Raw genomic sequence first — 72,089 nt, 5'->3', positions numbered from 1 at the left:
GGTACTGACTTGCTTTAGGAGTCATTGATAGAGTTAGGGTGATTCAGGATCGGTTGAGGGTAGTTCAGAGTAGGCAGAAGGCTTATGAAGAATATAGACTTCATTCCTTGAGATTTGGTATTAGTTACTGGGTATTTCTCTATATATCACCCATGAAGGATGTGAACAGCTTCGGGAGGAAAGGCAAGCTCAGCCCTAGATATATTAGACCTTTCGAAATCTGTTGCACAGTTGGAGAGGTGGCATATAAGTTAACCTTACCCCTAGATTTTGCAATTATTCATTTGGTTTTCCATGTTTCTATGTTATGGTGGTACATTCTAGTACATCTTAGGTTCTCATATGGGACCCGATTATGTCGGATAAGCGATTGACCTTAGTCAAGGAGCTAGTGCTCATTTTAGCTAGTGATGCCAAGTGGTTGGCAGGAGATAGATTCAAGATAGATTCAAGTAGTTAAGGTTCAATAGTGGCACCTTCGAGTAGAGGAGGATACTTGGGAGATCGAGAGGGAAATGCAGACCCAGTATCCTCACCTATTCGATACTCTAAGTGCATCCGAACCCTTTACTTTTGCGGCAAAAGTTCTTTTTATAGTGGATATTATAATAACCCTACAAATCATTTTCTATATTTCCACTTATTTTCATTGTTCACATCTTTTCCTATAGCTGCCCCAAGTCATTTACAACTTGTTAGAGATAATAGTTTGGTTACCAGGAAGTTCATTTGGCTTTTAGAGCCAATTCTCTATTTTGAAGTCTTTGTTGATTAAAATTAGCAACCGAGCAAAACTTTAGTCAAACGACCTTGTATGTCAATTTGAATAGTTCCAACAGCACTATAACTTCAAATTTAGTCTATAAGTACCCTTGTATTGGGTCCCAAAGCCTCTAAACTCATTTTGAGCTATTGACCATAAATTAAGAAAAATAGCACTTAGGTGTGGGACCCACTTTTTTATCAAAATGGACTCAAATAGAAATTTTGATGGCGCCATTGTATTTGAAACATCAAATTTGATAGGATAGCATAATTCATTTGTGTATATGGTATTTCAGATGAATCCTGAGAGGTCAGCTAAGACTAAGAATAATTCCAAGTCTTCAGCTGGTTTTTAAGCGCCCTTTCGGTCTCTTAAGTACTGGCCTAGCTGAGGTCTGCTTAAGCATATCCCTTACCGCTTAAGTTATGGTTACTTAAGCGGAAAAGAGACCACTTAAATGGCAGGCATGCATATGGGAGATGTCGCTAAAGCAACACTGGGATGTAAAAATGGTGACCTCTTAAGTAGCCTAGTGTCCGCTTAAGCGGCACCAGGGCATCTTGGTACCTAGGAACCTTAAAAATACCCCCACTTGGACCGTTTTATCCCATTTTTCACCCATTTTCAAGATTCTGGAACACTATAAAGTATGAAAGCTTAGGAGAATCATTAGTGGGTGATTATGGGGTGTTTGTAAGCTTTGATAATTTATTTCTTCTCTGAATTATTGGTAGTTCTTATTAATTTCATGGATTATTTCTCTATAGATTTCCAAGATCCCTAAAATATGGGTGCATTGATTTTAGCATCTTTTGAGTTCAAAGATTACCCACTCTGGAGGGTAAATGTTCCTTAAGCATAGAGAAACATGTTGATAATTTGAAAGTGCAATTTCGTAAGTGGGTCGCATATGAGATTTTTACGTAATTTTGGACCCAAAGTATAAAATTCAATATGGGTACCTGTGTTCTCATATTGATGTGTAGATTGTGATATTGGTAGTGTGGCATCTTGCAGAAGCTCTTCAAAAGGGAAATTCAAGTACTTAGCGAATTTCACTAGGCATTTTTGATGTCGAGGTAGGCTAGGTTTACCCTTCTTATAGATTGGCTTAATCTTAGTATATTTATGATAATGTATTAGATATGGGTTGGGAATTAGGTCTTGAAGGTATAATTAGTATAATTTGGGACTTTTAGCCTGTTCAGTAACTATAACTTAGGCATAATTGGCTTAATAACTCATGTTAGGGTAGAATTTCTATCTTAAGGATTGATATGACTTATCTATTATCTAAAAGTGAATTTACATACCTCAACCTAGTTTGGGGTAGAATTTACCTTAGAATAAATTTTAGAGATTAAAAGTGGGACCCTCCGGCATACCTTAGATCAAGTTAGCTCCTTGAGACATTATAGGCAAATTATATCCTTTAAATCGCATATTTGGTATCTTGAAAAGTGGGGTTATAGGGTTATTATGCTAGTTTGGTACCTTAGAGATGATACTATTTCTGGTACAAGTTCGATGGTTTGTGATCTTGAGACCGGTTCAATTCCAACATTATTTATGATATGAGTTTTGGTTCAAGTTCGGCTTTAATTATATGATTTTCGATTTTAGTCCTGCATCGATGGAATGTTTATGTCAGTTATGAAATTGGTTCTAATATGAGGTTTATGTTATTGAAGAATTTATGGTTATGTCTTGAGATACGATTATTTGGTATAATTTTGGTTACTTATTACCTTTGATTGCACCCTCCAGGCTTATGAGGATCCACATTAGGTTATTTATCTTTCCATACATACTGGCTTATGGAGGCCAGTTTAGTAGTTATAATTTTGTGATATTTACATTATTATTTTGGATTTACTTATTTATTTATGTACAACATTTGGAGCATTATTTTAGGTTTTCCCTTTTACCCTAACTTAGCTTATTGATCTTGCATACTATAGTACTTATAATAAGATTTAGCTTAGTCGATCGATGATGCCTACTGAGTACTCGAGCTTTGGTACTCATACTACACTTATGTAGATTTTTAGTGCAGATCCGTATAACACCATGGGTTTTGACCTTTAGAAAATTTCTTAGAATTTTGGTCTCTGGACCCAATACGACTCATAGAAACGAGTCGTATGATGAGGTACGAATGGTATGGTCCTGTCATATGCTGACCAGTGTACATATGGATGGTTTTACTTGGCTTCATAAATGGCATTATTTTATACTTATCCTGAGATCATGCTAGCATTCACCTGCTAACCCATCAACTGGCGGTTGTATACCCACGCTATACAGGAACCGACCGTTCTACTCCTCCTACATAGTGATTGACTCAAGGATCATCATTTAGACTGAAGTGGTGAGCTTTCATCCTTTTGAAAGGCTTCATTTCATGATATTGATATTTCGAGACACTTTAATTTTATTTTGGATATTAGTTTTGGCCATGGTTAGGGCATATCCCAACCAGATTTTTACTTTTCTTTGGTTAGAGTCTTTTATAGTACTGCTATAGGTTGGAATGAGTGGGATCGGTAGTGGTTTCAACTTTAGTATTGGTATTAACATTGGGGCTGACACCAGTTGACGAAATTGTTGGTTGTTCCATCATATTTTATTTTGGGATTAATTATAGTATGTTTTAAAACTTATTTAGTTATATAAAGAACATTTTGTTTTGGGGATCATTACAGGTTATCATTATGTATATGATTTGACCTCTAAGAGGTACGATGATATTGGAAATACACATACTTTTTATTCATGGATTAATTAGCATGTGGGCATTTAAATACATTTTGTTAACATAGCCAGCCAGAGACAATTAGGTCTGTTTTTAAATTTATTCGAAGGAAGAGTTTGGAATAGTTTGGTATGGTTATGTGGTTCTTGTTGTAGGGTTGGACTCGGTTGGGCTGATCATGATTGTGATCCTATCCCAGAGTCTTCATGTGAGTTGTTACACTATCTTGTTATATGCTCAAAATTCAACCAACTCAGGACAGGCAAGTGGAGGTTGGGTTAGGTAACGGGGGTGTTCTTTGGTCCTGGTCAGACCTGGGATGCCCATTACGACAAGGCCTCCGGTTGGCTCATCTCAAGTTCGTGTCAGAGCCTAGGTTCATGGTCAATTAGAAGTCCACAAAGTTGTATCAAGTATAGTCTCTTTTAGGGGGGTGTAGTGCACCACGCTCATATGGGAGAGTCTATAAGGCATTTAGGAAATGTCTCACTTTCTTGGTATTCTATTTTCAAGCTTGAAGTCTCAGACCTAGAATCTTCTTTAATCCTTGTTTGTTCATCTTTCACATCATGCCTTATAGATCTGAAACATAAGAAAATTCTTTTATCCCATCTGGGGGTAATTAGTTTTGGAACATAAGAAAAAAATTTTATCTTATCTAGGGGTAATGCTGAAGGAGTGCATCCTACTTCTGGGGTTATCTTCGATCTCATGATCCTATCCCTGATAGTTCTGGAGTTCTACTTGTTGCTACTAGTCCTCTTTGGGTTGGAATGGTCGGGATCGATATTGGTGTCAAATTTAGTATTGGTATTGACATTGGGGATGACACCAGTCGACGAGATTATTGGTTGTTCCATCGTATTTTATTTTGGGATTAATTATATTATGTTTTGGAATTTATTTAGTTATGGCCTGGTTTATGGCCTTTAGAATGGTTTGGTACGATTGGGCAGTTGGTGTGGGATGGTTGGACTCGATTAGGCCAGCCACGGTTATGATCCTATCATAGAGTCTTCATATGAGCTGTTACACTATCTTGTTATATGCTTAAAATTCAGCCAACTTAGGGCAGGTGGCTGGAGGTTGGGTTGGGTAAATGGGATGGTCTCCAGTCCTAGTTGGACCTAGGATGCCCATTACGATAAGGCCCCCAGTCGGGTCATGTCAATCCGAGTACTAGTGGCCACCGTTGATGATGCAGTTGTGATAATTTGGAGACAAGGTGATCTCTTGGAGTCGGAGTTGCCATCTATCCTTCTATTATTTGTATCTAGTCTTTCATTCTTTGAGACTAAATTGTATATAACTATTATAGTACTTATGTTATTTTTTGTTAGAAACTCTTTAACCGACGCTACTAGGTCATGAGATGTTATTTTAACTTCTTTATCCTTTGTATTAGTACTTTTATTATTAGTATCTCTTGAATAATTATTGCAAGTGTTTACTTGCAAATTTCTAGCTTTTATGTCCTATTTTCACCAAGTTAGACCATTATTTCTATCTCTGAGCTATGATTCAGCTTAATTGATGGCGAGATAAAGTAAGTACCATCATGACACGTAAATCCGATCATAACATTAGTGATGTTAGGTCTATCGAGGTAAAGGGGTTAAGATCAGCATAGACACGAACGGTGATCATGTCAACACCTATGCTTGAGGATTATTTGGTTCGATTATTGGTTTTCTTGAGAGGGTGGATCCTAATTTGATTCGACATGCTACTTTAGGGCTTCAGACTCCAAATGCATATTTAACTATAGATTCTTTTAGGGCTAATAAGTTATTATCCCAAATCTCTGCACATCCAATGAACTTACCTCTTCTTATCCATTTAAGGACAGAGAAGGTTTATAGAGTTCATAAGGATAGATCCTCCTTATATGTTCTTGCCTTGTAGTTGTGAGAGATTGCATAGGTTAGGACTTGTAGACTCTAATTGAGTAGATTTCACTACCTTTCAATTATTTTGACCAGTTAGACACTAGTTGAGGAATATGGTAAAGAGTAGGCAACTGGGTCTCTTCCTCTTTCATGGGATCAGTCTGTTTGAGAGTTTCTAGAGAATTTTGAGTAGAGACATAAAAGGCTTGTAGGAAAAAGGCCCTATATACTTATTGATAGAAGTGAAATACATAGTAGAGTCCTGGAACTTTGTGTTTATTCTCAGAAAAAGGTTAGATCATGGTGGATTTTTAGGTTCATCAGGTTCAGTTTAGTGAGCTCCTACTTCTTTGGGTTTCTTCATATGTAGAGATATCAGGAACTATATGAGGGACAACATAGTATAGATAGAGAGACATTGTTTTCTTAGAAAGATGACAGGTCTCGGTATTATGTTCCATAAGATGGATTCAAGGCAGCAGTTTTAAGTACAGTAGTCACAGCTATGGTTTTAATACAAATTTGATTTGCCCTGGTAGTTTTTTATTGTGGTTAGTATAAGGAAAGATTTTCAAGCATTCATGTCTTACTATTTGTTACTTCTTTAATGATTCACTATGCTTCTATGGAAAGACTTATGTGTGTTGAAAAACTCCTCGGCTAGACTTGAAGGAACTCAACTTTTAAGGATTCTTGCTTTTGATTCTGAAGCTTTTTTTAATGGAAAGACGTATGGTTTGTAGCATTTACTACTTTAGTAGCTAAGTGGATTAAGGGAATATTTTTGCTTATAAGTTTTATTAGAGTATGCATTATTATTCTATGATTCCTGTGCTAAGGATATACTAAATTGGAAATGAGTTAAGGAAAAAGATAAGGGATTTGTAGATGAGGAATTTTTGTATATACAGAATTCGGCTATGAGTACAAGTTGGAAACTCACAGTCTTGATGGTATGGTTCATTATTGCCTTATGAGGAGTCTAGTAGTGACTTTCCTAAGATTTTATTTATGTTTAGGGTGTCTTCCAGTGAGATATAGTGATTTTTTCACTTCCTCTACGGGTTGATTCTCTCTCATATGATGAGTTGCTTATGCATGTATAATCGGATAAGCTATTTGTTCTACTGGATTATTGAGGACTTTAGGTTGGTAGATGTCACTTAGGTAGTAAGGAATTCACGGGTTATGTTAATAAGTTACATAAGAATTTGCTTGTCATTTAAAGTGTTCACGACTATTGTATAGTGACCAAAGTATGCTTGCTATGCCTTTTGAGGTCTTGTGTGTCATTGATTTCAATTTCTAGTCTAGTTTCTTCAACGTGAAGTAACAGTGTTGTTTGATTTGATAGTTATGGTTCCAACCTTGAGTAGGTTGATTTAGTACCTAGATGAATGAATATGTGGTTTCTTGGGTTCTTTGTCATTTTGTGAGTTCAAGGATGATTTTTGGTTTTGTGGTGCAATCAGTGACTTGTGGTGTCTTTGATAGATTGAGGTTAGCAAGATATGGTCAGAATTTATATTGTGAACAACTCAGTTTTTTGGGTTCGGGGAAAGTTTGAAAATAAAGAAACTCAATTCCAGTGAGAACTTTGGCTTAAGATAGTAGTGATGTGATTCTAGTGAGAACTCTTGATTTATAAATGGGATTTGCTTGTGTAAATTAATCTCATGTTTTATCGAGTCCTACTTAATTTAGCTTGAAAAAGGAGATTAGAGTGGGAATTGACCATCTACTTTGATTAATGTTGAAAGAGTTCACTAAGGTTGGAGAAGATTAATTTAGCGCGATTAGGGACGTATGACCCATTTAATGGTTCTAATACTAGACATGGTAAAATCCTAGGGTAGTCATGTCATGACCCGATTTTCAAGTCATGATGGCACGTACTTTATCCCACCAGTAGGCAAACCAAACTGTAGCCCGTAGTTATGAGCAATGGGCTAATTTGATGGAAAGATGGCATAAATGCTGAGAATTTGCAAGTAAAGACTTACAACAATAAATTAGAACAATAATAATGATAATAATAGCGATACAAAGAATAAATAAGGTAAAGGTAACATCCCATGACCTATTAGTGTCGGTACAAGAGCTACTAACAAAATGAATATGAGTACTATGATAGTCAAATACAAATCAGCCTCAAATAATAAAAGACTAGATAACAGATAGTAGTAGGAAAAAAGGGTAACTCCGTACCCTTTTTTCCAAACCCACTCAGGAAAAAAGGAAAAAAGAACTCACCTTATCTCCAAACCCACTCAGTACTATCTCAATGTCAACGATAGAAACTAGTACTCAAATGTGCACCAAAAGTGTACAGAAGTGTAGTATGAGTACCAAATACACAGGTACTCAGTAGGCACCATCGGTCGACTAAGCTAAATCATAATATAAGTACAATAAATATGTAAGATAGATAAACTTAGTCAAGGTAGAAAGACAAAGTAGGAATAGCATTCCAAATGTAGTTAATAAATAAATGAATAGTCCAAAACAATAAAATAAGGAACATACAACTATCACTACAAAATTAGCCCCATAAGTCAGTAAGTGCAGAAAAGAAAATAACCCAATGCGGGGCCCTATAAGCCCGGAGGGTTAAACCAAAGATAACAAGTAGCCATAGTTATACTAAATAACGACATCTTAAGTCATAATCAAGATTCCTTCCATACCATGAACCTCAGATTAGAACCCATTTACATAACCATCATAAAAAACCCATCAACGTCGGACTTGAATCGGAACTCGTATAAGCAAATGTTGGACTTGAATGGAAACCCATATCATAAATAATGGCGAAATTGAATTGGTCTTATATTCATAAACCAAAAGACTTAAATTGGAACTCGTATTACCAAATTAGCATAATTAATATGTAACCACCCTTTTAAAGCAACCAAATATACAATATAAGGGATACAATACGCCTATAAAATTACAAGGAGCTAATAATAGTCTTGACCAAAGGTGGGCTGGAGGGGTCTACTTTTAATTCTCAAAATTCATTCTAAAGAAAATTCTAAATCGTACTAGGCTAAGGTATCTCAGACCACTAATATATGCTAAATGAGCTAAATTTCATCCTAAGATAGTAATTCTACCCTAAACATGAGTGTCTAAGTCAATCACACCTAAGTTAGGGTTACTCAATAGGCTAAAAGTCCCAAATTATATGAATTACAGCTACGATACCTAATTCACAACCTATATCTAACATATTATCATAAATATACTACAATTAAGCTTAATCTACAAGAAAAATAAACCTAGCCTACCCAACGCCAAAGAATGCCCTGTGAAATTTGCTAAATCGATGAATTTCTCTGTCAAAGAGCTTCTGTAAGATGACATGCTATCAAAATCATAATCTAATCATCAATACGAGAAGAACGGTACCCATATTATATTTTTGTTCTTTAGGTCAAAAATTACATAAAAATTCTACGTGGGGCCCACTTGCGAAATTGCATTTTTGAAATTGTCAATGCATCCCTCTATGCTCAAATAACATTTAAACTCAAGAATGGGTAAAATTTTGAGCTCAAATAATGCTAAAATCAACCCACCAATATTCTAAGGATTGATTGAGAAATTTACCATGAATTAAGAGAAAATTAACTAAGAATTTGGAGAAGAAACACATTATTTGAGCTTACAAACACTCCAAAATCACCAACTAATGTTTCCCCCAAGCTTCCACACTTTATAGTGTTCTACACTCTTGAAAATGTGTGAAAATGGGAGAAAACCGCTAAGTGGGAATTTATGAGGCTCCAAGTACCACTAAAGCGGGCACTAGGTCGCTTTAGCGGTAATGCTAAAGCACCTAGGTGCCGCTAAAGTGGCACCCACGCTTATCTAAAAGGACTCTAAAGCTTACAATCTAAGTGTTGCTCCCACTAACCTAAAAAATCCATAACATAGGATCAGAGTATATCCACAAGAACCTGAATAGTCCGTTTTGACTTGTAATACCCCGTACCTTTTCCTAGCTTGAAATCGTCTAAAAAATTTTAGGATCTTTATTTGAAAGATAAATCCATTTTTGTACATGTGGTATTTTTAATATTTTCACTTTTTGTCATGTGGGAAATTCAATAAGCTTTCTATCGATATAAAATTTGCCTAAATCCGATAATCAGGTAAGAAGTTATGACTATTTCAAGTTTTCATCGTAAAACAACACCATATTGGTCAATGGCGCGTTGTGCCACAAGATAAAATGGCAATTGTCCTTTTCCAGTGTCTCAGCGTGATTTTCTCTGCGTCTCGCCAAAGTTTCAGGTGGTAAAAGAAGGGGCCACCCGATGGCTCCGCATCGCGCCATCCCTCAGTTTCTCAATTCTCAAATTCCAGTGACACAGCGCGATAGCGCCGCGTTGCGCCAGGGGTCCAATTCAAGAAATTTTTATTGAAATTACAAGATGCATTCAGGGTTAAAAGGGTCAATTTCCCACCCCTATTTAAGCCCTTTAACATGTGATTCAGCCACTTTTCGCCCAAAATACACTCTCTTCTCTCAAAACCCTCTCAAGAACAACCTAGGGCTTTCCATAGAAGATACAGAATCAAGAATTTCCTCCATCAATCTTCGTGTATTTACGAACCAAGGTATGTATAGTGTTTATTCATGGACTCCTTTCATCCATGAAACCCAAGAATCCCTTTTCTAGATTCAAGTTTATGGATTTTCTTATGAATTTCATGATTGGGCTGCTCTTGTTCATGTGGATAATGAAAAATTGAATTCTACTCCATGTTGGGTGATAAATTCTATGTGCATTAAATTATTATAGATATAGATTCATGCAAACCTATGACTAAACCCTTGAATGATGAAATTAGAATTGAATCATGATGTTTAATTATTGTACAATGATGTTTACATGTACCATGCCTACAATATGTTTGATTAAATGCCTAGATAAAGGAAAAGTGGCTAACTAGCATGATACCATAAAATCCCCATGTATGTACAAGTTATGCCTATCACATGTTTTGATGAAATACTTCTATAAATGTATTATGGATTATGATGTTAGTTATATGTTCAAGTAAGTTATGTGTGGTCAGTTTCCTTTCATCGAGTCCTAGGGGTACTCGTACCCGAAACATTAGTTATGTGCCTAGAGTCATGTCATGTTTTCACGATACTCTTAGTCAAGCTATGAATCCTTAGACTTCAGAAAGTATTATGACTCAGGAAATCTCCATGATCTCATAAACTTAGTCAGTTGTCAGATATCAGTAGTATTCCATCAGTCAACGGAATTCAGTAACTCAGCCCATGTTCAGTTCAGTTAATCATGTTCAGAGTCTATTCAGATGGGAGTAGGAATTAGCACCAAGTGAACCCAAGAATGGGAACACATACTATCAGATGAGGGTGTGATTCTTAGAAGTCATCCTTGCGTTCCAGAACTATATAGCCAGCATAGGTTGAGACATCAACACTGTCCAATGAAGGTTGATGGGGTGGATAAGCACTGAAAGATAAGGGCCTCACCATTTTTTTTTGGGGACACTATCAAATGAGGGTCAGCCACAGCTTGTCCTTACCAGTGGCACAGTATTGACACCCTTCCAATTAGGGTTATAGATTGGACCCCAACTCATCCACAATGGCATATTAGGGGTATGTTGGTTAGATAACTACTTCCCACAGTTTCATGTTACAGAATAAGGACTGTCAGACACAGTCAACCAGTCTTAGTAATAGAACTTAGATAGTTCTTTAGATTTTAGGACTGTCAGATATAGTCAACTCAGATACAGTTTGGAACTCATCTAGTTCCATCAGATTCAGGACTTTCAGATATAGTCTCTCATGTTATCAGTTATATTAGTTATCCGTATGTCATGTTATTAGTATTCAAATTCAGTATCATGTTATCACGGTATCAGTGTCAGTTATTATGTCTCATGCATGTATTCTCATGCTCATGATAGTCAGTCTGCTATTGCTATTGTTCATGCATATAAACCCCATGCATTCAGCCTACCTCACATGCATACCAGTACATTCAAAGTACTGACGCATTTGCACTATGGTGTCTTATACCATAGGTTCAGAGACACGAGCTCCAGAGCATCAGTAGATTCCAGATATCAGTAGTCAGTCAGCAGTGAGTCCTCATTCTTTGAGGACATTATGATTTGATCTTTCATTACTTCAGTACTTAGTTATTTCAGTAGTTGGAGTTAGTTGGGAATATGTCCCATCAACTCCTAATCAGACAGTTCAGTCAAATAAAGAATTTTCAGACTATCATGTTCAGGCAGTTTATTTCAGTTGTTTTAGGTATTTTATACCCCACCCAGATGTTATATTTTATCAGTTATGTTTATCAGTTTGAACCTTATGGCCTTTTAGTTCATGTTCTGCAATTATATAGTGTATTATACAGTATACAGGTACAGATATCAGTCATAGGTCAGCTTGTGGTCCTTCGGGGTCATGAGCACCGTGTAGCATTCAGGGTACCAGATTCGGGGTATTACACGACTGTCTGCCAGAGGGTGGAAGGTTATGCTATGATCCATCTAAGTACCCAACTCCTCTCGAAAAGCTCTCTAAAAGCTCGAAGTAAACACTAATCCCCAGTCTGAAATGATAAATATAGGCACACCATGCAAAAGAAAAATCGCTCGAACATAGATACAAGCTAACCTCTCAACACTGAGAGACATCTGAATAGAAATAAAGCATGCCGATTTGGTCTACCGATCCACAATGACCCAAATAACATCAAAACTATGAGAAGTTTGAGGAAAACCACTAATGAAGTCCATAGTAATATGCTCATATTTACACTCGAGAATAGGAAATCTCCGAATCAAGCCACCATGCCTCTGATGCTCGTCCTTCACCTGCTGACAACATAGAAAATGATCTATAAAGTTTTCCACGTCTCTCTATATACCACTCCACCAATAATATTGCCTCAAATCTGTATACATCTTAGTTGTACCCGGGTGAATAGAATATCTGGAGCTATGAGCCTCGCACGGAATCAATTAAATAAAGTCGCCAACCCATGGACCAGAAATATGGCCATCAAATCTTAAAACACCCTCATAATATATGGTATCCCTCTTGGAATCACCATTCACCACCTGATCACGGATGATGGCACCTACTTTATCCCACCAATAGGTAAGCCAAACCATAGCCCAAAGCTATGAGCAATGGGCTAATTTGATGGAAAGATGGCATAAATGCCAAAAATTTGCAGTAAAGACTTACAACAAGAACCAATAATAATGATAGTAGTACAAATACAAAGGATAAATAAGGTAAAGGCAACATCCCATGACCTAGTAGTATCGGTAAAAAAGCTACTAATAAAAGGAATATGAGTATCGTAATAGTTCAATATAAATCAGTCTCGAATAATAAAAAAACTAGATATAGATAGTAGAAGAAAATAGGGCAAATCCGACTCTGTGAGCCTACCCTATCTTTGAACTCACTCAGCACAATCTCGGCATCAATAGTGGCCACTAATACTTGGATTTGTACCAAAAAGGTATAAAAGTGTAGTATGGGTACCAAAGCCACGGGTACTCAGTTGGCATCATCGACCAACTAACCTAAATCATAATATAAGTATAATAAATATGTAAGATAGATAATCTAAGTTAAGGTAGAAGGAAAAACCTGGAATGGCTCTCCAAATACTATAAACAAATAAATGAATAATTTGAAATAATAAAATAAGGAACATACAACCATTACTACAAAACTAGCCCACATAAGCCAGTAAGTACAAAAAAGTAAATACCCCAATGCGGTCCTCCATAAGCTCGGAGGGTGCAATCAAAGATAACAAGTAGCCAGAGTTATACTAAATAACTACATTTCAAGCCATAATCAAGAATCCTTCCATACCATGAACCTCATATTAGAACCCTTTTCCATAACCGTCATAAACAACCCATCAATACCGGACTTGAACCGAAACTCCTATAATCAAATACCAAACTTGAACTGAAACTCATCATAAATAATGTCAGAATCGAATTGATCTTAAGATCATAAACCTCCGAACATGAGCCGAAACTAATATCAACTCCCAAGTACCAAATTCGTATAATTACCATATAAACACTTTTTTCAAGATATCAAATATACAATATTAAGGATACAATACACCTATAAAGCTACAATAAGCTAAAAATAGTCTTGACCTAAGGTGCGTCGGAGAGACCCATTTCTAATCCCAAAATTCGTTCTGAGGCAAATTCTACCCCAAACTAGGCTAAGGTATCTCATATCACTACTAGATATTAAATGAGTCATATTTAATCCTAAGATTACAATTCAACCCTAAACATGAGTAACTAAGGCAATTACGCTAAAGTTGTGGTTACTTAATAGGCTAAAAGTCCCAAATTATACTAACTACACCTCTGAGACCTAACTCCCAACCAATATCTAACATAATATCATAAATATACGATGATTAAAGCTTAATCTACAAGAAAGATAAACCTATCCTACCTCGATGTCGAAGAATGCCGGGTGAAATTCGCTAAATCAATGAATTTCCCTTCTAAAAAGCTTTCATAAGATGCCACGCTATCAAAATCATAATCTAATCATCCATACGAGACAACGGTACCCATATTGCATTTTTTTCCTTTGGATCCAAAATTACGTAGAAAATCCCATATGGGGCTCGCTTGTAGAATCGCAATTTTGAAATCATCAATACGTCCCTCTATGCTCAAGAGACATTTACCCTCAAGAATGGATAAATATCGAGCTCAAATGGTGTTAAAATCTACCCACCTACATTATAGAGATTTGAGGATTAATTGAGAAATTTATCATGAATTTAGAGAAAACTTACCAAGAATTCAGAGAAAATTGTGTTATTCGAGCTAAACCTGTCAAACGGGCCGATTTGACACCCGGCCCTTTTAAGAACCCAGCCCTGCTTGACCCAACCCGGGAAGCCCCCGGGCTGAAGAGCTACCGGTCCCGGGCTGGGCCAATTTTTTTGGGCCCAATTGACCCAACCCGGACCAGGACCGCTAGTTACTCGGCCCGGAACCAGCCCAGTTTAATTTTAAAAAAATACTTTTTGACCGTTTGGGCCAAAATAGTTGTTGGGCCCAACGGGTATATGGCCGTTTGGAGCCTCAAACGACTATTTGACACTTTTTATTAAAAAAAAATAATATAAAATATTTTTTAAAATCCAAAAAAGTTCCTATAAATACCATACACTTTCAAATCATTTTCCACACAATTTTCATTCTCTCAAATCTCATTATCTCTCAAATACTCTACATATCTCCTAAAGTGCTCAATTTTATTTATTAATTTTGCAATTACAAATACGAGTGGGAGTTTTCTAAAGTCGAAACTTTCGGATACTTCTAAAATTTGGTATTGCCATTCCATCTCTTACTTTTAATTTTTAATTAGTGTATTAATTGTTGAATATTTAATTTTTTTTATTTTTGTGTATTTTGAATATTTTTTAGTTTGATTTATACTATGGATGAATTAAGAAACCTCGGTAAAAGTGTTAAAAAATCTTGTTCCGGAAGTGATAGTGGTAGTAAAAAAGTAAATTACTGGCGGTAGAGGTAGTTCAAGTAGTAGATATACCCGTGTGCCTCAGGTACTGCTTAGTCAACCTTTTGAGGAAGAAGTAGGTGTAGGTGCTTACGATATGGATTATGTAGAAGCTCATAAAATTATGGTGTAGAAGAAGAAAATGAAGTAGATGTGGATAATTTAGATGAAGATGGTGAAAATATTGGTAAGACACCCACAGTAAGAAATGCTAATGTTAGATCTGAATTGGTTAATCACCCTCCTCGTGCCCCCAGAGCTCGTAGACCAACTAGTATTGCATGAGAATTTTTTACACCTGTAGAAGGAAAAACTAAGGTGCAATGCAATATTTATCAAAAAGTATATGAGCATAAAAGAGGAGGCAATCAAGGGGGTACGGGTGCTTCAATGAGACATATAAGAGATAATCACCAAAGAGAGTTATTTATTGCACAAGGTGGTGAGGCTGTTGGTGGGCCAACACAAACTAGAATTGACCCACCAATCGGTCAGGTAATTAAGAATTATAATAAATTAAGGGACCGAAAATAAATAGCAAAAATGGTAGTTGTGGATGCCTTTCAGTTTTCCTTCTTTGGATGCTTTTATTCATTATATTCAAGCAATTTATAATCCTATGTTTAATGATATTCCTAGAAGTACTTGTTGGGCTGATATTTTTAAACTTCATTCACAATATATTTATTATTTATCTACATTGTTAAAAAATATTCAATGTAGAATGGCTCTAACTTCTGATCTTGGTCTTGCTGTTAATAAAAATAATTATTTAACCATTACTTATCATTGGATAGATAGTAATTTTGTTATGCAAAATGTATTCTAGCTTTTTTATATGATGAAGATCATAGACATACTGGAGAATTTATTACTGATTCGATTAGTAAAGTTGTAGAATTTTATGGTATTGAAAAAAATCTTATGTATTGTTTTTGATAATGCTTCTAACAACAAGATTGTTACTACAAAGTTAAAAGCTAGTCTCTCTCCGTCGTTACCTGAAATATTTTATGTTAAGTGTGCTTGTCATATATATAATTTAATTGTAAGAGATGTTCTTGAATCTTTTGAGCTTTATATTGAAAAAATTCGGATTGTTGTTCTCTTTATTCAAGGAAATAATCGGCAAAAAAAAAGAATTAGAGAATTTAAAGTTAAATGTGAACAAAATGGACTTAGACCGATATTGATGCCTGAAGAATGTGATACTAGATGGAATGCTACGTATGATTATTTAAAAACTAGTCATGCTTATAGAGTTCCTATTACTCTAACTTTTAACCAATATTGTGGTTCATTTGCTGATTCGGTTGAATGTATGCCACATAATTTTGATTAGACTATAATTGATGATCTTGTTAAGTTTTTGAAAAAATTTTATAGAGCTACGGTTGAATTTTTAGGTGCTTATTATGCTACTGTTTGTAATATTTTAGCATATATAGCCGATATTTCTGCTTTGCTCAAAGAATATAAGAATAAAGAAGGTTACAAAGAAGTTGTTTGTGCTATGTTTGCTAAATTTTAAAAATATTTTTTTCCAATTTCCCCTATTTACTTGGTTGGTGCTATACTAAATCCATGTATGAAATATACTACTATGTGTCACTTTAGTTCTCTTATTTATTCTAACTTAGAGATAAATGTTGAACCTGACTTTGAATTTAAAGAACAAAAACAATCAGATTTGTATACAGCTGTGAGTGATGCAAATATTTACATAGATAAATTATATAACCATTATGCTGATTTACTTGATTTAGTTGTACCGACAAATATCACTCCAACAGTCGCTCCTCATCCTCCCGAGGAGCCATCATCTTCTAAAAGGCCGGCACGTAGTGGTTTTCCTGATCACTTTTATGATTTAAATATTTGGAATAGTATTGAGGCGGGAACTTACATAGTAACTTCTCGGGAAAAGCTTAAGTATTATCTTCGAACGTCGATAGAGGATCGTAGACAATGAATCAACGCGTTGGATTGGTGGAAGAATAATAAAAGACTATATCATGTGCTTTCAAGATTAACTAGAGATCTATTGAATGATCCAATATCAACCGTTGCATCGGAGAGCGGTTTTAGATAGGAACGACAACAACTTGGAGACAACCGACACTCATTGGGAAGCAATGCTATGAATGTTCTAGTTTGCCTTAGAGATTGGATTAGAGCGAAACGAAGAAATCCAGGAATGGAGGTGGAGCCGAAAGACGAACAGAATCTTGAAGAAATTATAACTTCAAGGGAGAACTCAACACAATCAAGTCCAATGCATGGTTTTACCCCCATTGATTTTGACTATCCTATGCCAGCTCCCGTTAATATTAACATGGATGAGTTGGAAAAAATGATGCAAAATTTTTTATCTAACCAGTGACAAGTAATGGTTAAATAATCATTTCTATTAACAGCACGGCCAAGATCAGAAGTTAGAGTCAGTCTACATTGAATATTTTTTAATAATGTAGATAAATAATAAACATATTGTGAATGAAGTCTAAAAATATCGGCCCGACAAGTACTTCTAGAAATACCATTAAACATAGGATTATAAATTTCTTGAATATAATAAATAAAAGCATCCGAAGAAAGAAAAGTGAAAGGTAACTACCATTTTTGCTATTTCTTCCCGGTCCCTCAATTTATTATAATTCTTAATTACATGACTGGTTGTTGGGTCCATTCTAGTTTGTGTTGGCCCACCAACAGCCTCGCCACCTTGTGCAATAAATAACTCTCTTTGGTGATTCTCTCTTTTATGTCTCATTAACGTACCCGTATCCCCTTGATTGCCTCCTCTTTTATGCTCATATACTTGTTGACAAATATAGCATTGCACCTTAGTTTTTCCTTCTATAAGTGTAAAAAATTTTCATGCAATACTAATTTTTCTATGACCTCTTGGGGCACGGGGAGGACGGGGAGAAATATTAACCGATTCAGATCTAACATTAACATTTTTACTGCGGGTGTCTCACCAATATTTTCACCATTTTCATCTAAATTAATCGCATCTACTTCATTTTCTTCTTCTATACCGTAATTTTCCTGAGCTTCTACATAATCCATATTATGAGCACCTACACATACTTCTTCCTCAAAAGGTTGACTAAGCAATACCTGAGGCACATATCTACTACTTAAACTACCTCTACCACCACTAATTCATTTTTACTACCACTACTACTTCTGGGATAAATTTTCTTGACACTTTTACCGAGGTTTCTTAATTTATACATAATATAAATCAAACTAAAAAAATTCAAAATACACAAAAAATAATAAAATTAAATATTCAATAATCAATAAACTAATTAAAAATTAAAAGTAAGAGATGGAACGACAATACTGAAGTTTGAAAGTATCCAAAAGTTGCGACTTTAGAAAACTTTCACTTGTATTTGTAATCGCAAAATTAAAAAATAAAATTGAGCACTTTAGGAGATATATAGAATATTTGAGAGAGAATGAGATTTGGGAGAATAGAAATTGTGTGAAAAATGATTTGAAAGTGTAGGGTATTTATAGGAAATTTTTTGAATTTAAAAAAATATTTTAATTTAGAATGATTTTAAAACAAAAATAGGACAAAGAGTCGTTTAAGGCTCCAAACGGCTATATAGCCGTTGGGCCCAACAGCTACTTTTGGCCCAAACGGCTAATTCCAGTTTTTTGTTTTTTTTAAAAAAAAAGTTAAATCGGGTCGGTTCGGGCCAGGCAACCGGTGGGCCTGGTCCAGATTGAGTCCGGATCGAGTCAACCGGGCTAAAAAAAAATTAGCCCAGCCCGAGATCGGCAGCCCAGTAGCCCGGAGGCTGACCAAGCTGGGTTTTATAATTGGGTCGGGTTTCGCAGGCCGGGCCGGGTAAAATTGGCCTGTTTGACAGGCTTAATTTATTGAACGGTTTCAACAATTTTAAAGAAAGTTCACCCTTTTTCAATAAATTACCTCTCATGCCATGGATGTTATTGAATATGATGAGTCCCATGGATGATTATCTCTCATTTCTTTCGTATAATATTCATTTGAATACGTGAAAGATAACTATTGTTCCCAAGTTATTTTTCATTTTAATGTGAGGGTAAATATTTACTACTATTTATATTCAATTTTTTATTCTCTTCTTTTCTTTTTATTTGTCGTAGGTTTCTTTTTGATAATCAAATAATATAAATTGTAACCAACATTTTAAGACATATCTTTCATCGTATTGAAATATATATATATATAAAATGTGCCCTCTCCCCCAACTCCCCCTCACCCCCACCCCCCAATTTTATTTCTTCTTCAGACCCCCCTTTTCCTCCTCCATCTCCACCCCTGCAAACAACCTTCAGATTATCTATCCCCCCTCTCCCCTAGCGCCCCCCTCCCTTCTCCTCTTCCATCACCTTTGGCCCTCCCCCCTTCCCTCCTTGTTTTTCAATATTGTTTTTCAAGATTAGCCTTATAAACACTTTTGTCATTTTGCTACTTTTCTTAACCTCACATGTACATATTTATCCTTTCACAATTCATACCTTCTCATACTATAATTTCAGCTACACAAACTTTCAAAATTGAATATTTTTTCAAAAAGAAAAAAGCAAAGCAAAAGAAAACAACTCCATTTTTTTCAAAGCTTTCAGCTGAAGGAAAAGAAAATTAAAATTAAAGGTCAATTTTCCCTCTAAATTTTTTCTTAAACCCTAGTTATTAAATTTTCTTGATTTATAATTCTACTGTTAGATCTCTTGGTTTAACAATTTAAATATTTATTCAAGAAATCAAAAAAGGGTGATCTTTTCTTTTTTTTTTTTGGGTATAAGAATGTTGAATTCATGTTGAATTTTAATGGGTATTTGTTAAAACTTTATTTTTGTTTGTAGATTTTGTGGATTTCAAATTCTTGGTTGTGTAATGAGTGGTTCAAAATTGGAGGGGTCATCGGCTCCATTGAAGGTTGAGATGGTATTCAATGGAGGAAAAAAATTAATTTAATATTTTCGTAGTTGTTCTTTGGTGGTGTTAATGTTGAAAAATGAAAAAAATTGAAGGAGAGTGTTGGTGAAGATGTATTTGAGGTTGTTAATGAAGGAATTTGAGTGTTGTTGTTGTTTATGTTTTGGACAAGAAGGAAGAAAAAGTTATCCATTTTTTTATTTTTTTTAATTTCTATTATATTTTAAATATAATATTACTAAAATTATTTCTTTTTACAAATATACTCAACTATTTTTTTTCTTGAAAATGCCACATCAGCATTTGGGGTGAAACAAATACACTTTAAAGATGTTAAGGAGGTAAATAAACAAAAGTTTACTTTAAGTGCTAAAGTAAGTTCAGCGGATAAGTTCAGGGGGGGAATCATGTCTTTTCTCTTTTAATTTACAAGAATCGTCAAGTTTAAACTAAATGTTGTTAGCAGAAATTAAGAGTTTGTATAATTGAAATAATAGATTTTTTAGAGAAATATATAATAAGTTCTATATGTGTGTGCGTGTAGGTGAAAAGTAGTAATTTAGTATAGAAAAAAGGACATTACCATTTTTTTTAAAAAAAAATGGCCCACAATTTAAAACTAAAAATTACACAAATACACCTTATGTTTTCAATGTTACAAAAAATCCCAACTCCCTAAACATATTACAAAAATCCAACATATACACAGAATGTTATGTATATGTTGGTTATGTTCTATATATTAATAAGGAGAGAGAGTAAAGTAATTTAAAAAGTGGGGGAGAGTGTCATTACTTCCGAAAGGGTTGGTATTTATGTTATTTATACGTTTAAAAATGTGGATAACTATAGCCAGTCGATCCAATTTACAACAACATCAACAACAACAAACCCAATTAGGCACATGCAGTCTCTATACTCAATTGAAACACTATTATACCACATTGATATACTTTTATACTGTATTGATACACTCTTTAAAAAGAGAGAGGAAATTCTATGCAAGCACATGCAGTCTCTATACTCAATTGATACTCTTTTATACCACATTAATACACTTTTATACTACATTGATATACTTGCAGTGTCCATATACTCAATTGATACTCTCTTATACTAGATTGATACATTTTTAGAATGCATATAGAAACTTCATAAAATCGTATAAAATATGTATCTAAATAATAAGTGTAGTTAAAAATTATATAGAATGTGTATAAAAATGCTATAATTATTATATAGAATATGTATATATATAGAAACTGTATCATTATTATATATAAATATATATCTTTAACAATTGTATTATATTAAAAGTATATGGTATTGTATTTTATTGTATAAATAAGTAAAACTAAACAAAACAAATAGTATGTTATTTTAATAATGTTGGTGAATCCAAAATAATCCGAAAAAAGAAGCAATTACTCGATTGTTTAAAAAGAATAAAAATGAATAGAATCTTTAAAAAAGAAAAGGAGCCAAAAAAAGCAGCAGTAAATTTTTTTTTTTTTAAAAAAAGAAAAACGAAGGCAAGGACGTGACTATAAAAATGAAACCAGTGAATATCTAAACATTGTCCACCAAAAGAAGGCTAGAAACTGGGGATCTATTCCTTGGCAATTCGATTGGAATTACTTTCCACCGAGTGGGTATTTACCAGGTTTTTAAATTTAGGTGTCAGTCTTGTGAAATTATTGTAGTTTTAAGTGTTATCATTTTACCCAATAACCCAATAATAAAAAATCGAAACCGAACCTATATCCAAATAATTTTTTTTTTTATAAAACCATTACAAAATCGTTAATCAATAATTTTGGGTTTGAAACCCATGATGTTGGGATCTAGAAGTTGAACCCACTTTGCCACTAGGCTAGGCGTTGTTTTTGTCCACACACACATATAATGTAATTTTCCGACGAAGTGAGTTCATATAAACCCACTTGAACTTATGTGGGTCTGCCCCTTTATGGCAGAGAAGTATCTACAACGGTTATACTTGTGCACTAAGCACTAATGTACAAAAGAATCAGTTATATACAAAACATGGAGAGGCTCATACATCCTTTCGACTTGATGCGTTCGATCTTTTAAAGTTTTAACCCTAAATTCATTCTACTATTAACTTATGGATTCAGGTAAAGCATTTACTGAATTTTAAGAGGACTTCCACGTATTTATCTATGCTCCACGTCGAGAAAACCAGATTCAGATGAACCCACGCCAAACGCCCCTGTGACAAGATAACTATGACCAAAGTAAGCTGCTGATTGAAATTTACCCACAGCAACTACGTCTTCTCTCCAGGACACTCTCCACTGCTTCTGCTGCTTAAGGATAGCATGATAAATCCACAAATCCTTCATTCAGGTCGTAACATGTAGAAATTTTAAAAATTGGAATTGGACCATGTAATGGGAATGAGATCCTAGCTGATCCTTCAACAGCAGAATTTTGTTTAATCAACAATTCTCCTGTGGCTCTTGACATGATGCTTGTTCCCTAAGCCTCCTTTCAGCAGCTATAGCAGCAGCAACTGCAGGTGGAAAATGCATCAAGCTCCCAGTTGCCTTTTCATCAATGGAAGGTGTCGGTGCCACCCTGAATAAGGATTCAACATCTCTCAGCGTCAAAACGGGCTGATCTTGATTTTTTCTGTTGCCACTAACAAATGAACCAATATTCCTGCTCTTGTTCAGCTTATATATGCTCTCCTCAACAGTGTCTTTCACCTATTATAAAAAAGATAACAACAAGAAAGAAATACTAATGAATCACCCCCAGTGCAGGATAGTCTATGTAGCAACAATTCGTGTAATTCAAACAAATGAAGCATGGGGAAAGCGAGTTTCAACAATATAAGAACCCTGGAAGCATCCTCAGTAGTCAGATTGATACTATGTCATCTCACCAACACAAGCTTTAAATTCATATAAAAAGACTGAAAGATGGGGTCTCCACCCACAGTCACTTCAGAAATAAATGGAGTGAAAAAAATAACACTATAGGGTAACTTGTGACTCATGCTCAAACCACTTAACGACTGGCTAGATAGATATCCATAGTGCAAGTCGTGACCTTGCTTTTTCAAGGTTTATGTTGCTAATATTAGGAGATGCGGGTTATATTTAATAGGGAAAAGGCTCAAATACGTCATCAAACTATTAGAAATGACTCATTTATGTCATCCGTTAAAGTTTGGCTCATTTATGCCACTACCGTAAAATGTTTGGTTCATCTATGCCATTACCGTTACAGAAAATGTTCATTCATACCATTATTTTTTAACGGTGGTTTTGCAAAACTATTTTGGCCACATTGCCTCTTATTAGAAGTCCACGTCACCAAATCTAAATCAACCAATATTACTTAAAATTAAAACTAAAATTCAGACCCATTGAAATAAAACCCCACCCACACTGTTAAAATAAAAATCGGACCCATTAATTGGGTAGGATGTCGTTCGGGTTTTATTTCAATGGATCCGATTTTTAGTTTTGATTTTAAGTAATATTGGTTGATTTGGATTTGGTAACGTGGACCTCTAATAAGAAGCTACGTGGCAAAAATGGTGTTGCAAAACCACCGTTAAAAAAAAATGGTATGAATGAACCTTTTCTACAACGGCAGTGGCATAGATGAGCCAAACATTTCTAATAGTTCGATGGCATATTTGATCTCTTTCCCTATTTAATATGATAGACAACTCAAGCTATACTACCAATTCAATAATAATGAAGTTTGGATAGGGAGACATACTATAAAACGGTGAACAAGAGTCTTGTGTGCTTGCCCAATTCGATGCACCCTGCCAATGGCTTGTGCCTCTACTGCGGGATTCAGCAATGGCTCAACAAGTATAACATGCTGGGCTTCCAGAAGATTGAGGCCATTGGCTCCATGTTGGATCAGGAGCAACAACACTTGAATGGATCTAGTTTCTGGTTGGTCCATATGTCTTTCGCCATTTTCTTCGACATTGCTGTTGCTGCCTCTGAATTGGTTGATGGCAACATGTGATTTCCTGTGAATGCAGTACATAAGTATAAAACTTGAAAACTAATTTGTCATAGCTCACTACAAGCAACATGAAATATTTAGCCATAAAATCAAGAGTTGCTTCCTTCATGGATTTTAGGAATGAACTATAAACGGGGTGACTTCATTCCAACAATTAGCTTCAGTACGAAGCCTAACACTGCTTAAATTCACAGTAGCATCTTAATTAAGATATAATTAGTGAGCTGAATCAACCAATGTCATAGGAGGATGAAGCAGCAGAAACGCATGAGTGAGTTAATGCTTGTTCTGGACCTTCTACATCATCAAAGTTGGGAAGACAATCTATGAAGTTTAGCTGACTTATCACATCGAGTATGTGGAAAACCATACTCATGCAGCATTGGTTGGATGGTACAAATTGGATACTTTAGCAAGGCTGTGCCAAACTACAACCACAACATATATAATATAGTCGTTTATTGTATAGTCAGAAGCTTGCTCTTTAATACATCAGCTAAAGCACGAAAGAGATGGGCCCTTGGGATGAAAACAGATGAAATCTAGTTCATTTATTTATAAATTTTCATAGATTTTATTCAGGATAGTGATCTGATCATCATATTCGGTTTGGGGACTTCGGAGCAATGAGCAGAATTGACCCACGGGCAATATCCTCAATGAACTGGAAGGAAGTACGTACTCAGCTTTTAGCAGTAGAATTTCTCAACTCAAAACCTTAAAGCCATGAGTTGAGTAGCCAAAGATCATTATAAGCCCTTTGAAATCACTGAATGACTGATATCAAATATCTCAGGAACATATATGAAAAAGAAGAGAGGAAACAAAAGGCTCACACTTCAATCTTAGGCAACTTATCATAAATGTATATGCAATTAATGCAATAAAATGTGTAATGATGAAGAATCCCTTTAACTAAAATCCTACGCAGTACGCATACATGCACTTCGAGCCATTAACAGTCTCTATCGAGATTGTGGCGTAACTATTCCAGGCCGGCGCACTATGGTTGATCTATTAGTGTTGCCAATGTCCGACTTAGATATGTGCAATCTGGTTTTAAAGTCTACATGTCATTGAAGATTCTTTTCGTTTCTCTGTTTTTTTTGGATTTTTTTTTTTTTTTGGGAATTTTTTTCCTAAGAAACCAGGGCCTGAAGGAGAAAGTAGGGTTGATACTCTTGTACTATGTCCGTTTGTAATGTAGATACTCCTACTTACATGTTTGTCATCTGGACCTTTGAACCCACTAAAAAGCAACATTTTAAACACTTTTTCAACGAGTGTAACACACTCACCCCACGTCAGTTGCCATGTCATCTTCCACGTCATTTTTATATGTAAAAAATATTAAATATTAAAATAAATAAATAAATAAAAAGAAAGAAACGCTCCCCCCCTCCCCTCTTTTCTCTTGTTCCCTTTTTCCTCCCCTTTTCTTTCTTTTTTCTCGTCTTTCTCCATCTTCTTTTCTACTCTCGCTTCTCCTTCTTCTTTTCCTTATAAATTTCCATTTTAACAACCTCCATTTTCAGGTGTTTTGGTGTATTGGTTTTGTGATGCTACAGTTTCTTGTGTTTTTTGCTTGAAAATTGTGAGGTGGGGTTAGTGAAATTGTTGTTGTAAAGTTTGTGATTTGGATACTGTAATAGAGAAGTAAAGACTTGACCTTTTGTGGGATTTTCAGGTGTTTTGGTGTATTGGTTTTGGATGGTGTTTGATGCCTGGTGTTTCTTGAGATTTTTGCTTGAAAATCTGAGGTGTGTCAATGAATTTTTGTTGGGAAGTTTGTGATTTAGGTGTTCTTTTGTGGGATTCTCAGCTCTTTCGCTCTATTGGTTTTGCGATACTACTGTTCCTTGAGTTTTTTTCCTTGAAAATCTGAGGTGGGTTGGTGAGATTTTTGTTGGGAAGTTTGTGATTTAGGTGTTTTTTTGAGAAGACTGCAATTGGGTTGGTTGTAATTGCAGCAAAGATTTGGCCTTTGTGGGATTTTTCAGTTGGGGTTGCGATCCTTTAGCTCTATTGCTCGTGGTGTTGATGGCCATAGCAGCCGGTGGGGGTGGGGGATTGGTGGACGGTGGTGGGGGTGGGGGCTAGTGGATGGCGGTGGGAGTGGGGTGGGGTGCGGAGCTGGATGGCGGAGGGGCTGGGGAGGGGGACTTTTTATTTTTTTTTAAACAAATTATTATTTTTTAATTTTAAAAAATATATTTAAATTAACAAAGTTGGGGGACTTTTTTTTTTATTTTTTAAAATTATTTTAATATAAAATTGATCAAAAATTGACCCCCACTCGCATCTCACGCGCGTGTAGTCACGCACTTTGTCCTTGTCAGCCATTTTAATGCCACATAGGTCCGGTCAACGGTCAAAGGGTTTAAAATGTTGCTTTTTAGTGGGTTCAAGGGTCCAGATGACAAATATGTAAGTAGGAGTATCCACATTACAAAACGAATATAGTACAAGGGTCCATTGAATCATTTTGCCTATGTAGAAATATTGCAAGAAAGGACTTTCAGGTAAAGAGGATAGACTTACTAATGTTTGGCTTATATACCATATGAAACAATCTGGCTTATATAAGCTTTTTTGAAACACGTATACAATTGATGCACAACATATTTCTCCAATAGTCAGTTATATTGCTTCACGTGTATAGGGAAGTAAAGATCAGGATGCAACCTGAAGGGGTTCCATAAGATCCGTAGACCTCTTTGTATTGGAATTTATTTATTTACCCCTGGTGTTCGGGCCAGCTTTCACGCACCTCAGCTAATTTCATAGGATACCTGTTCATATCTGCCACCTCCAACTAGCAACAAGTACCTAATAACTCTGTCTACCAAGGTTAGGACAGATGGGAAGAAATTACCTAGCTTTGTATTGCATTACTTATGCAAGATATGACAGTGATTAGTCACTTTAGAGTTTCAGAGATGTAAAGGCACACCATCCTCAAAGATCCGCACTATTATCATTACCATGATTTTCCATTTTCTTTAAAACAAAGACTCTAGCATAATGCAGGAGAGTGTTCCCTTATTTTCCTAGGAAAACATCTATATTTCAACTCTGAAAGAACCAAAAAACATTGATTTACAAGCAAATTATTACCTTCCTCCTTTCATCAGCACAAAAGTTATGTCGTTAGCCACAAACGCATGCTCTAATACATCAAGTACATCATTCCAACTGCTAAAGACAAGAACCTTTGCTGCTGGATTTGTGGAAGTGATCCATAAAATTCTTCTTGTGACAGCTTCAATCTAGAATATAACATTCATCAATTAATTGAAAATGCATTTCAAATTTGTTGTTACATACACATCTTCCTAGTGTCCTAAAACAAATGGCAAAGTTCCATATTCAGTCCAAGATATCAGTTGTCTGTTTGGTTAAGGAATTATGTATTAGAAGTAAAACCAAAACAGCTACAATATGCAATGATTCAACGACATATTTACTCCTAACAAGTTATTGGACTCTCTGTCTAGCAAGTACTTCCTCTTGTTGCAAGGTGCTTGACACAACTTAAACGGAAGAGCTCACCTCCAACAATCTGGTCCGGTATAAGTTATATATTTCACATTATTTGATTTGAAATTTGACTCTGCCTAGCAAGTACTTCCTTCATTTGCAAGGTGATTGATACAACTTAAATGAAAGAACTTCTCCTACTCCAACAATCTAATCTGATATAGATTATATTATTTGATTTGAAATTTTCAAAACTAACTTCCATTCTTCAGTCTTCCCATTTCAAATCATTATCTAATCATTTAATTACCAATTCAATAAAATAAATTTTTTGAATATTCAAACATTGATTTCTGCAATATCCAGACCAAGTCCATACGTATTTACCCTTGTATGGATGAGCTAAGCAACAGTATTCAAATCGAGATACCATGGCATTGGCATATGCTCCTTGCAGACGATATGGAATTAATTCATGAAGCTGGTAAGAGTGTCAATCAAAAGTTGGAACCCGGAGAAGCATTTTACTGAGTAATGAATTTAGGATAAGCAGGAGTGATACACAATACATGCATTGCAACTTACGCCAGATAGGAGCGAAGTTGAGTCGAGATTAGACGGAATTGAGGAACCTAAATGTAAAAAGTTCAGATATCTAGGTTTAATGTTGCAGGGAAATGGAATGATAGATGAAGATGTTATGCACAGATTAAAGTAAGATTGTTGAAATGGAAGCATGCCATGAGAGTGTTATGTGATAGGAAGATACCAAACAAAATGGAAGGCAAGTTCTACAGAACAACCTTAAGGCCAACAATGTTGTATGGGAGTAAACGCTGGGCCTCTACAGCCCAACATATTTGCAAAATAATTGTCTCAGAGATGTGAACGTTAAGACGGATGTGCAGTTATACAAGATTTAGGCAAGATAAAATCAATCACATCTTTCAGAAGGTACAAGCACAGATTTAGAGGATAGAGTGAGAGAATCCCGCTTGAGAAGTTTAATTATGTGTTACATAGACCTCCACATGCACAACTTTTAGATGTGAAAACATGATGATTGACAGTGCGAAAAATGGAAAGGAAGGCCTAAAATCATAAAAGATTTAGAATATATCAGAACCCAAGCAACTCTAGTACAGCTAGAAACCAATGAAAGTTGAAAATCTGTATAAATGATACCAACTAAAATACCAGCGCTCACTAGAACACCCTTAATATATTAGAGAAACAACCACTAGAGTATATTAGAGAACCCCTAGTGGTGGATAATCCTTAAGTACCGTGTATTGACATATCATGGACCTTAACAACACATTTATGATATTGAAGATTCATACAGCAGACTTCAACTAGCTTGGGATTGCGGTGTAATTGTGAATGTTCTTGTATTCAGACTTGGAACCCATTTAGCCAAGCTGTCAAAAACTGCTTATTTTGAGAAGCACTTTTGTCACAATAATTTTTTAGAAAACTACTTAAGATGGAAGAAATTGGTGTTTGGCCAATTCATTTGAGAAGTATCTTTTCAGTATTTGATAAACAAATTTTTTTGGGTCAAAATTTGATAAATAGATTCTGTTGACCAATCATTTCAAGAAGTATTTTTGCGTGTTACATTAACCCAAAAAACAAGTATTTAGCCACTTTTTACAATTTTGGATTATTTGAAGGGAGCATTGGAGTAACTGGTAAAGATGTTGCCATGTGACCAGTAGGTCACGGGTTCAAGCCATGGAAACAAACTCTTGCAGACATCTAAGGTAATGCTACGTAGAATAAAACCCTTGTGGTTCGGCCCACCCCCGACCCTGTGCATAGAGGAAGCTTTAATGCACCGAGCTTCCTTTTTATTTATTTTTTTAACGGAGAAATTATTAAAAAGTCAATATAAAAAACTTTAAGGTTATGAGAAAATTATTAACTCGTATTTTTTTATAGCAATGACATTGCTATTCCAAAGAGGAAGAGAAGAGATAGAGGAAAGAAACTTGTCTTTAAAGTTGACAGGCTATTAAGAGGAAAGGGAGAAGAAGATAGATATGGAGAAAAAGGGGAAATACATGGGAGAAATAAAAAAGAAATAGGAAAGCAAAGTTCAAATTTTTGAAAGAAAAATGTATTGAATTAATGAGGGTCAAACCTCAGCTACTGCAGGCATTTTAAGGTAGAGGAGGTCAAAGAGGCTATTCGTAAGATGCAGAGGGGTAGGGCGATGGGGCCGGACGAGATTTCGGTGGATTTTTGGAAGTATGTGGGCGGGGCAGGGCTTAGGTGGTTGACGGATTTGTTTAACGGTATTTTCAAGACTCCAAGAATGCCTGAGGCTTGGAGATGGGGTATGATGATTCTGCTTTATAAAAACAAGGATGACATTCAGAGTTGCAACAACTAAAGGGGTATTAAGCTGTTGAGTCACACTATGAAGATTTGGGAGAGAGTGCTTGAGCGGAGATTGAGGAGGGTTGTGTCTGTTTCGGAGAACCAGTTTGGATTTATGCCTGGTCGTTCAACGACAGAGGCAATTCATTTGGTGAGGAGATTGGTAGAGCAGTATAGAGAAAGGAAGAAGGATTTACACTTAGTGTTCATCGACCTAGAAAAGGCGTATGATAAAGTTCCGAAGGCGGTTCTTTGGAGTTGTTTAGAGGTGAGAGGGGTCCCAATGGCGTACACCAGAGTTATTAAGGACATGTACGGTGGAGGAAAGACCAGGGTGAGGACGACGGGAGGAGACTCAGACCATTTTTCGGTTGAGACAGGATTGCATCAGGGATCAACTCTTAGTTCGTTCCAGTTTGCGATGGTGATGGACGTGTTGATGCAGAGTATTCAAGGCGATGTGCCTTGGTGTATGCTATTTGTGAATGATGTAGTGTTGATTGAGGAAGAAATTGATGTTCTTTTGTGTGTGCTGGATGCACTATTACCATGTTCCGTAGAGACTATGTTGAGTAAAATCGGCAGCGAGCAGTGTCAACAACCACCGGATGCGGTGATTAGGAGGAGGTTGGGTTTGATAGGTGAACAAGTTTCATTACAATTGCTCAAAATCATATCATCTCATGCTATAAAGAAGAGTCTATCTTCTTTTCTTGTTTACTTAATTGATCATTACCCGGATTGTCTCTCTTCTAGCCCTTTCAACAGTCCATTGAAACGTACTTCGCCTGTTCTATTGACAACCCCAGGTACCCATTTTCCCAAATTTTAACTAGGCGTTTGCTCATGTTCCATTGTAAAAATAAGGAAGAATAGTTTTGTTTTCAAAGTAAAAAAAAAATGATATTTGAAATTAGAGTTATGTTGGACCATGAAATAAATTAGTGTTTTTTTGCGAGTAATTTGGAGTGAAAAAAAAAAGTGAAAACACCTTTTTGTTGTTTTTGAATTTCTTGAAAAAAGTGAATTAAGTGAAAAACGAATTTTTCAAATTTTTATGGTGAAATGTGTTTTTTAAGTTCAACCGTGGAAAAAAATAAAAGGCCAAATACCCCCTTCAATTTGGATTGTTCTTACATATTGTTTCATAATCTATCATATTGTATTGTGTTAGTATTATATGATACTGTATCGTTTTAATGAATTGGGGAAGTTTAAGTAAATTGTATCATTTTTTTTTGGTTAAATAATGTTACACATCAATAATTTCAAGAATAAATCTACCAGAAAAATTAGATATGGGGTGGAGCTACCTAAAAAGGTAGGTTAAAAGATAAAATAGAATTATTAAGCAGAGGTTTGACCACGAGAATTTTTCACCTTTTTCTTTGGAAATCTTTACTTTATGTGAAAATTAGTATTAGGTCACGAAAATTCCAAATACAACTTCCAAATTTGGAAAACACTCAATTTCACTTTTATAGTTTTTTCTTTTTTGAATTTACCCTATTCCTTCTTTCTTTCTCTATACTGCTCCACCAATCTCCTTACCAGGTGGATTGCCTCTGTCGTCGAGCGACCAGGCATAAATCCAAACTGATTCTCCTACACAGACACGACCCTCCTCAATCTCCGCTCAACCACTCTCTCCCAAATCTTCATAATGTGACTCAACAGCTTAATACCCCTATAGTTGTTGCAACTCTGAATGTCACCCTTGTTTTTATATAACGGAATCATCGTACTCCACGTCCAAGCCTCAGGCATTCTCGCATTCTTGAAAATGCCATTAAATAAATCAATCCACCACCTTAAACCTGCCCCACCAACATACTTCCAAAAATCCACCGGAATCTCATCAGGCCCCATCGCCCTACCCCTCCGCATCATATGAATAGCCTCTGACCTCCTCAACCTTAAAACGCCTACAAAAACTGAAAACACAACTCTCCTCCGAGTGCTCCAGCTCCCCTAACTCAATGCCTCTGTGCCCCTCCTCGTTCAAAAGTCTATGAAAGTACTCCTGCCATCTCTTCTTTATGTACACATCCTCCACTAAAATACTACCATCCTCCCAAAGAACTACCTGATGCCACATCCTTCACTCTTGATGGATGGCAGCTGGATTGCCGTCATAATTAGTGAACAAGTGTAAGCTTCCCTGCCCGACAATATCGAGTACTGACCACACCGAGGGACAGGCCCTGAAGCGAAGGACGGGAACGAGCGGAATCAATGTGTTCCAATTTCTGGCCTTGCCTAGCCTTAGCAAGCCTAGCCTTTCTCCTCTAACCCCGCATACAAGCTCTCGAAAGCGGCTGTCTTAGCAGCCGTAACTGCTAACTTAGCCTCCTTCCTTGCTACTTTGTAAACCTCCCTATTCGCCCGCTTCTCCTCATCATCTTTATTCTCAATCAACTTAACACACGCCCCCTTCTTAATCTCCACTTTCTTCTTCACTTCTTCTTCATATGGTGTTCATCGATCTAGAAAAGACGTATGATAAAGTCTCGAAGGAGGTTCTTTGGAGATGCTTGGAGGTGAGAGGGGTCCCGGTGATGTACATCAGAGCTATTAAGGACATGTACGATGGAGGGAAAACTCGAGTGAGGACGGCGGGAGGAGACTCAGAGCATTTTCCGATCGAGACAGGGTTGCATCAGAGATCGACTCTTAGTCCGTTCTTTTTTGCGTTGGTGATGGACGTGTTGATGCAGAGTATCCAAGGCGAGGTGCCTTGGTGTATGTTATTTGCGGATGATGTAGTGTTGATTGATGAAACGCGGGGTTTGTGAATGACAAATTGGAGGTTTGGAGGAAAACCCTTGAGTCTAAGGGGTTTAGGTTGAGTAGGTCTAAGACGAAGTATTTGGAATGTAAGTTTAGTGACTCGAGGCAGGCGGATGGAGTGGTGGTGAGGTTGGACTCCCAGGATGTGTGTAAGAGGGATAGTTTTTAATTACCTTGGGTCTATGATCCAGGGGGGGTGGTGAGATGGATGAGGATGTTTTTAACCGTATTGGAGAAGGTTGGATGAAGTAGAGGCTCGCCTCGAGAGTGTTGTGCGATAAGAAGGTGCCCTTAAGCTTAAAGACAAATTCTATAGAGTGGTAGTTCATCCGGCCATGTTGTATGGAGCGGAGTGCTGGCCAATTAAGCACGTTCACATCTAAAAATTGAAGGTGGCGGAAATGAGAATGTTGCGTTGGATGTGTGGGCTTACTAAAGGGGACAGAGTTAGGAATGAGATTATTCGGGATAAGGTGGGAGTGGCTTCGGTGGAGGACAAGATGTGGGAAGGAAGGCTGAGATGGTTTGGGCATGTGATGAGAAGGGGCGCGAATGTCCCGGTTCGGAGGTGTGAGAGGCTAGCGTTGGATGACTTTAGGAGGAGAAGAGGTAGGCCGAAGAAATACTGGAGGGAGGTGATTAGACATGACATGGAGCAGCTTCAGCTTACTGAGGACATGACCCTAGATAGGAAGGCGTGGAGGTCGAGGATTAGGGTAGAAGGCTAGTGTTAGTATGTGGGTTGTAGCTAGCAGTCAGGAGAATTCTTGGATAGCCGAATTTAGTAATCATAGGTCAATGTACATAGGTGTCTTTAGGATGTGAGTGTATGTCACTACTAAGTGGGTGCCCTATTTTCTATTGCTTAGTTCCTATTTTTCTTATTCCGTGTTGCTCTTATTTCTCGAATTTCATATCCTGTAATTTTATTCTATTATTTCCTATTCTTTATTTCGGTTATGTCATCCATCCCCTTGTTTATTATCCTTATCTTGAGTCGGGGGTCTAGCGGAAACAACCTCTCTATTTTTTCGGAGGTAGCGGTATGGACTGCGTATATCTTACCCTCCCCAGACCCTACGCTGTGGGAATACACTGGGTTTGTTGTTGTTGTTGTTGTTGTGCTGATTGATGAGACGCGGAGGGGCGTGAATGACAAATTGGAGGTTTGGAGGCAAACTCTCGAGTCGAAGCGGTTCAGGTTAAGTAGGTCCAAGACAGAGTATTTGAAATACAAGTTTAGTGACTTGAGGCAGGAGGACGATGTGGTGGTGAGGTTGGACTCTCAAGATGTTTGTAAAAGTGATAGGTTTAAGTATCTTGGGTTTTTGATCCAAGGGAATGGTGAGATTGATGAGGATGTCACTAATCGTATTGGAGCAGGTTGAATGAAGTGGAGGCTTACCTCGGGGGTGCTGTGTGATAAGAAAGTGCCCCTTAAGCTTAAAGACAAATTTTATAAAGTGGCAGTCTGTCCGGCCATGTTGTATGGCGCGAAGTGTTGGTCAGTCAAGCATTCCCACATCCAAAAAGTGAGGGTGGTGGAAATGAGGATGCTGCTGGATGTGTGGGCTTACTAGAGGGGACAGGATTAGGAATGAGATTATCCGGGAGAAGATGGGAGTGGCGTCGGTGGAGGACAAGTGCGGGAAGGAAGGCTGAGATGGTTTGGACATGTGATGAGGAGGGACGCGGATGCCCCAGTGCGTAGGTGTGAGAGACTAGCGTTGGATGGTTTCAGGAGGAGTAGAGGTAGGCCGAAGAAATACTGGAGGGAGGTGATCAGACATGACATGGAGTAGCTGCAGCTTACTGAGGACATGATCCTAGATAGGAAAGTGTGGAGGTCGCGGATAAGAGTAGAAGGCTAGCGGGAGGGTGTGGGTTGTAGCAAGCCACCAAGAGAGATCTTGTGTAACCGGGTTAGTAACCTTAGGTCTGTGTCTATAGGTGTCTATGGTGGCGAGTATGTGTTACTTATTCGTGGTTGTCCCTTTCATATTTTCTCAGTTGCTATCTGCTTATTTCGTGTTGCCGTATCTCTCGTATTTTCATATTGCTCTGATTTACTTTTTATTATTCCTTACGCCTTTTCTGTTATGTAATCCATCTCCTTGTCGCCTATTCTTTATCTTGAGCCGGGGATCTATCGGAAACAGCCTCTCTACTTCTTCGGAGGTAGCGGTATGGACTGCATACATCTTACCCTCCCCAGACCCCACTTTGTGGGAACACACTGAGTTTGTTGTTGTTGTTGAAGTTTGACAAAAGTAAATTTAGGAAAGGACACTTTTGTTTGAAAAATTAATTTCTGCTTCTGCTTCTTGGAAAGAGTAGAAATTTGTAGTTTCTTCCCGACAACAGAAAAACTGCTTCTCGTGCTGCTCAAAAGCACTTTTTTTGTTGGTCAAACATCTCAAATATCAAGATAAGTGTATTTCTTTTAAAAACGACGCTTTTAGCCTCCATGAAGCTGGGCCAAACAGGGTATAAGTTAGCTATTCTGGGAAGAAGTGAGTAGATGAAACAACATTGGGACACATGAAGTTGCTAGGGAAGTACAATTCAATGACAAATGATAGAATTTGAATCTCGAGTACAAAAGTAAGGAATACCTTCGTACTATATGAACCTTGGACACTTGCAGAAGGTTCAGAATTCTCAGAGACTGTAGAAGAAGGTGGACATGACTCATTCCGTCTGTCAACAGCATAAGCAATATTTCTGCAGTCAGTATGTTGTCTACAGGTTGGGCACATGAACCAGTTAACCTGAGGCTTTCCGTGAAGGGCTAATCTCTTCTCTGTCATTGCAAACAAACCTGTAATGGCAACCATCAAAGAACGAGCATAGTATCGACCTTTAGCATTCCTTACCAGAAAAATGTTCATAGCATTTATTCGTGTTAAAGCAACATGGATATGCTGATATGCAGGTTCTGTAACTTTCTACAACCCCACAAAAAGAAGTTTGTCCAAGCCATGTTAACTCAAATGTTGTTTAGACAGAAACGAAAGTTATCCTTCCTTCTCTCACTGCAACAGTTGAACCCCCCCAATTTTCGGGGTACTAAAAAAAATAAAAAAGAGCACAAGGATATAACAGATATTAGGTACAAAATTCTAGCCACGAATGTGAAATACATAAAGTGCAGATAAGATGGGCATATCACTGTAAAATTAGATAGTTGGAATAGAAATAGCCACAGCCCACATGTGTAAACATTCAAAGCATGCAATGCCCAGGATCTCTAGTTATGTTCTGGAACCAAAACAAAAGATGTAACAAAATACTTCCTCCGTCCCAGTTTATGTGGTTCCGTTTGACCTGACACAATTTGAGAAAAAAAGGAAGACTTTTGAAACTTGTGGTCTAAAATAAACGTTAGATTTTTGTGTGGCTATAAAACATTTCATTAAAGGTAAAAATGGAACTTAGCTAAGTCGTTTCTGATTATTAAAAGGTGACATACTTTTGGGACAAACTGAAAAGGAAAGGGTGTCACATAAGTTGGACAAAGGGAGTAGGCAGCAAGCTGTTTAGATGAGACCCAAAGACCAGGAAGAATAAATAAGTAAAAAAGGAGGGGCTTCTTCCTTGGACAGAGGTAATGCTTATTCTTCTCCTTCCTGGTACTGTTGAATAAGACACAAAATGAAACTGGGTAGATAGAAATTGAAAGGAGATGTTTCTATTTCATCCAGATTTATCTACTGTATACAGTATCAATATCCTCAAGCGTAAGAGACTTCATGAGTCCTCCCACTCTCCTCTTATATCTCACGTGATATCAGAATTTTTATGAGACATAAACTCATTGTTTTATTGTTGTTAGTTTCCTCTCCGCCAAAGTCAGGGTGGAGAGGAATTAGCTTCAGTTTAGTAGCACATCATGGAGAAAATTTCCTTCCAGCACCCCTTTCCATTTGTGATAGTTAAACTTTCGTGAGTACTGTGCATCGATAGGTAAGAACACAGAACTCAAAATTTGCGAGCTGAATTGCAGAACCCAACAAGTTGCATCCTTTGCCAGCTTTATGCAAACTGGGGAGGCTAGCTCCGCATGTGCGTACTAGTCTCTTAAATTCCCTTAGGTTGACTAAATTTCCAACTTGACCAATATGGATTCCAATAAACTCAGACGAGACTTGGGGATGGAACACTGTTCTGGAGACTGCTTTGGTTAACTCTTACCTACAATCTCTTAGAATCCACACAGGCTTAGAGAAGAAGAAAGCCCATTCAAAGAAAAAATCTATACAGATGACGCAAACTAGTTGGGATCAAAGTTTAGTCATGTTGGTACACTCACATTCATCAGGTGTTTGCCCGAAGTGTTTTCAATTTGTTCACAGATGTGTATGCTACTGTAGATGTAAGCATGAGATGCAGAGGATATTTAGTCAGAGAACCTCTAAAATGCCTTGAAAGATAAATTTGAGTATTTGAATGAAATGGGTCTAATAGAATGGAATGTACATAAAGGATTCATATAGCTGATCTAAACTAGCTTGATATTGAGATGTACTAACTGTTAGCTGATCTAAACTAGCTTGATATTGAGGTGTACTACCTGTTACGTATATTAACGGTGTAGCAATAAAGAACTGCTTCCATACTTTCAAAGTAAAAATAACTTCTCTAAAATAATGTACCCGAGGATTTGCACGTCTCTCACCCCAGAATATTCATAAACCAGTTTATTATACAAATTTTACTCTTTTGCTCAAAGAGGGATCGTATCCTTAACCAAACTGTCCTTGACTAAGGTGGAAGAATATGACCTAGCAATAAAGAAGGAAAAAGGGGGAAAAAAAGCAAGTAGTCCTGTACATGCACGAAGATTAGTAAAATGAAAAAGATCTTGTATTAGAATAACTGAAAATCCCATTTTCTTGGCGTACACTATTTATTCTCGTCATTGGAATATATGTACACTTTAGCAAGGAGAAATATCAGTTTCTAGAATCCTTATAAAGTGCATGCAGTTACAACATACAGCTTTCCAGCTACAGCATTTCTAGAACCAGGAGGTTCAGTAAATTTTACCATTGGTTTGTACATACAAGTTATGCTTGGTAATATAAATAGTATATAACTTGTTATTATGACTTGAAGCAGAAAAGGGGGCTAAAAGGTCACGAGAAACTTACATTTACAACAAATGACATGCCCACACTGGAACACCATCTTTTGATTATTGAGCTTCTCTTGACAAACAGGGCATGTATCTTCCTCAATAACAGCTTGGTGTTCCTCTTTTTCTTCTGCATGAGCTGCTGCGACAATTGTGGCTTGAGTTACAGTTGAATTTTCACTACTTGCAAGATGGTTACGTTGTTTGGATTGTACCAAACCCTGTGAAAGATAACATCCATAGGAATGTGAACACACAAAATAAGCTTGTAGATAATAAGCAGTTGCCTGTAAACTTAATATATAAATGGGCAACGTGCTTTATATGATTCTGTGTCAAACAATTAAACATTAAAAGTCACCAGTAAGTCGGTTCTCTCTGTACTTCTGAGAAAAGAGTAAGTAACGATGGAAAATGGCTGTACACCCCTCAAAAATTTAAAAAACAAAAAAGGGGAGCAAAAGAAAAAAAAGACGTTCCACAAGCCAAAGGAAATACATGCACAAACATAGACTCAAGTACTTTTCACCTTCTCTTTTTCTTGAGTACATTTCAGGACCATTTAGGAACAGAATACCATGGCAACATCAGGAGTACCAACCATATTTTTTAGAATTAAGAGAAATGAAGCTAGACTCAACACTAAAAACATATGAGCTTAAGACTTAGTTTCGCAACTTCTGCAACCTATAGTTACGGGTCCTATTTTGGGTAAGATCTTAATTATTTCTTGGACTTATTGCCTAAAACTGATGCAAATATTATTCCTATGAAAGTGTTTCAATATACAAATGAGGTAGGAAAAAAAATGAATCGGATAACTTCATAGACCATATTGGTTTAATCATAAAATGTCACATGTCGAGCTCTAGTAATGTCTATTACTGAAAGCATATATGAATTACATCCAGATGACTACTGAATTTCATAATAATCTTCATATAGAACACAGAGAACTCTGAACCTTCTGTTGTTACCTTCAAGTAGCGAAGCTGCCCCTTTATTCTTGATAAAGAAGATAAAAAGAAAAACTTTTCACTAGACCATTCAGCACTGGCTGCATCTAATTCTCCCGGATCCAAAGCATCAATAGATTTGTCATTCTCATCTTCTTTTAAGCGTAGTCGAGAAGTTGCCATCATAATCTCATCATGAGCACGTAGAACATGGGCTTGAGCTGTTGCCAGGAGCCTTGCTTGCACATACTCCTTTCGCATCCCCTACAAAGAACTATTAAATGAACTACCTTACATAAAGATGCACATTGTCAAGATGCTGGTCGTGAAGGCTTTGTCTTGAACAGACTTTAATAGACCATTATGCCCATAAATATAAAGCTTCCCTGCTTTTAAGAATGGAAAAGATCTCTGAAGGCAAACCAGATTGAAAAAAAAGGCAACTGTTCTGACAAAGGCTTTGATTCAGATATACCTCAAGAAGCTGCAGCTGCCTTCTGGCAGCCGATACACCTTCAGCATCTAACCGGCCCCTGGAGTTGCTCTTGATGAGAACCAACACTACTTCCAAATCAGATGGCGCTTTGGACACCTATCAAATGCACAATCATTAAAGCTAGAACTAGTAGGTCTTATCCTGACCGATGAAAGGAAACAGAGAACCAAAGATGGAGAGATAAATCCTAACTTATGCTCAAATCTGAAATATAAATTTTCCTTATTATTCCAGTCAAAAGATACAGATATTTTCTAATATATGTTATATCAGGGAACACAATACTCTGTGGAAGATGAGACGCATTTAACTTGACATCATAACATTAACTATGTTTTCTTGTTGCTCAAAGAAGTATGTCGCCGAATATCTCTTCATGTTGCCTTCACTAGAGCTCTTATAACCACATTCAATAATTGGATATAACTGTAGCTTCTTCCAGTCATTCTTTCTATACTACTATGAACACCAGAATTTGACAAAATAGAAGAGAACTTCTAACTTCTTCCAGTCTTTGGCAGACTAAGAACTCGGCTGAAACAGTGAAAAGCACAAAGGCTGCATCCGCTTTGAAGTAAAAAACAATCATTTTTTTTCAGAATAAGCAAGATATAATCATTACCCACCATAATGTTCTCTAAGTCCCTCTTCTTTCCAGAATCTTCGTATTTGGTGGTAGCTGAACCCGTATTCCTGTCTGTTCGGGCTAAAATTGTATAGAAACGATTCAGTTGAGACTTCTTCTTCTGCAGATCTACAGCCTCCTCAGCAGATGTTATGACCTCTCCACTCCTTCCTTTGTTAAGACGAAAAAGACTGGCTTCATAAACCTGGAGAAATTACAGCAACAGCACAACATTACTACACCACATTAACCTGGAGAGAGGTAGCGGGAGGAACATCTCAGAATATAGTACGGCATCACAATATTTAGATACCTAATGGGATAGCTTTAATTGTAAAGAAAGAATGAAGAATCTAGAAAATCAGACCTGGAACAAGTCATTTAGTTCACAGTGAACACATAATACCCCTTCAGAATCAGCATAGCATTTTGGACAGTATCTAATACGAGCGATATCCTCCTTCCTAGGATTGCCCATTGTCTGGTCAATTTCCAAAAGCTTAACAAATAAAGATTCCCTAGAACTTTCCAGTGAATCTAAACCACTCTGAATATAGATCTTCAAAGCAGTTATGCTGCGGAAACTGTAGAGAAAACAATATAAGAAAGTACACTATTAGCAAAATGATTGGGTAACAAAAAGATTGGTATTTCCACACTTATAAACAGGGAAAACTTAAAGGAACAAAGCAAGGCTGATTTCTTTATGATTTTTTTTATAAAGAGGCAAGCTGTTTTTTTGGTGAGATCCACTAACAGGTTCCTGTCCTCAAAGAAAAGAACCAAAGATCGGTTAAAGTTAGAGCAGAGAAGCACGGAGAAATGAATGAGGAAGTGAGGGAGAATCGGGACCATCTTGTAGCATATGCTTGTCCATGGTAGAAATCTAGCTTATTGTGTTCCTATGCTCCACAGCAAGAAAATTCTAGAAAGGAGCGAATGAAGTCACAAACAGTATATATATATATATATACATATATATATATATATATATATATATATATTAATGGACAAGACCCACTACATGCGAAATGGTAATGTAAGTCACGAACATTATATATGTCTATCGTATGATAAACATCGTATTTGACCAGAAAAATGGACAAGACCCACTACATGCTCAAAAATCTATAACTACTCACTCTTTAAAGAAAATTTGTGGCAAAAGTTGAGCATCTTAGTAGTAGATTTAAAAGTACATACATAAGTAGGATGGTTTTTAAAAAAGGGCAGCCCGGTGCACTAAAGCTCCCGCTATGCGCAGGGTCCGGGGAAGGGCCCCACCACAAGGGTGTATTGTACACAGCCTTACCTTGCAGTAGGATGGTTTTTTATAATAAAAAATTATTTCACTGATGATGCACCAAGATGGTACCAAAAAAGTTCCAATGTTTGGTATTTGAGCTTTTAAAAAATCAATTCAATTATTTATACGAAGTGGAATTTTTCTGTCTTCAAGAGTATAAGAATATGCAAATAAAAGGGCTCTCTTTATTTTACGCAAATAAAAGGGATCTCTTTATTTTTTATGCAGCCTGCAATTTAGACATATTACAATCTCCTCGAATCATATAGCTCTAATCTTTTGTGTTTTCTTAGGAGCTAAATGAACCAAAATTAGCTTCCAACTTTAGCAAAAGGACTTCTTAGAAACTAGTCAAATTGCTTACTTTCAATAATGTAATCTCAGGCAAATTACTTAGATACTCTCCTACTTTTGAAGCTAGTGTCTACCCTCCAATTGAACCCAAGGGTGTGGCCTAGTGGTCAATGAAGTGGGTTATCAACCTAAGGTCTTAGGTTCAAATCCCAGCAGAGACAAGAACACACTAGGTGATGCTTCCCATCTATCCTAGACTTGGTGGACAAAGTTACCAGATATTTGTTGTTGGTGGGAGGTGGAAAGTAGCTCGTGAATTTAGTCGAGGTACGCGAAAGCTGGCCCGGAAACCACTATTATAAAAGGAATATCGACCCTCCAATTTGAAAAAAAAAACAAATTTTCAACCTCCCCTTTAACTTGAAAAAAATATGAACTCCCTCTCTCATGGCACAAGCTAACAGTGTTAAATCTGAAGCTAATTTAACAAAACTTTCCATGTACTGTTGCGGCAAATTTGGAAAACGAAAAAAGAACAGAAAAATTGAACAATGTAATATGAGTAGATGTGTAGGTTGAGACAAGAAGGACGGGGTTACAGTGGACTGGGTATAAAGAGGAAAAAATATGGTTCAGGAAAGAGGAAGGGGAATAAGAGTGGGCTAGGAAGAACACGGAGGGATAACTGAAGGGGGTCGCAGTGGAATGACAAAGGAGGTGGAGGGGCATGGAAACTGGAAAACAAGGGGAGTTTATGGCATTGAGTAAGGAAGAGAAGGACTTGCAAGCCAGAAAGAGGAAAGTTTGGAATGGGGCTGGTTGGTCAACTGAGAAGGAGACAAGGCTAATGGGGCTTGTTACGAGGGGAGATGGTGGACAACTGGGATGGAAGAAGAGATAGTTTGGCTTAGGTAGGGGAGAAGGAAGAGAAGCGTGAGAGTGGTTCGCCAGATAGAGAGGTGAAGGGAGAGGCTGCAGGCAGTAATGGTGGTCCAGTTAGACAGAAAGTAGGATGGATTGAGTGATTGATCCAATAGAGGCTAAAGACAACCTTCACATTTTTATTTTCATTTACTATATCTACTACATAAACAGAATAAAATTGGAGGGAAAATCCATAAAATTTTTGAAATTTTTGGTGACATCATTGTCAATTAACTGAGGTTAATGGAAATGGGGGGTTTGTAACTTTGTGTAATCACGTCAACTAGAGGCATGCTCTAGTTGATTTGAATAATTCCACAGGGAGGTCAAGTAATTCACCCTAATATCTTTTTCTTTTTCTAGTAAAACAGGAGTTCTTGTTTTTCCAACAGTTACAGATCAGGTTTTCAAAAGTGGAGTTCGACCAGAGTAATCAAAAAATTAGAGTTCAGCACTTGAAAAGGTTAGACACGTGATGAAAAGTTTGTCCACCCCATAGAGCTGCCAACTTATTTCTGAGATAATAATCTCAACTCTGTCACTTAAGTTTTGGTATCACACAAAAGTGGCACCTCACAAAAGCTGGAGGACTACGAGTATTCTAAGTTCTCAACATCAGTGCACATTTAGTCCAACCCAATGGTATAAGTCTACATTTAACATAACAAATCATGCGCAATCTCCATACACAATGTACTCAAATTCCTGAAGCTTCAGAAGGCTTTATAAACAATCAAAGGGCATGATTCTCCTTCGCTCTTCAGCTGAAACTCCTTTGTTGCTCACAAACTTCTCCATTGAGTTAATCTCATAGTTTGAGATCGGGCATAATCCGCTATAGAAGAGAAATGATCAGGTTATTTTTGCATAAATCTAGAAAGTTTAGGAGATAATACAAAATTTCTCCAGATAAAGACGTACTATGTTGAGCTACACTCCATGTGCACCACTTTTGAAAACTTGGGAAGGACTATTAGTCCTTCTATTTATACTAGAGGGAGTAAAGACGCAAACTTATGGGACGTTCTCTTTTACTTCTTCTCTAATTTGTGCCGTTAGATATAGATGGCATGCATTGGTTTGATTAAATTATCCAGTATACCACTTCTGAAAACTTGGAGGACAATTAGTGCTTCACCCTTGAACATTATGGACCATTTCGAGTGAAACCCCAAACTTTAGAGACTATTCTCTGTTTCCGCCCCTCTAGTCTAGTTTTGAGCTTCATGGAAAACTGAAAGAGAAAAGGGGTTCTTTGTATAAATCCTAGATTTAGTGCTACTGCAGCTGCTTGATTTTTCCACCTTGCAAGAGAAAAGAAAGGAGACTAGCAGATCCATATCTTTACATGCTGGCCCTGTGGTCTGAGTTGACTAGCTTGGTTGGAGACCAACCAGTGCAACTTATGACTCGATTTTATGGTCCTTCACCCATCCGTACAACTGCATTATGTTTACAAGCCCTACCTCAAACAATGACAACTCCTGTTGCAAACTAGATTACAAAGTGAAGCCCTGTCCCGTGCTCAACCTTACAAGTGGCTCATAAGTTACGTGCTCAAAACAGAATGTCTGAACTGCTACCTACTTTGACACCATACATTAAGCCTCAAAACCACAAACAGATCTGTTACAGTTGTGGTTTCACAACACAAAAGGGCAGCTTATATTGTGCATCTGTCAGTACCAAACTTTATACATGATGCAGTGCAGTGCTCAACCTTCGAAGTCTTCAAAGTCAGTTCCCAAACAAGTTGGGCTCGTATATATGAACCTCATTGACCATGTTCTTATTTAAGCTCAATTTATGTCATCATCATACCAAATTAAGATAAAAGTAAAAAATAAGTTAAATATATATAAATAATAGAGACTTGTAGTCGGGCCCTTCCCCGGACCCTGCGCATAGCGGAAGCTTTATTGCACCGGGCTGCCCTTTTTTTTTTAACAATAATATTAATATCAGAAGTCCTCTATTTTTATTTATATTTTTTCGAGGAAGGTAACAGTATATTCATCAACACAAAACTCTGTACTGGCATCCAAATTAATAAAAGAGATCAATGAGTCCTACTATCCTTTCCTATCTACAAGGACTCCAAAAACTGTAATGAAGACTGATTCTATTACAAAAAAATTCTCTACACCAGAAATGAAAAGACAAAATAGATTGAAGCTTAATCTTCAGTAAAGAACTGTATTTGTCATCAAAACACCTAGCATTTCTTCCTTTCCAAAGAGTCAACCAGATGCAAACTGGAATAGCCCTCCACCACCTTAGTAAATCCAAAGTGCTCCTTGGCATCACCCAATTCACTTTCCCCAAGGTCAAAACATTGCCACGGTTGATCAGTCGCTCTGCAGTGCAGAAACAGATGACTATTGTCTTCCCGGGCCCTATTGCATGGAGAACACCTGGAGTTCATTTGCCAGCCCATTCTTTGCAGATTCTCATGGATAAGACATGCTTTATTAGCTATCAGCCTGGCAAATCATGTAATTTGAAAGGGATTATGGTCTTCCGAATCTGTTTCCAAGGCCACCCCACCTGTTGTATCCCTCCATTGCTTAACCATCTGTAAGCCCCTCCATTCCAAAGTCCTCTATATTCTCATTGACATATAAATATACGACAAGTTCAAAATTACCCCTAGAAAAGCAATAGGTCCAAAATGGGAATACTAATACTAACAAGACTAAAACATATCCCCAACTATTAGGTATCACTTCAATGGATCTTCTCTTCCATTGTTGCCCTATCTTTAGCTAAGTCTGCATTAATTCAATGAGATTGTAAGTCTTTCAATACAACTTCCTTCCATGTGATTTTAGGTCTATCTCTTCGCCTTTTAACACTTCCACTCACCATCACAACTACGGATCAGTGCATTTGTTGATCGACACTAGGCATGACCAAACCATCTCAAGCGACCTTCCCGTATTTTATCCTCAATGTGTGCTACTTGCACTTTTGGCCCTGTAGTCATTTTTTATCTTGTCTAATCTTTTATGACCACACATTCATCTTAGCATCCGCATCTCTACAATATAATGTTGTTGGTTTTATAATAGTTTTGTAGAACTTACCTATCACACATAATTGCACCCTGGTGAGGGGTTGGACACAAATTGGATACAAGATGAGCAATGTAGACATTTGTTCAACATTTACAGCATATCTAGTGTCAGATACTTAGCAAACAAAACCTTAGCTACTGATTCAACAAAACAATTTATGTGTTTACCCGACCATTCTGCCAAATAAGACAGCACTAGAGAAGATGATCCCAGGAAAAGAAACTACTTTGAAACAAACTTGGGACCATAGTTACATATAAAACAACAATAGAGTTGATCACAACAAAGAATCCGTAAGAGATACAAGAAGTTGTAACTCTTCAAACTGCAATAAGGATGACAATGCATGTGTCCTTCACAGCATTGCCATCAACTAGTTGCCAAATAATAGCAAATCATTTGATGGACATGAAAAGACCCTAGAGTAAAGAATAAATCCGCTACCAACCAGGAAGCAATTTTTGATGCCCTAGAGGTGTTCAGAGTCCCAGAAACAGTTTCTCCTATTTTCCTGATCAATTCATTTGAGGAGTCCTTGTTTTGCTCGATATGATGCAAAGCTTCCAGCCACCAAGCAGTATACTGGTTCTTTCTGTCACTGAATGCATTACATACCTTCAAACATAAGATACAAGGAAGTCTAAGTGGAACTTGCAAAGTTTGTATAAAGACAGAGACCAAGTACAAATAGAAATAAGAAACAATTGAGGCGTATAAACTCAAGACATTCAGGCACTTCAGTTAGTAGATTATCATGACCGTAAACAAAGTCAGAACTGTCTTCTAAGAACACATGGACTAATTGGTCTCACAACACCAGTACTCACACTAAAATTAGATTCTTTTGGCATATTGACGCTTCACAGTTTTTGATGATACTCCTAAATATGAAAAATGAAACATCTAATATCGAAATACTAATCAATTATTAGTCTTTATTTTGAAAAAAAGATGTTGTATTGCTTGGTCTATTCAAATTGTCTTCAAAACTACTCCTTAATGTAAAAGCTTAAGCTGTTGGTGGCAATAGATATTTTCTTTTTCAGCTGTTGGCTGGAACAGATAGTTCCTTTTTTCACTGGGAGACTTTTCAGGCTGAATATCTTTGAGGCCTGTTCAAAACAATACGTATAACCAAAGGTTTTTCACATCTATGAAGCCCTATCCTGAAAATTACCTGATCATATGACTTTTTGAACTCTTGTTGGGCCCCAGCCAGCTTCAAATTAAAAGCAGATAGGAATTTTTCCTTCAACTTTTCACATGCTGTTGTCATTGTACATTTGGAAAAAAAATTTAACCTAGTGTCAGAATTTTCATCAACAGAATCGTTTGCCAGTGAATTTGACATTAAGTTGGATGGATCATTAGAGTTGGGCAATAACATGCTTTTTTCCTTAGCTTTGTCTTCACTGAATAGAGCAACTTTATCGCTTTCTTCAGCATCTTCTATGTTGGATACTTTATCTCTTGCGCTTGCAGGTGCACATTCAAGCTTCTGCGAACTGTCAGAACCGACTGGGAGTACCTCAGAAAGATTATGTGTTATATGAATGTTCAACAAAGGATCCAATCGGAAATCTTCAGAATGGTCTTCTGCTAAAGCCAGTGCTTCTTGGTACAATGATACAGCTTGGGAATAATTTTGATTAATTATAGCAATACCCGCCAGTGCATTCATAGCAACAACCAATCTCCGGAGGGCTTCCTCTCCTTCTACCTTAGTCTTACTCACCAGAACCTACAAAAACTACTTTTTATATGCACGTTTGACTGGAAACAACTTTTAAGGAAAGAACAGTTTTCTGGCCCTGACTAATAACTTACCGACAGGATCTCCTCCATAGTCATGGGAGACTGTTGTAGAGACCGCAACCCAGAGCTCCCAACCTGAGGGTGGCAACAGGCTTGGCGTAGTTTTAGAAGTGAGTTAAAGAGCTTGGCAGCTTCTATATTGGTGATAACAACATCAGATGCAGCATCTTCCAATTGGGAACCTGCAAGTGAAGTAAATCTCAGAATACATTGTTTTCAATAGTATTATGAAGAAAAGAAGACATCTAACAACCAGATATTTTTCTCCTGTATATATCATTTTTGAAACTTCCAATAAGTTCACGAGCATCATTCACACACGTATCATGCTGCCTTTGATAAAAGTGCTCTTCAATTGGTGAAAGAGAAAGCCAAGAGACACATTCTTCTTGAGGCGGAAGTTGCAGTTCATCGGCCACATGCACCTTTGATGACCTCCACATCAGGCGCTTAAAGAAATCATGTGCGAAAACCATTGCTCTGGAATCTCCTCTCTGGAAAAGAAGAGAGATTTCTGAGAGGGAGTGAGAAAGGGGAAAAGAGGACAGAAAGATAAGTGAACTTATAAGCATCAATTGCAGTAAATAGTACATCTAATGATTGCTAAGGAGGGCCAGGGCACAAACCTCATAAGGATCACATATAACATCGGTCCACCACCTAAAAGTATTAAAGGGACTTGCATTGAGGAATCTCAGAAGGCCAAACAAATCATCGAGTTTCCTTTGTATGGGAGTCCCTGTAATGCACCATCGATGAACTCCGTGTAGTCTTAGGGCCATTTCAGTTGCAGCAGCAGCATTATTCTCCACCATTTGAGCTTCATCCAGACATATTCTCCACCATAATATTCTGGTTAATAGGGTAGGTACAACAGGATATCTGCAACATGAAACACCGGAGATTTATCCTCGATCTAAGAAAAATGAAGGCCAAAAGATGAGGTAAAGTAGACCAAGGCAGCAATCTAGTTAGATTTCCTAGCATAAATTGGTCCTGGATGACAAGGCCATGAGACCAAAAACCAGCACTATGATCATCACTCAAGAATATCTATACGGAGTGAAAGTTCCAAGCCAGACGTGTACATAATCACCTCTTCAAAGATCTATTAGCCTGAACAGTACCTTACTTTCAAGCAAGATTGTCTGGGGATCATGGCCTGAACAAAACACATACCTGTGATCCACTAAACAAGGATGATAGCATTTTTGAGAGCATTATGTTGCTTTCCACCAAGTTCCCAGAGAAAAGAACAGAAGAGATCAAAGAAGTATAAAAGGAGATTGAAATTTGACAAGTAATGGCTTCAGACATCTCCTAAACATTAAGGGAAAACATGGAAAAAATTTATTGTCCAAAGAATATCCGTCCATCTCCTCACACTGAAAGCCTTAAATTTTCCAAATAGTACAAGCTTTGAAACGTCCTGCGATAGTTTCAAAGTTCACATCGATCTGGAAAAGGATCACAAAGCGCTAGTTGCATATGATCGTTTGCAACCACACGTCCGCGGTCATTATCATCAAACATGAAACTAATGCCTCTCTTTCAAAAGAAAGCGACCCGCCAAAAAACTTTGCAATAGAGAACTCTTTAGAGAAAATGGTTGAAGTTAATAACTGTTAGAATCCTATGACTAATCTAAAGCATATGTAAATATAGTAGGTAGCTTGATTTACTCCTACTATAATTAGGTATTAATTAGATATTGATTTGTATTGATTAGGTATTTATTTGTATTGATTTCCTTTCCTTTTAGGACATGTAAACTTAGCTATTTAAACCCCAATAGCTTGAGAGAATAATCAAGGTGAGTTTTCTCTTCCAATTCACATGATATCAGAGCATGGTTAAGGCCAACAACCTTGGAAGATGTGAGAAATAATGGAGAAAAATACTATTGAAATTGTGTGTTTACATAATTACATCCCGACCTTATTTATAGACACTACATTATAATCCTTTTCCAAGTAGGATTTTATATACTATTCCTATCCTACTCATATTCTAACACTCCCCCTCAAGCTGGTGCATACAAGTCATATTACCTAGCTTGTTACAAATGTAATTAATACGAGGACCAAGGACCGGTGAGGGACTTGGTGAAGATATCAATATCTCCTAAGATCATCTTTTCTCTGACAAAGTGACAATCAATCTCTATGTGTTTAGTCCTCTTATGAAACACTGGATTTGATGCGATATAAAGCTCTGCTTGATTATCACACACATGTTTCATCTTACCCGTTTTTGCAACTTTTAATTCTCTCAACAACTGTTTAATCCAAACTAGCTCACAAGTTGCTACAACCATTGCTCGATATTCTACTTCTGCACTAGATCGAGCAACCACACTTTGTTTCTTACTCTTCCGGGACACCAAATTACCTCCTACTAAAAAACAATATCCGTACGTAGAGCGTCTATCAAAAGGGTGATCCTGCCCAATCAACATTTGTATATCCAATAATATGCTCATGACCTTGACCCTCGAAGAGTAGTCCTTTACCTGGAGCTGACTTTATATATCACTGAATACAAACAATTGCATCCCAATGACTATCACAGGGGAAGTCATAAACTGACTTACAACACTCACAGAAAAGGATATGTCAGGTCTAGTCACTGTGAGATAATTCAACTTTTCAACCAACCGCCGAAAGATTTCAGGATCACTGAGTGACTCCCCCTGTCCTGGCAGAAGTTTAGCATTTGGATCCATACAAGTGTCAATGGGTCTACATCCTATCATTCTTGTCGCTTCAAGAATGTCTAAGGCATACCTGCGTTGAGAAAAAACATTACCTGATCTGGACTGAGCAACCTAAATACCTAGAAAATATTTTAGTCTGTCGAGGTTTTTAGTCTGAAAATGCTGAAAAAGAAGTTGCTTCAACTTAGTGATACCATCTTGATCATTGCCGGTGATAACGATATCGTCAACATAAACCACCAATAATACACAGATTTGGTTTAGAATGCCGAGAGAACACTGAGTGATCAGCTCCACTACGAATCATGCCAAACTGTTGAATTACTGTGCTAAACTTTCCAAACCAGGCTCGAAGGGACTGTTTTAGACCATAGAGTGACCTACGCAATTGACATACAAGGCTACTAGACTCACCCTGGGCAACAAAACCAGGTGGTTACTCCATATAGACTTCTTCCTCAAGATCACTGTGCAGAAAAACATTCTTAATGTCCAACTAATAAAAAGGCCAACAATGAACAGCAGCAATAGATAAGAAAAGACTAGCAAAGGCTATTTTAGCCACGGGAGGGAAAGTGTCACTATAATCAAGCCCACATATTTGGGTGTATCCTTTGGTAACAAGGCGAGCCTTAAGCCAATCAACCTGACCGTCTGGACCAACTTTGACTGCATAAACCCAACGGCAACCAACAGTAGATTTACCTGCTCCCAAGTACCACTCGTATGTAAAGCAGACATCTCATCTATCATAGCCCGCTTTTATCCTAAATAAGAAAGTGCTTCACTTATAGTCTTAGGGATGAAAATAGAGGACAAAGATGATCCATAAGCATAATGGAGTGATGATAGACGATGATAACTCAAGAAAGTATAATGTGGATTAGCATTACGAGTTGAACGTATACCTTTTTGAAGTGCAACTGATTGGCCAAGAGGAGGCAAGTCCGCAGTAAGAACAGTGTCTGGCACATAACATGAATTGTCCAAGACTAATATTGAACATGAACGACGATGATAAGTCAGAAGTTGTGACATTGCAGCTGGAGAAATAGAAGTAATTATTGATTCCTCAAAGGTTGGTACAGGTAAATCTGGAGATACGAGTAAGACCTCCGAAATATCAAGATAATCAGAAGATGTATAGTAAGGTTAGATTAAAAAAAGGTGACATCAGCGGACATAAGGTAGTGATGAAGATCTGGTGAATAACGACACCCTTTTTGAACTCGAGAGTAACCAAGGAAGACACACTTGAGAGCACGAGGGGCTAATTTATATTTTTGATGGGCTAAGTTATGAACAAAGCATGTGCGCCCAAGACTGGGGGGGGAGGGGAGGGTTGATAGAGTAGAGAGGTGACTATGAAAACAATATGGAATGGGGAACCTGATTTTGAATGGAAGATGATGGCATTCAATTAATTAGATAGCAAGATGTGCGGATTGCAGTGCCCCAAAAATGCAGCAAAACATGGGATTCAATGAGAAGAGTATGGGATGTCTCGAGAAGATGTCTATTTTTCTTTTCTATTATACCGTTCTATTGAGGGGTGTACGGACAAGACGTCTGGTGAATAATTCCTCGATGAGACATAAACTCCCGAAATTGAGAGGATAAGTATTCTAAGGCATTATCACTACAAAAAGTACAAATAGAAACACCAAATTTAGTTTGTATTTCAGCACAAAAACTTGTGAATATAGAAAATATCTCAGAACAATCTTTCATTAAGAAAACCCAAGTACATCTTGAAAAATCATCGATGAAACTAACAAAATAACAAAAACCTAAGGGTGAATTGACTCTACTAGGACCCAAACATCATAATGAACTAATGAGAAAATAGACTCTGAACGACTCTCAATGCTACATGAAAAAGTAGCACGGATGTGTTTCCCAAGTTAACATGACTCGCAATCTAATGTGGATAAACTAGACAAACTAGGAACCATTTTTTGTAGCTTGGATAGACTCGGATGTCCCAAATGTTTGTGAATTAGGTCTTGAGGGTCTGTAACGGAGCATGCTGTGAAGGAATTTGAAGAGGTAAAATGGTAAAGGCCTTGTGATTCAGGTCATGTGCCAATCGTCTATCCCATACTACGATCCTGCATTAGAAAAGAATCATCAAAAAAAGTTATGCTAAAATAAGGGCACATGTCAAACGACTAACAGATGCAAGATTAAAAGGACAACCAGGGATATAAAGAACAGAGTCTAGAGTGACAGAAGATACGGTTTTGGCTTGTCCAACTCATTTTGGTTTTATCAGATCTCATTGGCTAAAGTAATAGCAGGAAGAGATTGTGAGTGAATAAACAATATTAGACAAAACTGATTTGTTACCAGAAATATGATCAGAAGCACCTGAGTCAACGACCCATGATCCAAGAGTACTAGACTGTAAAACACAAGCAAAACGATTAGCAATAAAAGCATCAGGTTAGGCAACCGAGGCTACTTGTGGCGATGTCTGCTTACTTGCTCGATACTAGGAACTCATCATATTCTGTTTGGGCAATATGAGCATTATTGGATGGTCGATTAGGTTGTGGAGATGTCTGCTTACTTGCTCGATTCCGAAGGAACTCATTATATTCCATTACAGCAATAGGATCATAACTGGGTGGTGGACCATGCAAACTATGACACATATCCTGAGTGTGTTCAACTTTATGACAATAACTACACTTCGATCGAGATTTTCCAGAACGACCTCCTCCTCAATAATTTTCCATAGGCTGATGTGTTCGTTTTTCTATGGTTTGAGATGCAAGAATAAAGGAGTCAACAGTGGGTGATGAAATTACTTTGTGACTGGGAGGCGCAGCAAGACGAAGCAGATGAGAGAATAACTCATCAATTGGAGGAACCGTAGGATAACTCATCAATTGGAGGAACAGTAGGACTTGCTAAAATCTGATCACGTACTGCATCATGGTTAGTAGAAAGTCCAGCAAGAACTAAAAACCACATTTGTCTGTACTTGTTGTTTTTCCACATCCATACTGACGGGCATCAATATATCAAATTCTTCCATGACTGATTGTACTTGTCCCAAGTAAGTAGACATATCGGATTCTTGTTTCTTCAAGTTGGTCATCCGAGATTGCATCATAAAAACGTGATATGTCATTAATGTATAAAGCCCGAGCCTTTTCCCAAACTAAATAACACGGCTGGAGTGGGCGAAACAAGGGCATCAACTTGGAATCAATAGATCGCCATAAAAGATTACATAATTGAGCATCAACTTTCTCCCATTGTTCTTTGGTTTTTGCATCTTCTGCGTTTAGATTTTGCATTTTCATCTACCACACTAGCCTTGATCTTTAAGTGATCTTGGACACCTTGACCTTTGCACAACAACTCAACCGAGGAAGCCTAGGCTAAATAATTTAAACTTCCCATCAAAGGTTCGAAAGTGATCATAGGACTTGAATTTCCAATTCCATTATTTTTGGAGCCAAAAATATCATACCTAAAAGACATCTTGGGAATTTTGACTTGGAAACACCAAGAAACAAAATCTTGATGTCTGAAATTCGCTGAAAAAAAATAAAGTCGCTGGAATTAAGTTCCGACGATCGAAATCTGAAAAGACTTGGCGGAATCAACTCGTCGGAGTCGAAATAGATCGGCAGCACCAACAAAAAAAGGAACTCAAAAATTCAACCGGAGATGGGCTCATGCATCAACGCGTGAAACAAATCTCGCCGGAATTACAGATTTCAAAAAGCGCGTGGCTGATATTTTTCCAGCGGTTTTGGTCGGGTTTTTTGTCGCCTGAGCTTTCCGATCCTCTTGGTGTTGCATTTTGCACACAACCCACAAAACAGAAAATGCCACAAATCAGTCACTGGAAATTGATGCACTGAGACTGAGGTTTCTTTTCTGACGTTTCTCACCAATGCTCTGATACCATGTGAGAAATAACAGAGAAAAATATTATTAAAATTGTGTGTTTACATGAGTACATCCGGACCCTATTTATAGGCACTACATTAAAATCCTTTTCCAAGTAGGATTTTATATACTAGTCCTATTCCTACTCATATTCTAGCAGAAAAGAAATTTCAAACCCATTCTTTTCATCTATTTTTCTTGGATGTCCGTACAAATCTCTATTTTCGGAGGTGTTGTGATCAAAACACCACCACGAGACTTCGACCACCGGCGCGAGCAAAACCCAATCAGCTCTGCCACCACCAGCCGTCTCACACACCGATCAGAGTTGCCGAATTCCGATAGACAGATCTGATTTTTTTCAAATTCCAGTAGACAAAATTGCCCAGTTCATTTTTTTCCAAATTCTAGTCAATTGTTTGCTTCAAGATTCCTACGATTGCAGATTTTTTTTTCCCCAGATTCGAATTCCAGTCAGCTTTTTGCTTCCAGATTCCTGCAATTGCAGATTTTTCCAGATTCAGGTAACATCTTACATCTAAATTATGTCCCTCAGTTCATACATTTTCAATAAACATATGGTTTCCAGCAACCCGAACCACTCCATCACCACTGAACCCTTGATAGGTAGTGTGAACTACTTATCTTGGTCTTCCTCTGTTCAGCTATGGTGCAAGAGACAAAGAGTTCAAGACCACTAAGTTAAATAGGCTAACGATGTTGATGAAAAAGATAAGGACAAATGGGAGAAGCTTGATGCTCAATTGTGCAGTCCATTATGGAAATCTATTGATTCAAAGTTGATGTCGCTATTCTGACCATTCCAAACTTGCTTCTTGGTTTGGAAAAAGGCTTGTGGGCTATACACAAATGACATCTCATTTTTATAATGTTATTTCTCAATTGACTAATATTAAAAAGCAAGATTCGGATATGTCTACGTATCTTGGACAAGTTCAAGTGGTTATGGAAGAGTTCACTGAGTTGATGCCCACTACTTCAAGTGTTGAAAAACAATTGGAGCAACATGCGAAGATGTTTTTAGTTGTTACACTTGCTGGACTTCCATCTGATCTTGACTCAATGTGAGATCAAATTTTGGTGAGCCCCATTGTTCCTGCTATGGATGACCTATTCGCTCAATTGTTGTGATTAGTTGCACCATCTACATCGTCTAGTCACCCCGTGACACACGCAGAGTCCTCTGTTCCAGCATTTCAAACTGGAAATCGACATGGAAGTCACTATGGGAAACCTCGGCCAAGGTGCAGCTATTGTAACAAATTGGGTCATACCCGTGATATTTGCTACTCTCTCCATGGTAGACCAAAGAATGCTCCTGCTGCTCAGACTAAACCCATTGGTAATCCAACCAATCAACTTTTCTCTTTATCTAAAGTAGAATACAATGACTTTCTTTAGTATCAAGCGAGTGAGTAGACATCTCCATCAATAACTTCCGTTGCTCAGACCAGTAATCCTTTTGCTTGTATCTCCCAGTCCACAACACTTTGGCCCTTGGGTAATGGACTTAGGTGCTTCTGACCAAATTTTTGGGAACAAATCTTTATTAATTAATATTAGTTACTCTCGATCCCTTCCCACTGTTACATTAGCTAATGGTTCTCGGACTAGGGCAATCGGAGTTGGTCAAACCAATCCTTACTCCCATTGACTCTGAATAATGTTCTTTTTGTCCTTAATTGTCCTTTTAGCCTTTTGTCAATCAGTCGTTTGGCTAAGTCTTTAAACTGTTTCGTCTCATTCTTTAGTGACTGCTTTGTTATACAGGATCTCAGTACAGGGAGGATGATTGGCGAAGAGCGTGAGTTTGGTAGACTTTATTACCTTAATTGCCACAAGTCCACTATAGTTTGTTCGATCTTCGACTCTCCAGATTTAATCCACAGACGATTGGGACATCCTAGTTTATCCAAACTTCATAAGATAGTACCTAGTTGTCTAAATTGTCTAAGTTAGATTGTGAGCCGTGGCAATTAAGGAAGCACACCCGAGCTACATTTTCCACGCAATCCTAATAATCGTGCAGAGTCATCTTTTCATTTAGTTCATTAGACATTTAGAGTCCTAGTAGCGTTAGTTCTACATTAGGATTTAAGTATTTTGTTACTTCCATTGAAGATTACTCAAGGTGTACTTGGATTTTCCTAATGAAAAATCATTCTGAATTATTTTGCATATTTCAAACTTTTTGTGCTGAAATACAAATTCAGTTCAGTGTTTCCATTCACATTTTTCATAGTGATAATGCACATGAATATTTATCATCTCAATTTCAATAGTTTGTCTTCCCATGGCACCCTTATACTGCACAACAAAATAGGGTAGCGAAGAGAAAAAATAAGCATATTATTGAGGTTGCATGCACCTTTCTCATACAAGCAAATGTTCCATTGCATTTTAAGAGAGATACAGTGCTCGCCTCTTGTTATCTGGTTAACTGTATGCCTTCCTCTGCTATTCAAAATTAGGTTCCACACTCTGTTTTGTTTTCCAAGTCAACCTTGTTTTCTGTTCCACCGCATGTCTTTGGAAGCACATGTTTTGTCCATATCCTCACACCAGGAAATGACAAATTAGCTTCTCATGCTTCTAAATGTGTCTTTCTCGATTATTCAGGGGTACATAAGGGATATTGATGTTTCTTACCTTACCTCTAGCAATACCTTATGTCTGCTGATGTTACTTTCTTTGAATGTCAACCCTACTTTACATCCTCCCTTGCTAAACAGTTAGGCATTTCCAAGGTTCTACCAGTCCCATCTTTTGGAGATTCTACCATAGTCTATCCTTCCACATCACTTTCTACAACTCCATCTTCCACCACTACACTTCCACCGCTATTGACTTATCATCGTCATCCACGTCCACATGATTCACGCACATCACCAGAATTCTTGCCTACTGAGGACTTTTCTACACAGTGTTTTTCCATCGCCACTCGAAAAAGTAATCGCTCTACTCGTAACCCTCATCCTATCTATACTTGTTTGAGCTATCATCGATTGTCACTGACACATTCTGCCTTTGTATCATCACTGTCATTTGTGTCTATTCCTAAGACTACAGGAGAAGCTCTATCTCATCCAGCTGGCAACAAGCTATGATTGAGAAAATGTCTTCCTTGCACTCTAGTGGTACTTAGGACCTTGTTCCCCTACCTCCAGGTAAGTCTACAATTGGCTGTCGTAGGGTATATACAACGAAGGTTGGCCCTCATGGACAAATTGATCGCCTAATTGATCGACTAGTGGCCAAGATTATACACGGATGTTTGGTCTTGACTATGGTGATACATTCTCTCTTGTGGCTAAGATTGCTTCAATTTGCCCCTTTTTTATCTATGGCAGTTGTTCGCCAATGGCTTCTCTACCAGTTGAATATTAAAAATGTTTTTCTTCATGGAGACCTCCAAGATGAGGTGTTTATGAAGTAGTTGCCTAGTTTAGTTGCTCAGGGAGAGTCTAGTAAGATAGTGTGCAAATTACAACGAGCACTCTATAGCCTAAAGCAGTCTCCTCAAGCATGGTTTGGCACGGTGAGAAGTGAAGCTGATCATTCTGTGTTTTATTATCACTCTGCTGCTCCAGGTTTATACTTGTATTTGGTGTTGTACGTTGATGACATAGTTATCACAAGTAATGATGATGAGGGAATTACCAAATTGAAACATCACCTTTTCAGCACTTTTTGACTAAGGATCTTGGTCGATTGAAGTACTTCATGGACATTGAGGTTGCTTAATCCGAATCAGGAATTGCTATTTCATAGAGAAAGTATGCACTTGATATTCTTGAGGAGACAAGAATGACAGATTAAAGGTCTATTGATTCTACAATGGATCCAAATGTTAAGCTCCAACCATATCACTCTTAGCGATCCTGAAAGATATAGAAGGCTAGTAGGAAAATTGAATTATGACAGTGACTCAACCTAATATTACCTTCGTGGTTAGTGTTGTAAGTCCGTTCTTGAATTCTCCTTGTGACAGTCACTGGAATGCAGTTATCCACATTCTTCGATACATAAAATCTTCTTCGAGGAAAGGACTACTTTAAGAAGTTCGAGGACATGAGAAAATTGTTGGATATTCAGATGCAGATTAGGCAAGGCCACCCTTTAACTAAACATCCACTTGGGATACTGTTTTCTAGTTAGGAAAATTTGGTGTCTTGGAAAAGTAAGAAACAAAATGAGGTTGCTAGATAAAGTTCAGAAGCAGAATATCGGGCTATGGCTGTGGCAACATGTGAATTCATATGGATCAAGCAACTACTGACGGAGTTGAAATTTGGAGATACTAAAGAAATGGAACCCGTGTGCAATAATGAAGCTGCACTTCACATTGCATCGAATCCGGCATTTCACGAGAGAACCAAACACATAGAGATTGATTGTCATTTTTTCACAGAAAAGTTAACTTTCAGGAGATATCGTCACAAGGTTCGTGCGGTCAAGTGATCAGCTTGGTACATATAATTTGTATGCAGGTACATATAATTTGTATGCACCAACTTAAAGGGGAGCGTTAGAATCTTATGAACATTCTATAGCATATGTAAATATAGTACGTAACTTGATTTACTCCTATTATAATTAGGTAATAATTAGATATTGATTTGTATTGATTTCCTTTCCTTTTAGGACATATAAACTTAGTTATTTAAACCCAATAGCTTGAGAGAATAATCGAGTTGAGATTTCTCTTATGTCTCTTCCAATTCACAATAACATAGTCCAGCAAAAGAAAATTAAGGACAATATCCGATCAAAAAAAAATCATAAGACTCTTGAGCTAGCTTTTGAAGTTGAGTTAGGTCCAAGGTCTATAACTGGTATAAGAGAAGTACCCATCTCAATTCTTGTTATCTGATGTTGGATCCCCATATTAAATTGCCACGCTCCAGATATCCGGCCCTAGGCATGGGGGTGGGGGTTGGTGGGGGGTTGGTGGGGGGTTGAAGAGCCACATCACCTTATACGGGGATGGGTGCTCTCTTTAATATGCCTTGGGGAATCCTCACTTCTTGAGCTAGTTTTTGGAGTTGAATTAGGGCCAAGGTCCTAACAACAAAAAGATGTACAAAATTAAGAAAATAAATCGGTATGCCTACCATTCAGAGTTTCAGAGCCAATAACCTGATCCATGTAATAGTCAGTCATATAATCTTCAGAAGTTGTCACGGAGCAAATAAAAGATAAGCACAGGGGACAAGCACCAGACAGATAGTGCACAAGAAGCAAACAAGGGAAGCATTGGTCACTTTTACAATAGTAAGATGAACACATTCAGGAACTAACCAAAAATTCAACATCATAACCATGTCTCTCCAAATCCAAACAGATAGGACTTACTGAGTTCAATCACTCAAAGAGAACGAGGATTCTGCTCTGGTAAGGAGTGACAAGGTTGTAGATCCATAAAACATACGTTTGAGTTAATAACAGAACCAGTAACACTTCCGAAGCTAGACTCGAGCATCATTTTTTACTGTAGCATCATGCAGAATTTTGCAGTGATGCATTGATTTTAGCATTAAGAGCTGACATAATGATAAAACAGAAAAGGAAATTGGAGGCTGAAGAATACCTTTTCTCAAATCTCAGAGCTCGACGATCACCTTCATGCCTGTCAGAGTCGTGCGACAAGTCCTCTTTCAGTACATCATATGTTGTCAAAACAATGTTGGCACTGAGAAGTTCATTTATATCTGGCAAGGGTGTTTGTGATATAGAGTTATTCCTCACTCCTTCATAAATGCATGTTCGCACAGCACCAGGACTAGTATGACTAGCAATAGGAAGAAATGATGGGTAAGCAATCCAAATAAGCAACTTTGGATAAAAATTCAATAAAGAATAGAATTAATTTGACATATGTGGCCTAGAAAGGCAAGAAAACTAACACTAAACCTATTTCACATTGTTATGAAAAACAACCTGCTCCTAGTCATGATAAGAGAAAGAGACATTAGAAAAAAAGAGTAAAGTCAACCAACAAGTGACTGTACAAGTCACAAGGCCATAGGGAAAAGGAAACAAAAGCCCCTTCTTTCACAGTTTCCCCTGATCAATCCCAGAAGTTAAGGACCCAGGAAAAGGTAGAAAGTTTCACTGAGTTCTCTACAAGACAACTAAAGGACAAAAGTGAACTCATCAACCCCATAAGGCCAATTAGCCCTTTATGCTTATGATGAGCGATTACTTTTCTTATGTCAGCAACCAGTCATCTAAAGGAAAATATAGTGAGTCCCTTAAATGTCGAACAAGCAAGCATACATCTCACAAATAGCCTCTGTTGCTCAGACTAATACATCTATTGCTAGTAATTTGTTGCTTGTCTTTCACAGTCTAATACTCTTGAACCATGCATCATGGACTCCGGTACTTCTGATCATATTTCCGGTAAAAGATCACTTTTGCAAGGATGTACGGATATCAAATGGTTGTTCTATTTACTAACTGAACATATAGTCAAGTAATGCAAAGAGAACAAAGCAACTAGAAGTAAAAAACAACAACTAATTTTATGATAAAACATATACTAGTACATATCTGCAAACTGATTTACAGCCAACAAAATCAACAATAGACTATTGCCTCAAGGTTTAAATTCAGTAATCAGAATTCAATACTGTTCATCTTCTAAAATCTTTAATATATAGAGTTCTGAACATTATATCAAGAGATTATAATTTTTCAAAAAAAAAAAAGGACATCTATTGGAAGGGCAAAATAACTGATAGCTCCTCTTGATGACAAATAATACATACATGTCTGAAAATGTTTTAGTTGGTAACATCTATGTCCACTGGTTTATATAGTTAATATTGAGGAAATCTAAGGAAAATGATATGCTTGAAATGGAACAAGGAAAATGAAAGGCTAAGTAAGAATACCGAACAATTTCAGCATGCCATTGAGGCAATATAGGAGCTGGACACACAAGAAGAGTTGCACCTGAGGCAACTGGTGCTACACAGGCTTGGATCAGTTCTGAGCACCGCTGGCAGATATAGCTGTCTTCCATTTCAACTATTTTAACATTGTTTTTGCGTTTAGCATGCTTGCGCATATTACCAGTTGTCTTCTGTTCATCTAAGATTGCTTTGGATTTTGAATATCTCTTGTTAGGAGAGTAGCCCACACAATCTGCATGCTGCCATGCATCACAAGCATCACACTGAACCCACAATCCTTTATATCTGATGCTTTCACTCACAGAACCACATATACACTCCACACGCTCTCTTTTCAGTCTTTTCAGACTATTCTTTTGACCCTCACCACACAGAAATTCACCAGTAAAATTTCCAACGGAGGATGATGCCACCTGATGTGTAAAGATACAGGCAAGCAGCTCAACAGTCTTTCCCAGCCCCATCTCATCTGTAATAACAATAATAGAAGAAGCAACCAAAGCTAATAAGGCTTTCAATGACTGTAAAATGTTGAAAGGCACTGTTCATAGTTGAGGTACTTAAGAATTGCCTAACATCATATATAGTAAAACATTCAGGGGTCGTTCGTTTGGTAGAGTGTATAAAAATAATGCAGAATAGGGTGTATTAGTAGTGCTTGCATTGGTAATGTTGGTACTAGTTATGCTGCTATCAGTTATGATGGCATTATTTCTTATACATTGTTTGGTTTGGTGATTAGAAATAATATCTCTTGCATAATTTCTATAAAAAAAATATTTGTTTACAAAAATACCTTCCTTTAATTTACAGACTTTCTTTGCAACAAAGTTCTTGTACCTTTAAAACTTCGCTAGCTCATTTTTCCCCCAAATTAAATTAGATACTTGGTAGCATTGCTTCATCACACTCCAGACAACTTTTCAAGTGTGAAGAGCAAGTCATACAACAATACCTATGAACACACCAGCGAAACAAATAGGTGAGTACATCACTATATCAAGCAAAGTCACAATTTCCAGCGAATTGTATTCTTGCTCCAGCCATAATAACACACAGATCTGGCAATGTGGTCTTTTATTATCCACTCCATTCTCGTATGCAGCATTAGAAATATATAGGGGTAGAAAAGGTGAAAGAAAAAACTATACCTGAAATTGTGAAATAGGGTAGAAAAAGCAAACAATGTTTGACCAAGTGAAAGGAAGAAGATGTGGAGAAAACTTTTACATGGCAAAGTGTAGAGAAGAACAAGTGAAGTATCGTGGAAAAGGACTTGGAAACGTTCTAAAGGGATTTGAAGGGTAATTTTGTCATTGATTAAGTTAATGCATGTGTTGAAATTCTTTGTATTACTAATAACATGGAAAATGGTGGTATGTGTAATACACACCTCAATACACAATAGAGAGTATAACTATACAAGCATTAGTTATACATATGATTAAAAAGTGTACCAAACAAGGTATTAGCAATACATAAAACTAACGCATGCATTATTTTCTCTAATACACTACCAAACGACCCCTCAAAGCATAAACCAATTACTTAAACGGAAATTATATCATAAAACAAGCAATTCATCCCCGTCATAACTCAGTGATACAGTAACTAGATATGAGGGTGTTTTAATAAAAAAGAAAAAATGAAGGAAAAAATAAACTCTTCCAAAGAAACAAGACATGTTTGCTACCCAAAGCAATCACAGTCAGACAGTAAATTAAATCAATAAGGTAAGATTTCATAACAGCACAAAGAAGGTCCTAATATGTACAGAAGATCAGCCAGCATGAAGAAATAACCAAAAAGGAAAGGATAAAATGACGTATAATCCAATCTATCCTAAAGATTTTATGGTGCCCAACACAATTTTAATTGTCTTCCCCGAGGATTGAAAGTAGATTCAATACAATAGGGGAAAAGATCGTACAAATCACCCGACACGAAGAAAAAAACTAAAAGAAAAGGATAAAATAACGGATGATCCTATCTATCCTAAAGATTTTAAGGTGCCCAACACATTTTTAATTGTCTTCCCTGAGGATTGAAAACAGATTCAATAAAATAGGGGAAAAGATCGTACAATGATCAACCAGCACGAAGAAAAAAAACAAAAAGAAAAGGATAAAATAACGCATGATCCTACTTATCTTAAAGACTTTACAGTGCCGAACACATTTTTAATTGTCTTCCCTGATGATTGAAAGCAATAACATACAAAGGTAGATCAAGCACGAAAGACTGGCAAATTCAGTCATTTTGCTTACCAGCTAAAATACCACCAGGAACAACTGGCGGGGTGCTCTCTGGATGCAAGGATACATTTCCACTGAAAAGTAACATCAGAAACTGATCATTAAAAAAGAACTCTTCTTAGCTGGTTAAAAAAATACAGCGAATATAACTTAACAAAAAAGATAGTTAAGAGAGAGATCAGTTCAATCTGAAAAGGTTATATTTCAATTTTTGACTCCTTGTATTTTGAGTTAAGAGCAATAGACTTGTGTACTTAAGGAAGAGGAAGAAGCGCCAATTAATAGTGACATAAGCCATCAGGGGAGGGAGGGAGAACGATGCTTTTCCTGGAATTAGGGATGTACAATCCAACAACAACAACAACAAACCCAGTGTATTCCCACATAGTGGGGTCTGGGGGGGTAAGATGTACGCAGTCCATACCACTACTTCAGGAGAAGTAGAAAGGTTGTTTCCTATAGACCCCCAACTCAAGACAAGGAATAATAAACAAATACTTAATAAAGCATGGAACAAGATGTCAAGACATAAATACGCCACCCACAAGGAATAATAAACAAAGAATAATGAACAAATTTGTAATAAAGCATGCAACAAAGTGTCCTAACAAGAATACTACATCTACCAAGTAATGCCCTACTCCAACGACTCAAACTGGCACTAGCCTTCTATCCTAATCCACGTCCTCCAGATCTTCCTATCTAGGGTCATGTCCTCAGTGAGCTGTAATTGCTCCATGTCCCGCCTGATCACCTCTCTCCAGTATTTCTTCGGTCTACCCCTACCCCGCCTGAAACCATCCAAAGCAAGTTTCTCACATCTACGGACCGGGGCATCCGTGCCCCTTCTCATCACATACCCGAACCATCTCAATCGGACTTCCCGCATCTTGTCCTCCACCGAAGCCACTCCAACCTTTTCCCGAATAGTCTCATTTCGAACTCTATCACCCCTATTAAGCCCACACATCCAACGCAACATCCGTATTTCCGCCACCTTCAATTTTTGAATGTGAGAGTTCTTGAGTGGCCAACATTCCGCTCCATACAACATGGTTGGACTGACTGCCACCCTGTAGAATTTTCCTTTAAGCTTGGGCAGCACCTTCCTATCACACAACACCCCAAGGCGAGCTTCCACTTCATCCATCCCGCCCCAATACGATGGGAGACATCCTCGTCAATCTCACCATTCTCCTGAATCATGGACCCAAGATACTTAAAACTATCCCTCTTACACACCGTCTGGGAATCCAACCTTACTACCACCTCGTCTTCCTGCCTCACGTCATTAAACTTGCATTCCAAATATTTTGTCTTGCTCCTGCTCAACCTGAACCTTTTAGACTCAAGGATCTGTCTCCACACCTTTAATTTATCATTCACACCCCTCCGCGTCTCATCAATCAAAACAACATCATCTGCAAAAAGCATACACTAAGGCACCTCTCCTTGAATGCGCTGCATCAACACATCCACCACCAAAGCAAACAAAAACGGGCTAAGAGTGGAACCCTGGTGCAACCCCGTCAAGACAGGGAAATGTTCTGAGTCTCCTCCCGCCTTCCTCACCTGAGTCTTAGCTCCATTATACATGTCCTTGATTGCTCTAGTATACACCACCAGTACCCCACTCATCTCCAAGCATCTCCAAAGCACCTCCCTAGGGACTTTGCCGTACGCCTTCTCCAAGTCGATAAACACCATGTGCAGATCTTTCTTCCTTTCCCTATACTGTTCCACCAGTCTCCGCACCAGGTGAATTGCCTCCGTCGTCGAGCGCCCGGGCATAAATCCAAACTGATTCTCCGAGATAGACATTATCCTCCTAAACCTCAACTCGACCACTCTCTCCCAAATCTTCATAGTGTGGCTCGATAACTTAATACCTCTATAGTTATTGCACCTCTGAATGTCACCCTTGTTCTTATAAAGAGGGATCATAGTACTCCATCTCCAAGCCTCGGGCATTTTCGCCGACTTGAAAATGCCGTTAAATAATTCAGTCAACCACCTTAACCTAGCCTCGCCAGAGAACTTCCAAAAATCCACAGGGATCTCATCAGGCCCCGTCGCCCTACCCCTACGCATCCTGCGAACAGCCTCTCTGACCTCTTCTACCTTAAAACGTCTACAATAACTAAATTCACGACACTCCTATGTGTGCTCCAGCTCCCCTAACACAATAACTCTATCCCCTTCATCACTCAATCCAAAGAACAAAAAAATGACGAGAATTTGATCATCCACCTTTTGAATTCACAAAACACAAAATAACAAAACCAAATTCAGTTAGTGCCTGTAGTTGGAAGTGTCTATTTCATCACAAGGGAACCTATTGGATGAACTATGGATAAAAAATACTTCAAAGGATGGTAAAAGTACATGAATCCAATGGTAAGATTTTCTTTACCATCATAGAAAGAGGAACATACCAAAATGGATTGTAATATACTGTTATAGAGGTGTCAATTAAACTCAGTGGCATACATAGAGGAGAAATAAAGTGATTTATTTTGCTTTGCAAAGAGCCATCAGAATTTCTTTTCTCCCTCTGCACCATCCAATAAGCAGCACGGCGCTGGTAAGGTCTAAGCTTAGGAAGCAAACCAGGGAGGTCATCATCAAGCATCGGCTCCTCCCTGCAGGAAATATCACAAATGCAAGCCAAGTATGAGGAAATTTGCAATATAGTCAACAAAAATTGAAAACTTATGTCAGCAGAAACACTCACTTTGATGGCTTAATAGCTTCATAGAAACTAGCTACATCAAACCTAGAAAGTTTCCTTGCAGCAGAAGAACTTTCATCCGGCCCTGAAGCTAGACCAATATCCGCATGTGCTGCCACCTGGTATCCATATCTAGCCTCTGAAGTCACAACCTCTGGACGTAGCCAGGCCATCACATGCATCATGCTCTTTTTCCATAGCTGTCTAGATGTATCAAGAAGTGACTCGCACGCAGAAAATGCACTTTCTAAAATCTCAACCCTCATCCTTACAGATGCTAAACAATTTGGAACAATAACAGGCCTCAATGAGAAGAACTTCAAACTAGCCAAATGGACTAGCCCTGATAAACCCTCATCAGGTCCATCAAAATTTCCCACCACCAACACATTAGTTTCCTCCAAACCCTCTTTCTCCTGTTTTGTTACAATCTCCAGACATATATTACCAGCAGATAATACAGGCCAATGACCCAACTTTATCCTAGTAAGATACTCATTAACATTACTCACCCTAAACCTCAATAAATACCTTGAATCCCAGAAAAATTCCTCATCCAATATAAAATGACCAAACACCTCACTAAAAACCAAGTCTGATAAAAAAATTTCGGAAATATCCATATGTTGGTCAGATAACCAATTAGACCGATCAATTTCAACAAAATATGGCACTTCAACTGCAAAAGAATCATCTTTTTCTGCATTTCCAGCTTCAGTTTTACCATTTAATTTCCCCTTGGGAACTTCTCCTTCCAAAATTCCTACCGAACGATTTGGCTTAGATTTCCTCCGACCCATTGCTGTAACAAGAAATACCAAGAGCAACGTGATTAAATGAAAAAAGAAATAATCATTTAGGGCTCGTTTGGTTGGGGTACAAGTTACCCGGGAATTAGTTATTCGATGATTGTTATCCCGCCCTCAATGTGAGATAAAAATAACAGTACAATCCCAGGATAAGTCATCCCACGATTTTATCCCAACCAAACATGGGATAAACTCATCAAAAAATTAATCCTAGTATTAGTTATCCCTTATCCCCTCGCACCAAACGAGCCTTACAGTGTTATGTTCAAATAACCGAGAAGCAGTATATATAGCAATGTCAATTCAAGAGTTCTAAAATGAAGTTGAGCCAGCAAAACAAACAGTTGCATAATTTGAATGCTAATTCATTCACATAAAACTGATAGAAAGTGGAATAAATTGCAGAATTTAGGAATAGAATTGAAAAAACCAAGAAGGAAGACCTCAATTTCCCGCGTGCACAACCGTTGAGCCCTCGAATTGTAGGAGTAGCAGGAAATTCGAAATATTGGGCTGATCTATTTCTGTTACTCTACTGGGAAACAACAGACGGTAAAACTGACGGCACTGTATGTAACATCTCTCCAATAACCGACTTTGTTCTTGTTACTGTTACTGTCTGTCGTCTACGTCTCAGAACCCACACCTATAAGGGTATTATGGTCATTTCACATTTTAAAATAAATAAGGAGGACACTGGTAAAAATAAAGAATGACAACGAAAGCAGGGGTTAGGGTTTTGCAGTGTGTGTTCCAATTGGGCAAAGAACAACCATGACAGGGGGAAGGAAGAATTTGAAAAGGGCTGTCCAAGAAGAATTTTTGACTCTTCAAAAAGGACAAAGCATTATGCAGGTTGTGGACCTTCGAGGTTCCAATCTTATTCAAGTAAGATCCGTTTCTTCTTTTATGTCTTCGTTTTTGTCTTTTTTGTATGAAATTAATATTTTTATTTTTATCTTTTTGAATGTGAAGGTAACGGATGCGAAAGGTGAAACATCATTAGCAATATTCCCAGCTAAATTTCAAAAGAGCATGTGGATTAAAAGAGGTTTGGGATTTATCATGCTTGTTGATTTCATGCTGTTATCTTTATTTTTTTTATTTTTTTGGTGTGTTGAATAGCTTAGAATAATGTGAAGTGTTTTCCTTTGTGTTTGTCTTTTTTATCAACAGGCAATTTTGTTGTGGTGGATGAGAGTGGCAGAGAAGAAGCTACTGAATCAGGTAGAAAAGTGGGATGTGTTGTTACGCAGGTTCTCTATCATGACCAGGTCCATGTGCTTCAAAAGTCACCTGAATGGTGAGCCTCTGAAATTCAACCACCTATTATTTTGCCTTGTTCTGATTTTTTAGAGAAAGGGCAAGGGATTTTTCCTTCTAAAATCTGTCTTGTACTGAAAAAAAAGTAGGGTTATTTTGCTTGACGAGCCTATTTTAAATCTATATTGAAATGGATATATTAGTTCTGGCTTGTGAATGCAGCTAGCATCTTTACAGGTTTTTGAGATTGAAAAGAAATCGCTGATATGTGGAAAAAGGAGATAATCTCGTTATGATGATTGAAGCATATTTTTGTTTCGTCCATGACATTTGGCTTTTAACTCTCATGTGCAATTTTGAATTTTTGTGTTTTCACATTCACCCTCTTAGTAGATTTTGACCTCCTCCTAGCATGTCTATCGTTTCTTCTGTTACAACATATGTCAATCAGCTTACAAGACAGCCCTTTCAGCAACTACTCTGCTGAGTGTGTGTTTTACTTTGTGTTGATTTCACGTAGTTGGTCATTTATATTTTAATGTGCTAACTTAATTGATATTTTGGTCTGCATACCCCCACCTAATATATGCAAAATAAATGGTAGATTTCTGTATACACGGCCCTATTTGAAACATCATACTACTCCCAACACCTCTCCCTGGCTAAGATATGGTTTCAATCCACTGTGCAATGTTATTCAATTGGTTGGCAAGAGCCTGTCACTCGATGCTCCTCGGCAAGGGTCATAGTACGGTCTACTGCTCTCCTCCCCCCAAATAGTTTTTATTCAGAAATTTTCTCAATTTTTGCATAATCTCCGTGCAGGCCAGAGATCTTCAAATTCACAGAAGTAGAGAATTCAAAACAGGATACGCAGTCACAAAATTCTCAGGTGGATGAAAATGAAGACTCAAGTGATGATGATGGACTCCCTCCATTAGAAGCCAATACAAACAGATTAAATCCTTTTCAACGGGAGTCTGAAACAGAGTCTGATTCAGATACTGGTCCCTGATCCATATTTTGGGACCTTCTGGGCGTCATTTCGTTTCTACTGACAGAGTAGGTGTAAAGGCATTGCTTTCTTTGAAAGTTATTAATTGTAAATCTGCTTGCTATTGGATCAGTGTATCTTAATAGAGTAGTTTCTATGTCAAGCCCATATCTGGGGTGGGTGAACTTCTGGATTTCTGCATTTGATTTTTATCAAAGATATGTCTTCTAATGCTATGTTTGATAGGATGTTCTTCGACACTAAAAAATATGCATAGCTTACTTTGTTTGGAACTTGTGAATTAAGGTGGATGAACACATATCAGTGTCTGAGTAGCTTTTACGCGAGGTGTTTGAGAAAATTTGTGATGCAAGGGTTTCAACATATGTAACTATATTTTCTTTGCCTGATTTTGATATGTTTTGCTTGAGCCAAGGTTCTACGAACACAGTCTCTCTACCTTCATAAGGTAGGGATAGTTGCCTACACTCTCTCCAGACCCCACTATGGAAGTAGATCAGGTATTTTGTTGTTGAAGGATTTCAATGTACGTACCAACGGCTACTATGGATTGTAGAAACTTTCAACCATGTTTGGAGGAGTTGGGGGAGTGTAATAGAGCACTTAAAAAGGTCATGTCTAACTTATATATTAAATTTTATTAGTTTTCTATTAAATGTGATTTTATTATCATGCTTATATTTGTGTATTACAAATATGAGAAAAATATAGTAACGTATAACATGAATATTTATAATTCGTTTTGATTGTAGTAATATGGATCGGAGATATTAAACCTTCTCATAATTTATTATCTCAATATAATTCTATTTTGTAAATATCTTGAAACTTACTTTCTTTTGAGACCTACTACGACCCCATTATTATGAACAATTTTATTCCTTTGAGTAGTCACACATTAGCTCTCTCGGAGCTGTTAAATAATTATGTACTATCACATATTGCATAAAACCACCATTTATGTTGAACATCTCCTTGTAGAGAGAACTATTGTCATTGTGGTCGAAATCTTATAAGTCAGGCCTTTTTCATATTTTACTTTTGCCTTTAATAAATTTGTTTTTATAAGGTTTTGGTAAAATCCTTTTGGCGTACAATATTTATCCGGCGATCATTGACAAATTTATTCGACCACACTCTAATAACTATTTCTTGCCTTTACCCTTTAGTAAATCATGATAAAACATGCTACAATATCAGTGGCCTTTTTATCCCAAATAAAATTTCTATGTTTCTTTCAAACTTCTCATAGAGGTGAATTTTAAAATTTAGCCAACCATATATAAACACGTTTTTACACACTTTTTATCACATTTTGACGCGTTCATTTTAGATTGACCGAGCATTTATGATGTTTATCACAAGTCACTTTCTTTTCAAGGAATGAACTATAATCATATGTTGCTTCATAAATTTTCATTAGAAGCTAATTTTCATAACTTGAATTTATCATATTTATATGACACGAACACCTCAATATTATTTTGAAAGGTCAAGTGTAACACTATTTTATATTACATATTTTTATGAAGGATTTATAAAAATTAGTATTAAATTAGGTCACACGACAATTGACTGCCCGATACCTCTCATGCCAAATTGATGGCAAAACTTACCTTCACCTTTTGAAGGACCATTTTTTGAGAATCAATAATGTTCTTCCTTTTTGAATTACCACAATGATGATTATATTATTATTTTATCCTTTCACGTCATATTCATACATTCAATCACTTATCTTCTTTCCGATATATTATACGTTGCTGCCACAATCACATAAGAAAATGGAGCAAATCCATTAGACGGATTTACTGACTTTTCATCAGACGTTTATTAGTTTGTCTTAGTCATCATTTATATCATCAATGTATTTTTGTTTGAACTTAAACCAAATGTCTTACCCAGAAAAAGGTGTGTGAGCCCAAATTCAGTGGGATTTCAACTCAACATCTTATTATAGTAGTGAATCAGAATTATAATTGAATATCTTACACTATTGGTACAATGAAACTAAAATCCACCATCTTACCCTCAATTAATGACGTAATAATTTTATAATAACAACATTTGCAACTGAAACTTAAAAAACAGTACAATATTTAGTTGCAAAACTTTTTTCCTGGAAAAAAAATCTTTGTATGTTAGAAAAATCTTATTGACAAAGAAATGATTTCGCAACTATTTCAACATACTAGATAATGAAACTCATGCCGGCATGGGCTTAATGTATGCTATTTTTTTATCCCAATTTATGTGTCACAGATGAAATTTAGAAGGTTCATCAAATTTTTTATATGATTTTTAAATATTTTAAATTATTAATTGTTGATTTATTATACTTTTACATATTTTTAGTTACCATATATGTTACTCTTCTTGTCCCAATTTATGTGTTACCGGTGAAATATTTGAAAAAGTCAATAAAATTTGTTATATAGTTTTAGATATTTTAAAGTGTTAATTTTATGATTTATACAATCTTCTGCGTAATTATAAAGTAATATATGTTACTTCCTCTATCCCAATAATTGATATGACATTGATAGAATTTGAAAAGTCAAACAAACTTTTTATACATTTTTCAAATATTTTAAATTTATTAATTTTGTGATTTATATTACTTTTCACGAAATTTAAAATAATATATCCCAATTTATTATGCACTAATAGAATTTCGAGTCAACTAAAACTTTTTATGTGCCTCCAAATAATTTAACTTTTTAATTATTGTAATTTATAATATTCTTTACTCAATTTTCACGTATATAATAGATTAAAAATAAAAGGGCTTAAGTCATCGACGACTCTAAAAGTTGCTTGAAAAATTCACTTAGCACCTCAACTCAACCTTGTACCTATTGAAAACTTTAACCTGTCAAGAATCATTCCTATTAACACAAAATGTTGACATGAGAAAAAACGTGTAGATAACTCTCTTTAAGCGTGTATACCAATTTTAAACAATTTCTTTTTTCAGCTTGTTTGCAACAAATTTTTGTTAAGCTGAAAATTAACTGCAAGCAAAAATAAAAATAAATAAAAAGAATAATTTTATTTAAGGTAATCTTGTGAGTACAATTTCGTTATTCTCTCTATTCTTCTCTCCTAAGCTTTTTCGTGATTCGAGGGCCTTTTGTAGCGTAATTCTCGAACTTTCGGATGATTTGAGCCTCCTAGAAATGC

At 37.1% G+C, this 72,089-nt stretch overlaps 2 protein-coding genes across 6 annotated transcripts; one reads left to right on the top strand and one right to left on the bottom strand.

The window, feature by feature from the left end:
• Positions 1–21,890: 21,890 nt before the first annotated feature.
• LOC107863480 (E3 ubiquitin-protein ligase SHPRH) lies at positions 21,891–67,243 on the bottom strand. 5 transcript variants are annotated; one of them, XM_016709408.2, is made up of 20 exons: positions 67,072–67,243; positions 65,823–66,621; positions 65,524–65,730; positions 63,101–63,162; positions 60,813–61,302; positions 59,504–59,704; positions 47,894–48,149; positions 47,521–47,761; positions 47,280–47,449; positions 46,630–47,193; positions 45,901–46,067; positions 40,219–40,435; positions 39,853–40,056; positions 39,206–39,322; positions 38,752–38,994; positions 37,791–37,995; positions 35,253–35,458; positions 27,100–27,251; positions 23,722–23,986; positions 21,891–22,694 (listed from the first exon to the last, which is right to left on the bottom strand). In XM_016709408.2, exons 2-20 carry the CDS (start codon positions 66,617–66,619, stop codon positions 22,425–22,427), a joined length of 5,034 nt encoding a protein of 1,677 aa, XP_016564894.2. In that variant the 5' UTR covers positions 66,620–66,621; positions 67,072–67,243; the 3' UTR covers positions 21,891–22,424. The 5 variants fall into 5 exon arrangements, 4 of the variants coding, with proteins under 4 accessions (XP_016564894.2, XP_047264309.1, XP_047264310.1 ...); XM_047408353.1 differs by lacking the exon at positions 63,101–63,162 and having other exon boundaries at positions 65,579–65,730; positions 67,072–67,211; XM_047408354.1 differs by lacking the exons at positions 21,891–22,694; positions 23,722–23,986 and adding an exon at positions 24,051–24,410.
• Positions 67,244–67,381: 138 nt separating this feature from the next.
• LOC107863481 (probable RNA-binding protein EIF1AD) lies at positions 67,382–69,121 on the top strand. Its single transcript, XM_016709409.2, has 4 exons — positions 67,382–67,516; positions 67,604–67,679; positions 67,805–67,931; positions 68,717–69,121. The coding sequence occupies exons 1-4, from the start codon at positions 67,403–67,405 to the stop codon at positions 68,904–68,906; spliced, it is 507 nt and encodes a 168-aa protein (XP_016564895.1). The 5' UTR covers positions 67,382–67,402; the 3' UTR covers positions 68,907–69,121.
• Positions 69,122–72,089: the final 2,968 nt, after the last annotated feature.

The sequence above is a fragment of the Capsicum annuum genome, chromosome 3, assembly GCF_002878395.1.
Source record: "Capsicum annuum cultivar UCD-10X-F1 chromosome 3, UCD10Xv1.1, whole genome shotgun sequence".
NCBI lineage: Eukaryota > Viridiplantae > Streptophyta > Magnoliopsida > Solanales > Solanaceae > Capsicum > Capsicum annuum.
This window is presented reverse-complemented; position numbering and strand designations above follow the sequence as displayed.

Coding starts and splice junctions, on each gene's coding strand:
- LOC107863481 (XM_016709409.2), top strand. CDS start 67,403: ATGACAGGGGGAAGGAAGAATTTGAAAAGGGCTGTCCAAGAAGAATTT. Junction 67,680..67,804: donor GAGCATGTGGATTAAAAGAG/GTTTGGGATTTA, acceptor TTTTATCAACAG/GCAATTTTGTTGTGGTGGAT. Junction 67,932..68,716: donor CTTCAAAAGTCACCTGAATG/GTGAGCCTCTGA, acceptor ATCTCCGTGCAG/GCCAGAGATCTTCAAATTCA.
- LOC107863480 (XM_016709408.2), bottom strand. CDS start 66,619: ATGGGTCGGAGGAAATCTAAGCCAAATCGTTCGGTAGGAATTTTGGAA. Junction 39,323..39,852: donor GGGACTTAGAGAACATTATG/GTGGGTAATGAT, acceptor TGCATTTGATAG/GTGTCCAAAGCGCCATCTGA. Junction 22,695..23,721: donor CTCTTGTTCACCGTTTTATA/GTATGTCTCCCT, acceptor TTTTTATAATAG/GTGAAAGACACTGTTGAGGA.